Genomic DNA, 72089 nt, shown 5'->3' with positions numbered 1-72089 from the left:
GCCCCCCAGGGCCTCCGGCACAAGCTTATTATTTTCATGTTTCAGTTTAACTCGTGGTTTAGTGGTAATTAATTGAAGGTGGAGGGGTTACCAGCCCCTCGCACCCGTCCACAGCCCCCGTTTAGCCCCTGTGGTGGACACAGATGCCATGAGGGGAGGAGCCAATCAAAAATTGGACCTCCCCCCACAGCACGGTCCATGACAGAGTTGCCCGTCCGGCACCGCGAGGAGGTAGGGGGTTGTTTTGTCGGACACAGTGTATATACACACAGTGACACACACACAGTGACACAGTGACATACATCGTGTGCACACGCAGTGTACACACACAGTGTACACACAGTGACACACACAGTGACACAGTGACACACACAGTGACACAGTGACACACACACACAGTGACACACACACACAGTGACACACACACAGTGACACAGTGACACACACACAGTGACACACACACACAGTGACACAGTGACACAACAACAATCGCCATTCGCCACTAAGTGGCGGTGACGTCACCACGACGCTTGTGCCAGGCACAGTGACACACACAGTGACACACACAGCGACACACAGTGACACACACAGTGTATACACATAGTGTACATACACACAGTGTACAAACACTCACAGTGTATACACAATAATGTCCAAGTTGTTGCTAAGCTCACACACCCAAAGGGAGGGAGCAATGGAAAATGAATCTAAATCAACTTAAACTCCAACTCTGTAACGTCACCACTCTGCTGTACCTCATCGGCGTGAAATGCCAGGGGGAGGTGTACCTCGCTAGTGACGTCATGTCACCAAGGTATTCACCCCTCCCCCGTCCACAGCGCTCTTGAGCGTGACCTCACCTCCGCCTGTGTCACTGCCGATATCGTTCCAGTGGCAATCCTTATTTGGGCAAAGCTACGCCCAGTGACTGGTGGCTCATTAACATAAGGTCTCCGTTAAAAGCCGTCGAGAGTTTATTGCGACGGGTTCAGCGCCCACGCCCCCATCCCTCGACATATGGGCCGGCCTCATTAACATAATTTATTCAGTTACAGAGCCGCTCGTGGGAGGGAAGTGACGTCATACTACTTCCGGCTGTCGTGAGGTAACAGGAAGCTGCCGTGTGCGCGCTTGCACTGAAATCCGAGGTGAGAAATTCTCATCGTTGTGGTGGTGGTGGTCGTTGTGGTGGTTGTTGTTGTTGTTTACCAAGGTAGAGCCTCTCTCTCTCGTAGGGATGTCAGTTGAGTAGCAGCGAGCATGGGAAGCGATGTCCAGGTTGGAACTTTACAACGCGGGGCCTAGCCTCCTGCCCTCGCCTGATTGCGTTCACTTTAATTATCTCGCTTAAGTTTAATTTGTCTTCACCCGGCTCGCCACTTTGTAACTTTGTTTTATTGTAAATATTCACGCAGTTTTTATTTTTTTCACCAGGCCAAGCCCGCTTGAGCTGCTATACCGCTCTTGTTATCAGAAGCGACCTTCCCACAACAACACAAGGTGGGGCTTTGTCAACGTGTGTGAATGTTTTGACTTAAAACTTTGGTGACTGCAGGAATTAATATTCTTGGTTCTTTCGGTAAAGTCACGTAGATAGAAAATGTAATGAAAATAACAGATTATAAATTAAATGAAAAATAAAAAATGGGAAATAAAGCAAAAAAACCACGACGTTTCGATCACAACACAAGTGGTCTTTATCTTATTAAATTTAATCTGTTATTTTTATTTTCTATCTACGTGACTTTACTGAAAGAACCAACAATACGTGCGTCAATGTATCTATCGGTCAAAGACGCTAAGCGCGTGCCGCTGTTGACTCTGAATGTGTGGAGGGGAACACCTTCACCACGGGGAGAGAGAGACAGAGACACGGATAGCCTCGGCTATGTTGATTGATCCTCGATTCATTACTTGGTGGAGTGAGGAAGAATTAATGCTGAGCAGATGAAGGTGGCCAGGCATGGTGCTGGTCACACCACCACCTGTTTACTCATGGCAGTGTGTGACAGTGTCAAGTTTGTGTTTGCAGTAAAGTCTATTAACTCTGTTGAACACAGAAGTTATATCAAGACAATAGTTTATTTTTGTTTTCCTCTGGAACGCTTTGTAAGAATGGAAACAGGAGGCGAACACAGCACACACATGCAGCTGAATTCGGAACTGTTCATCCCAGCATTCAAGGACATCTGAGCCTGGATTCACACCTCTAAGTTGCGATTGAACATTAATTTCTGCATAACACAAATAGTATTGTTTTCAACACCCTTTGCTATGTCAGCTGAATTTAGCTCTCATAAATATTCCTTTTGTAGTCAGACAGCCGAAATTGTGTGCTTAGAGTTTTGGGTTAACATTCATCTTGAAGATATGAAGGCTTCCAGGCATATTAATGACATTTGCCCTCTCAATGTGTGCCATAGCAGCCCGTGGAGAGAAACCCTTCAGGTGCACTCTGTACGTGAAGGCGTTTGCACAGTCACCACATCTTAAAGTACACCAGAGAACACACACGGGAGATAAACCCTTCAGGTGCACTCTGTGTGGAAGGCGTTTGCAAATTCATCAAATCTGATTAATTTGGGAAACTTTTTCATTACATCATGAATATATTAATAAGTATAGACATGTAAGCGCAGCTCGGTACGACAAGTCAACAATGCGACCGGTGTGCATACAGCACGGATCGGACTGGAGATTTCAGACGGCATGAGAGAACTCACACAGGAGAGAAACCCTTCAAGTGCAGTGTGTGTGAGAAGGCGTTTGCACGTTCATCTGCTCTTGTAAAACACCAGAGAACACACACAGGAGAGAAACCCTTCAGGTGCACGATGTGCGGGATGGCGTTTACACAGTCATATAATCTCGTATTACACCAGAGAACACACACGGGAGAGAAACCCTTCAAGTGCAGTGTTTGTGGGAAGGCATTTGCACGTTCATCAAATCTTGAAGTACACCAGAGAACACAGAAGTATCAGAAGATCTGCAAGGAGTGGAGTCTGAAATCAGCTTGTGAAAGTCAAAGTGCCGCAATGAGCCCATCCCTCATGAAACACGAACCGGAAGAAAATCCCAGCTTGGACACTTTTAAAGTTATCGAGGTGAAATATGAAGAGGTGAAGGTGAAATGTGAAGAAGTGATGAGCGAAGAAGTGATGGTAAAATGTGAAGATGAAGATTCATCTCCAGAATGGGACCTTTACATTGATGAAGGCAACGTGAAGCAGGAGGAGAATTCTGACTGAGGCAGAGAGAGGCAACTGCCAGCAGTTTGTGGAAGTGTGGGTGGACTTCCTCCTAGACAATACAAAGTCAAGTGGAGACCCGGTAGATGTGTAAGCCAGATTCGATGTCGCTACAATAGATGCACCTTTGTCACAGGCCTTTAATGACAAGAATGTGAAGCTGAACACTTTGTGGGCCCGTGGGTTGGGTCGATCTCTAACCAGGAACAAGAGACAATAAGCTCCCATGCATTCACTATGTTATCATAATAATTGCTTTTACATGGTGCTTGCTTAATCGCCTCAGCAACTCGGAGTTTTGTGTCGTACCTCGTCTGAAACACTCGAAGAGCATCCCCAAGTAGCAGCTGCCCCTGTGTGGCACAAGGTGGTGGCCCTGCACCAGCTTGCATGTGGACAAGAGCCTGTCAGTAGGGGGCGATGATTGATGCGTCATCTCAGTTGTGTAGTTTGTAGGCAATCTTGATTCTAAGCTTTCGTGACTGCAGGAATCCACACTCTTTAGTTTTTTCGGTAAAGTCACCACGTGGGTAGAAACATAACAGATCACGGCGTTTAGATCACAACACAAGCAATCGTCATCAGGTGGGACAACCACAGCAAGAGAAACTGCTGAAGTAGTAGGTGCCTACTACTCCAGCAGTTTCTTCTTCTTGCTGCTGTGCTTGTCCCACCTGATGACGATTGCTTGTGTTGCCATCGAAGTGCCGTGAACTATTATTTGTAGCGTAATCTTTAGAATTCGCTACATTTTGACCCAGGCGCCAGCATGCAACGGCCTACTCGTTTTGAATGACGCAACAATAGTACGTTGTACATACACTGTTAAGCAGACGGTGCGTATTTGTAAAATAACTTCTTGTTAATACGATGTAACGTGATGCAGTCAATTTCGCTGCAGTAATCAATGTTAATATGCCCGTCAATGATTTAGAATGAATACCGTGTCTGATTGTGCGCGTACATGTAACATTTTGTATGAGGAACAAACATTGAATAAGTGATGTTAGGACAAAGTGTGTGTCTGTGTTTTGGAAGTGTAGTGATTGTAGAATCACTACTGTGTACACACGCACAAGCGTGACGTCACTATGCAGGGGAGCGTCATGACCACGCGGGTCTACACACACGCATGACGTCATCCCGGCTGGAGGCGGGAATGACGTCAGGGCCGGTTCTGGGCTCCGGGAGGCCACGAGGGTGGTGTGAGGGCATGGCACTCTCTGTGACCCCTGCTGGACACGTGACTGGACCCCAGTGGGGGCTGGGGGCCTAGGGGGCACCTCGGAGGGCACGTGGACAGCAGGGGGGCTTCGAGAGGGTTTTCGAAGGGAGGCGTGGCCGGGGTGGGGCCCGGGCACGCCGAGGCCCATATAAGCAGCCTCCTCACGAGGTTCGAGGCTGCCCGTATCAAGAACGAAGATGCATCGTGAAGACGCCAAGAAGAGTCAAGCCTCCAGTCAGCGGACCTGGCAGTAGCCACCTGGCTGGGTCACGCTGGAGTATTTGATAAGTATGTGTTAGCTAGAGTAGGTTCGTGGTCACCACCTTATGTGCAGTGTTATATTACTTACCGTTCTAATAAATCAGCGTTGCCTCCCAAGGAGTCGTGTGTGCATCTAATTCGAACCCACTACATTTGGTGTCAGAAGTTGCGGAAAAATAAATAACGTTAGGTGTTATCCTAGTCAGTATAATATGTGCACGATTACTACAACTTACCTGCTCACTTTCACATGACGAGGAGGCGAGACGATCATCTTCGGGGCAGCCCCGGGGTTCTGCAGCCTCGGTGAAGGAGGGAGATGGCGCTGCAGGCGGGGCAGCAGCACGCACATCACGTCGCTGCTTCGCCGCCATCGAGAGAGAGAGCGACGGAGCTGGAGGAGAGAGGACGCCGCCGCCGCTGCTGCGGGTGCCTGGGCGGGAAATTCGCGCGCGCATGGTGCACGCGCTCCCGCCATTCTCAACGCCTGTGGAGGGAGATCTTGGGCCGTCTTGGTGGCATCCTGTGCTCACCATCCAAGAGTCTTCAAGTTCCACAGTGCAGCCTCCGTTCCTCACGGCCTCTCAGGCGAGTCGTGACACAATGCACCCGGCCCTAAAAACACACTTCACCCATCTTGCGTGCGCCGGGTTGCGATTAGGTGTTTTTTTACTCGCTGGGTTGCGAAGCGTGTTAGTTGGGTTGGGTGCGTGGTAGATTGACGCGGCGCCGTGCGTGTGTCTGCTTTGTAACGGTGTTAAGTACGGCGTCGGGATTGTTATCTTAAGGAGCCAGTTAATTATTAATTCGGCTATGTGGGGGGTCTCGGGCTCCGTTAAGATCCAGTGAATTGCCGGGTTAATGATTTGTTGACACTTTGTTTGATTGCCGTTGCGGAGTCGCGATTGTTTTTGCGTATACAGTATGGCGCTTCGCTCGTGAATGTTGTCAATGTGTGACTGCGAAACTTTGCTTGTGAGTGTTAACAATGTATGCTTTGTATGGAGCTTTGTTCGTGATTGTTAATATATAGCTTGTGCCACATTTGTTAACGAAGTGTTGATTGTATGGGATTTTTCTCGAGATCGCGATGTGTGGACTGTGTGTACTGCATAGACTGTCTCTCTGCACTGATACGGGTTGTGACGTACATTGTTGTGATCCTTGTTGCGGATCGTTAAATTGTGATGGTGACATATGGTGCCAGTGATTTCGATTGTGCTGCTGGCTGTGGCTAATCTGGGCCAAAGATCCTGACCAGAATGCCCCCCTGTCATTGTTGCGTGTTGACACGAGTGTGGTCCCGTCATGGTGTGGCTGACGGCTTGACCTGACAGCCCGGAGATTGAGACACTCCGTGGCGTGTCTATCCTAGTGGGCAGTTCGCTCACATGGCTCGGAGAGTGTGGTCCCGTCATGCTGTGGCTGATGGCTTGACCTGGCGGCCCGGAGATCGAGACACTCTGAGGCGCGTCTGAGACAGTGAGCCAGAGGCTCCGGGAGCTTGTGGTGAGTTGCTCTCTCAGCTCGGTTGGTACAGCTAAATGCTGCAATGCGAGGCTTGGAGAGAGGGGTTGGTGTGTCCTCTCAACCCGGTTGGGACAGCTGATTGCTGCAATGCGAGTCCTGGAGAGAGGTGTTCTTGTGTCTTCTCAGCTCGGTCGGAACAGCTACATGCTGCGATGCGAGTCTTGGAGAGAGACTGGGTTATAATTCCCCCGATACGGCCGACACGTGCGCGTCGGAAAGGCGGGGGGTGCTACCGAGTGGCATGAGATGTCTGGGTTGGCCTTCAAGGGAGGGCTTCTGAGTTGTGCGAGCGCGGAAAACGCGCGTGGGGCCGCCATTTTGTGTGAGCGCGGTAAACCGCAGGGGATGCGGCCGCCATTTTGTACGTGCATGGGTATTTGTGTGAACCATTTCTGGGCAAGAGCAGGCATTTTTTTTGTCACGTCGATTTAACATTTTTTTTTACAAAAAATGTAGATACTGAGGCAACGCTGAAGTGCGACTTCTTTGCCCAGTACATGGGTCAACCTGGAAGCATGACTTCCTTGACCCGGGATGTTGTACAACATCCAACGGTTGTACCTTTGGTTGCAGCATACTGGCTCGACCTTGAAGAGTGACTTCCTTGAGCCAGTACATGGGTCGACCCTGAAGTGCGACTTCTTGACCTGGGACGTAGGGAGACTTCCGGAATGTTAAGTGGTGTTTGTAGGTGGGTGTTAGACTTTCGGTCTTCGCCCTATTGCCACCTGTGGGGTGGAACGGTAACAGGGCGGTGTGAGACCCTGCCATCTATGGGGTGGTTGTGTGGTTTTGGTTTGATTTACCGGTGTTGGTTGTGCATCCAACGCGTCGGAATCTATGTATTTTTGTTTTTATTTCTTCCGCCGGGCGGAATACGATCATCTCCACTTCCCTGGGCCGGTTGGCTGTCGTGTCCGACGAGCTGAGGCGTGGGCTTGTGGTGCTGTGCCTCAGGAGGTGGTTTCTTCTTGTCACAGGATTCCTGCACCTGCCGCCCTTGGAGTCGCCGGTTAAGCTGACCGGACGTGGACTAGAAGGGGAGAGTGGAGCGCCCGTACGTCACTCCTGCTCATCCTGTTGCCCAACTCCTGGGGAGGGGCCGTGCCCTTTTTGGGCCTTTTTCAAGTTCCCCCAGGACCTCCAGGGAGAGCGTGCTCGCCTCCCCTGGAGGCTCGGCCACGCGAATTCATTTGAATACTGGCCGCTGTCCATGACTCTCACACCTTGTTGATTGCCTACACCGTTGTCAAGCAGCCACATTCATATGTCGGTGCATGCGTACAAATTCACACGGATGGGCTGTGCTAAGGGATAAGTGGGTTGACCAGTTCTTTTGGTGTACATGTTGTTGTTGGTTCCCCTCATTCCATACATTCTTCCCCTCCTCTCGGTGTGTGTACATATGTTTCTCGGGGTGATTATTGTCGGTCGCCGGTTGTTTGTTGACGTTGTTGTTGGAGGCACACTGTTTTTTTTCTGTATTGTCACAGCCGAGACGGCTGTTTTTTTTTACATGGGGGAGGGTGATTGTAGAATCACCACTGTGTACACACGCACAAGCGTGACGTCACTATGCGGGGGAGCGTCATGACCACGCGGGTCTACACACACGCATGACGTCATCCCGGCTGGAGGCGGGAATGACGTCAGGGCCGGTTCTGGGCTCCGGGAGGCCACGAGGGTGGTGTGAGGGCGTGGCACTCTCTGTGACCCCTGCTGGACACGTGACTGGACCCCAGTGGGGGCTGGGGGCCTAGGGGGCACCTCGGAGGGCACGTGGACAGCAGGGGGGCTTCGAGAGGGTTTTCGAAGGGAGGCGTGGCTGGGGTGGGGCCCGGGCACGCCGAGGCCCATATAAGCAGCCTCCTCACGAGGTTCGAGGCTGCCCGTATCAAGAACGAAGATGCATCGTGAAGACGCCAAGAAGAGTCAAGCCTCCAGTCAGCGGACCTGGCAGTAGCCACCTGGCTGGGTCACGCTGGAGTATTTGATAAGTATGTGTTAGCTAGAGTAGGTTCGTGGTCACCACCTTATGTGCAGTGTTATATTACTTACCGTTCTAATAAATCAGCGTTGCCTCCCAAGGAGTCGTGTGTGCACCTAATTCGAACCCACTACAGAAGTAACCTGTACAGAGAACTCAGGTGAGACCCGTTGTTCTTGTGATACAGGTCAAAGGGTACTTTTGTGTTTCACGAAGCGTCTGCCTCGGGAGCAACTCATCGTCTTTGAAATAGGGAGCACGCTCGGATCATTCATCAGTTACAAGGCATACCACTTGAAAGTTACACGTATAGGAGGAGGTACATTCTCTACAACACGAATTGTAGTTTTGTCTTACGTGTTGACGTAGATTTTGTCTAACTAGGACTAGAAATGCTCCTTGCTGATTCACGTCTGGATGTTCGTACCTATCGGTTGAAGCAAACCCCACTGCTGTTGTTGAGACGCTGTGCACCAATAAGGGTCCAACACATTGACGGCCTTCAGGCCAGGAAAGTCACAATATTTGCACATGAAGGACGCATTCACGCAAGTACCCCATGCTCTGTTTTGAAGTTTTAAAATGAAGCATCTTTGAATTGTGTTTTGAATTAGATGATTTTATTTACTCATTAAAAGCTTGTATCAATTTATATCTGGAAGACTTCATTGAAAAGGACATTTCGTGTGAATTTTCTCTCGTCATTAAGTAGATGGTCTTGCCGGGGGTTCGGTTCAATACGGACACAGTGTACACACACACAGTGTACACACACACAGTGTATACACACAGTGTACACACAGTGTACACACACAGTGTATACAGTGTACACAGTGTATACACAGTGTATAGACACTGTGTACACACACAGGGTACACACAGTGTATATACACACAGTGTACACACACAGTGACACAGTGACACAACAACCGCCATTCGTGGCGATGACGTCACCACGACGCTTGTGCCAGGCACAGTGACACACACACAGTGACACAATGACACACAGCGACACACAGTGTACACACACAGTGTATGTACACATAGTGTACACATAGTGTACATACACAGTGTAAACACACAGTGCATACACAATAATGTCCACGTTGTTGTTGCTGAGCTCACGCACCCAAGGGAGGGAGCAATGGAAAATGAATCTAAATCAACTTAATCTCCAACTCTGTGACGTCACCACTCTACATTACCTCATCGGCGTGAAACGCCAGGGGGAGGTGTACCTCGCTAGTGACGTCATGTCGCCAAGGTATTCACCCATCCTCCGCGCTCTTGAGCGTGGCGTCACCTCCGCTGGGGTCACTGCCTATATCTGTTCCGGTACAATCCTTATTTGGGCAAAGCTACGCCCAGTGACTGGTGTATCATTAACATAATGTGTCCGTTAAAGCCGTCGCGAGTTTATTGCGACGGGTTCAGCGCCCACGCCCCCATCCCTCGACATATGGGCCGGCTTCATTAACATAATTTATTCAATTTTTGATTTAAAGCTTTCGTGACTGCAGTAATTCATATTCTTAGTTTTTTCGGTAAAGTCACGTTGAAGAGAAACAACAAAATAACAAAATATATATAAAACAATAAAAAATTCTCACGACGTTTCGAGCATAACTCAAACGGTCATCATCAGGTGTGTCGGTTTGCATAAATTTATTAAAAAAGCGGCATGTTTATTTATTTATTTAAAAAAAACGATTGCGCCACGCGCAGCGATTGGCAGTTTGCCCAGGACTAGTCCATCTATTTTTTGAAAAGAGGAGGGGGGAGATGAATTTTTTTTTTAAATAATGTATCCTGTCTGAATGCCACTGTAAGCGTGAACAATCAATCAAGAACTGAAATGATTTATCAAATCTTTCCAATGATTGCTAAGATAGAATCCATCTTCTCGGTTGAAATTGTCTCTGTGCTTGTATATGTGGATAGCCTCATGAACGAATCTCTCATGGAAGCCAGATGGCTTACAAAGAACCTCCGTCTTGGAAAAGTCAATGGCATGTGAGCCTACTGAATTAGAACAATGATCTGCTACGGCCGAGGTGTTGGTCCTACCGTGTTTAAGGTCTGCTTTATGTTCACGAATGCGGTCCGAGATATGGCGTTTGGTTTCTCCAATGTAACTACTACCACAGAGGCAACTTAGTTTGTAGACACCAGGGTATTGTATGTCCGGAATCACATCTTTTACAGATGGAACCAGATCACGGATTTTATGTAATGTGTTGAAACGGACCTGGATCTTGTGTTTATTCAAGATTTTGGAGATCTTTTTTGTGATCCCAGCAATGTAGGGTAAAGTGATGGTTTTGAAAGGCTCCTCAAGAGGGTTCTTCTTCATGGTTTGAGTGATAGCTTTGCGGATTGTATAGTCGGAGTAACCATTAGCCCTAAGAGCTTGGTGTACGTGCTTGAGTTCACTGCTTATGTGTTCCTGGTCGGATATGCATTGGGCTCTATGATACAGAGTCTTGATGAGAGAATTCTTCTGTGATGGATGGTGGTGGGAATCCGGTTTCAGATAAGCATCCGTATGGGTAGCTTTCCTGTAGACAGAGTGGCTCATTGAACCATCAGGTCTCTTTTTAATTAGGACATCCAAAAAAGGTATCTTGCCATCTATTTCGACTTCCATGGTAAATCTGATGGCTGGGTGTATGGAATTGATGTGGTCGAAGAATTGGTCTAGAGCAGGCCGGCCATGTGGCCAGATGACAAAAGTGTCATCCACGTACCTCTTCCATAAGGTTGGGCGCAGAGTGGCAGTCTGGATGGCGTCAGTCTCAAATTTCTCCATGAAAATGTTAGCTATAACTGGAGAAAGGGGGGAGCCCATTGGGGTGCCCTCAGTTTGTTTGTAGAAAGTTCCATTCCAAGTGAAGTATGTATTGGTTAAACAGTGTCTCACCAGGGGGGTACCTCAGTGTTTAGTCCTTAATGAATTACTGCAGTCAAGAAAGCTTTAAATCAAAATTTAATCGCCTCTACGGGGAGGGTTTTCACATAACTTTAAGATCCTTCAACAAACTCCGGGATAAGAAAGCTCAGCTGATCGAGTCTCTCACCTTCCTGAAGAGATGCCGCGACTCTGGGGTAATACCAATCGCATTTACACTAACCTCTGCTGCTGTAACTTCTTCTAATGCGAAACGAATTCTTTTCAAAACTAGCTTAGCTCTTATCTCAGAAAAAATCAGACTTATACGCACACAACTAGATCAGTTAGACAAGACACTCTACAAATCACACTTATCATAGACGGCAATAATGTCCACATCGGATTGGGAACATGTAGACAATATGACTGCCTCTTCAGCTGCTACTATGTCGACCAAATGTAAGGAAAACCTGATTTCCAAATTTAACCTCCTCTTCAACAAAAGACCGGACCCACACACCAAAAAGTTAGACGTTAATAAAGTCGTAATTAATCGCAGTAACAGTTCTATTTCCGATGGTCTGAAATCCGTTTTAGCTAAAGGTCTAAACTTTGCAGTCACACCTAAACACATACCAGTTAATGATATAATTGCCCAAGTAGACGTTGCTCTCAGGGGCCTGGGTCACATCGCTGCAGACGTAGCAAGATCTGAAATCGCTGCAACCCTCAAAAACGCTAAGATGCCAGCTAGCAACCTCAGCAAAGATGAGCGTTTTGAATTATATAAATTAAAAAAGAGGAATTATATTGTAGTTCTCTCAGCTGACAAAGGCAATGCTACTGTCATCATGGATAAAATAGAATACAACAAAATTAAAGAATTACTCGACGATGGTAGTTATACAAAAATAAAAAGAGATCCCACCAACAGCCTCGTCACACAAACCAACAAAATAATTTCTGATTCAACCGCATTAATTGATCAATCTAAACAGTTTTCGTTGAAACCTTCTGCTGCCAGGCCACCAAGATTATACGGCTTACCAAAAATACATAAAGTTGATACACCTCTTCGTCCCATAGTCTCTATTATCAGCTCCCCCACCTACAAACTAGCTCGTTTTTTGTCTGAAATCCTGCGTCCTTTCACTGGAAAGACCACCTCTGCGGTACAAAATTCTACTCACCTGGTATCAACAATCAAGGGTATTTCCCTGTCCCCAGACGACCTGCTTGTCAGTTTTGATGTAGTTTCCTTATTCACCAAGGTTCCTGTACCTGACACCATTGCAATCATTGAAGACTTGGTTCATCAAGGACTAAACACTGAGGTACCCCCCCTGGTGAGACACTGTTTAACCAATACATACTTCACTTGGAATGGAACTTTCTACAAACAAACTGAGGGCACCCCAATGGGCTCCCCCCTTTCTCCAGTTATAGCTAACATTTTCATGGAGAAATTTGAGACTGACGCCATCCAGACTGCCACTCTGCGCCCAACCTTATGGAAGAGGTACGTGGATGACACTTTTGTCATCTGGCCACATGGCCGGCCTGCTCTAGACCAATTCTTCGACCACATCAATTCCATACACCCAGCCATCAGATTTACCATGGAAGTCGAAATAGATGGCAAGATACCTTTTTTGGATGTCCTAATTAAAAAGAGACCTGATGGTTCAATGAGCCACTCTGTCTACAGGAAAGCTACCCATACGGATGCTTATCTGAAACCGGATTCCCACCACCATCCATCACAGAAGAATTATCTCATCAAGACTCTGTATCATAGAGCCCAATGCATATCCGACCAGGAACACATAAGCAGTGAACTCAAGCACGTACACCAAGCTCTTAGGGCTAATGGTTACTCCGACTATACAATCCGCAAAGCTATCACTCAAACCATGAAGAAGAACCCTCTTGAGGAGCCTTTCAAAACCATCACTTTACCCTACATTGCTGGGATCACAAAAAAGATCTCCAAAATCTTGAATAAACACAAGATCCAGGTCCGTTTCAACACATTACATAAAATCCGTGATCTGGTTCCGTCTGTAAAAGATGTGATTCCGGACATACAATACCCTGGTGTCTACAAACTAAGTTGCCTCTGTGGTAGTAGTTACATTGGAGAAACCAAACGCCATATCTCGGACCGCATTCGTGAACATAAAGCAGACCTTAAACACGGTAGGACCAACACCTCGGCCGTAGCAGATCATTGTTCTAATTCAGTAGGCTCACATGCCATTGACTTTTCCAAGACGGAGGTTCTTTGTAAGCCATCTGGCTTCCATGAGAGATTCGTTCATGAGGCTATCCACATATACAAGCACAGAGATAATTTCAACCGAGAAGATGGATTCTATCTTAGCAATCATTGGAAAGATTTGATAAATCATTTCAGTTCTTGATTGATTGTTCACGCTTACAGTGACTTTCAGACAGCATACATTATTTAAAAAAAAAATTAGTCTGCCCCCTCCTCTTTTCAAAAAATAGATGGACTAGTCCTGGGCAAACTGCCAATCGCTGCGCGTGACGCAAACGTTTTTTTTTAAATAAATAAATATGCCGTTTTTTAAATAAATTTATGCAAACCGACACACCTGATGATGACCGTTTGAGTTATGCTCGAAACGTCGTGAGAATTTTTTATTGTTTTATATATATTTTGTTATTTTGTTGTTTCTCTTCAACGTGACTTTACCGAAAAAACTAAGAATATAATTTATTCAGTTAGAGAGCCGTTCGGGGGAGGGAAGTGACGTCATACTACTTCCTGCTGTCGCGAGGTAACAGGAAGTTGCCGTGTGCGCGCTTGCACTGAAATCCGAGGTGAGAAATTCTCATCGTTGTGGTGGTGGTTGTTGTTGTTGTTTACCAAGGTAGAGCCTCGCTCTCTCTCGTAGGGATGTCAGTTGAGTAGCAGCGAGCATGGGAATCGATGTCCAGGTTGGAACTTTACAACGTGAGGCCTAGCCACGCGGGGCCTTGCCTCCTGCCCTCGCCTGATTGCATTCACTTTAATTATCTCTCAAGTTTAATTTGTCTTCACCCGGCTCGCCACTTTGTAACTTTGTTTTATTGTAAATATTCACGCAATTTTTATTTTTTTCACCAGGCCAAGCCCGCTTGAGCTGCTATACCGCTCTTGTTATCAGAAGCGACCTGCCCACAACAACACAAGGTGAGGCTTTGTCAATGTGTGTGAATGTTTTGACTTAAAACTTTGGTGACTGCAGGAATTAATATTCTTGGTTCTTTCGGTAAAGTCACGTAGATAGAAAATTAAATGAAAATAACGATAAAATAAATAAAAATAAATTGTAAATAAAGCAAAAAACTCACGTCGTTTTGATCACAACACAAGTGGTCTTTATTTAATGTAATTCTATTATCAGTTATTGTTATTTACTATCTACGTAACTTTACCGAAAGAAACAAGAATACGTGTGTCAATGTCTATCGGTCAAAGATGCTAAACGGAGAGACGCTCAAACTCCAAATATACAGCAGGCGTCAGGGTCGGGATCGAACCCACGACTTCCTGTATACCAGGTGAGGTAGTTAACATCTCACCACGGAGAGAGACACGCAAACTCCAGTTGGCCTAGGCTATGTTCGTTGATCCTCAATTAATTACTTGGTGGAGTGAGGAAGCCTTCATGCCAAGCAGATGAAGGTGGCCAGGCGTGATTTTAGACACGCCACCGCCTGTTTACCCAGTGACAGTGTACAGTTTGTGTTTGCAGTAACGTCTATTAACTCTGTTGAACACGAAGGTTATATCAAAACAATAGTTTATTTTTGTTTTCCTCTGGAACTCTTTGTAAGAATGGAAACAGGAGGTGAACACAGCACACACATTCAGCGGAAGTCGGATCTGTTTATCCCCAGCATTCAGGGACATCTGAGCCTGGATTCACACCTCTAAGTTGCGATTGAACATTAATTTATGCATAACACAAATGGTATTGTTTTCAACACCCTTTGCTATGTCAACTGAATTTAGCTCTCATAAATATTCCTTTTGTAGCCAGACAGCTGAAATTGTGTGCTCGGAGTTTTTGGTGAACATTCATTTTGAAGATACGAGGGCTTCCAGGCATGTTTATGACCATTTGCCCTCTCATTGTGTGCCATAACAGCCCGTGTGATGAATTTGGGACACTTGTGCCTTGATACTGACGTGTAGATGGTGTGGATATTCTTATTTTCTGTCTGCAGCTGACGCTGGTCTGATGGAGCAAAGGCCCTCAGCACAGCAGCTCGGTACGACAAGTCAACGTTGCGACCAGCGTGCATACAGCACGGATCGGACTGGAAATTATACACAGCACCAGAGAACTCTCACAGGAGAGAAACCCTTCAAGTGCACTGTGTGTGACAAGGCATTTGCATGGCCATCAGTTCTTGGGACCCACCAGAGAACACACACAGGAGAGAAACCCTTCAAGTGCACTGTGTGGGAAGGCATTTTCACAGTCATCTACTCTTGTAGCACACCAGAGAACTCACACGGGAGAGAAACCCTTCAAGTGCACTGTGTGTGTGAAGGCATTTGCAGGGTCATCTGCTCTTGTAGAACACCAGAGAACACACACAGGAGAGAAACTCTCCAGGTGCATTCTGTGCAGGATGGCGTTTGTACATGTGTCACATCTTCAAAGACACGAGAGAACACACGGGAGAGAAACCCTTCAGGTGCACTCTGTGCGGGATGGCATTTTCACAGTCATCAAATCTGCAAAGACACCAGAGAACACACACGGGAGAGAAACCCTTCAAGTGCAGTGTGTGTGGAAAGGCATTTTCACAGTCATCTGTTCTTAAAAAACACCAGAGAACACACACAGGAGAGAAACCCTTCAGGTGCACTCTGCCGGAAGGCGTTTGCAGATTCATCAAATCTTCAAGTACACCAGAGAACACAGAAGCATCAGAAGATCTGCAAGGAGTGGAGTCTGAAATCAGCTTGTGAAAGTCAAAGTTCCACAATGAGCCCATCCCTCGTGATACAAGAACCGGAGGAAAATCCCAGCTTTGACACTGAAAAGGAACCGAGGTGAAATATGAACAGGTGATGGTGAAGAGCGAAGAAGTGATGGTGAAATGTGAAGATGAAGATTCAACTCCAAAATGGGACCTTCACATTGATGAAGGCAACGTGAAGCAGGAGGAGAATTCTGACTGTGAGGCAGAGTGAGGCAACTCCCAGCAGTTTGTGGAAGTGGAGGTGTGGGTGGACTTCCTCCGAGACAATACAAAGTCAAGTGGAGACCCGGTAGATGTGTAAGCCAGAGACGATGTCGCTACAATAGATGCACCTTTGTCACAGGCCTTTAATGACAAGAATATGAAGTTGAACACTCAGTTCCTAGGTTCAACCTGCAGAGTAAATAGCGGCCAGTCTTTGTGGACCTGTGGGTTGGGTTGATCTCTAACCAGGAGCGAGAGCCACTAAGCTCCCAAGCGTTCAATATTTTACCAATTGCATTTATATGGTGCCTGCTTAATCGCCTCTACGTGACTTTACCGAAAGAACCAAGGAGTTTGGATCCCTGCAGTCACAAACTTCAAATCTAGATTGTCTCAGCAACTCGGAGTTTTGTATCCCGTCTGAAACACTCGAAGAGCATCCCCAAGTAGCAGCTGCCCCTGTGTGGCACAAGGTGGTGGCCCGGCACCAGCCTGCATGTGAACAAGAGCCTGTCAGTAGGGGGCGTTGGTTGATGTGGCATCTTAGTTGTGTAGTTTGTTGGTTATTTTTCAATTTAAAGCTTTAGTGACTGCAGGGATGCATCTTCTTGGTTCTTTCGGTAAAGTCACCACGAACGTCGTGAGAATTTTCTTTGATTATTTTTATTATCTTATTATTTCCCTTCTACGTGACTTTGTAGGTAATGTTTAGAATGTTATCAATTTTGACCGAGACGCCAGCGTGCAAATGGCAATAGTACGTTGTACATACACTGTTAAGTAGACAGTGCATATTTTTTAAAAATAGCTTATTGTTAATACGATGTAACCTGATGCAGTATATTTCACTGCAGTAATTAAATTTTGTTAAAATGCCCGTCAATAATTTCAAATGAATGCTTGTCTGATTGTGCGTGTGCATGTAACATTTTGTCTGAGGGTCACACATTGAATAAGTGATGTTAGGACAAAGTGTGTGTGTTTTGGAAGTAACTTGTACAGAGAAGTCAGGTGAGACCCGTTGTTCTTGTGATACAGGTCAAAGGGTACTTTTGTGTTTCAGGAAGCGTCGGCCTCTGAAGCAACTCATCGTCTTTGAAATAGGGAGCACGCTCGGATCATTCATCAGTTACAAGGCATACCATTTGAAAGTTACACGTATAGGAGGAGGTACATTCTCTACAACACGAATTGTAGTTTTGTCTTACGTGTTGACGTAGATTTTGTCTAACTGGGACTAGAAATGCTCCTTGCTGATTCACATCTGGATGTTCGTTACCTATTGGTTGAAGCAAGCCCCACTGTTGCAGTTGAGTCGCTGTGCACCAATGAGGGTCCAAGCATTTTAGGGCCTTCGGCCAGGAAAGTCACAACATTTGCACACAAAGGACGCATTCACGCCAGCGCCCCCTGCTCCGTTTTGAAGTTTTAAAATGAAACATCTTTGAATCGTGTTATGTTTTGAATTAGATGATTGTTATTTCTTCATTAAAAGCTTGTATCAATTTACATCCGGAAGACTTCGTTGAGAAGGACATTTCGTGTGAATTTTCTCTCGTCGTTAAGTAGACGGCCTTGCCGGGGGTTCGGTTCGATGCGGACTTTCACCTGGTAGGGGATCGCGGTATCGAGATAAGGCGACACGGAGCTGCTGGCCGTCTGCAGATCGATTCCAACGTAATCGAACGTCTGTCCCTGCGCCTCCGTCGTTGGTACAGGGGGTGCTGGATAATGTTTGGAATTACCCCAATTTTGACCGTGACACCAACATGCGTTGTGAATGACGCAACGTTATGTTTTACATCCGCCGTTTAGCAGACTGCGCATATTGTGGTGAATGTTACTGGGGTAGCCAGGTGTGCCCGTCCGTCGTTCGCATGCAGGGGGTGCGTGTAGGTTTACAGCGCCCCCTGCGTGAAAACGACGGAAAGTGCAGCGTTCATCACGGATAAAGTTGTGCGCTTATATTTTAAATGTTATTCTTTTATAAGGTGATGTTGATATCGAAAACTGACATATAACTGGCATGCCATAAATAGGAAATTAACTCTGCTTATTCGAATCAATGTATTCATATATGTTGATAAACTGTTTTCAAGAAGATTTTGTGTCTCTAACGGCGACTACAGGGACCACGTGATTGTTTAAAAATGTCTTTGATTATAACTATAATTGCCTACAATTCGTCATGTGTAGCTTATTTAGACTATAATTTATTCACTACCCAAAATGTATTGACTTGAAAACATAGAGCTAATATTTGTAAGCAATGTCTTTTTTATTTATATGTTTGAAAACATATATTTGCACAAATTGAACTTGTTCAGATACAAGGTGAATTCACAAGGCTTTGTAAAAAATCCAATATTTCAGAATTTTTGCCTTAACGGAGAATTTTTTTTTAAATGTTGGTAAAAATAAAGATTAAGAAATATATATTGTGCCGTGTCTACAATTTTATTGTAAAGTGGAATTGGTAAAAAAAATTGATGGTTCAATGAGCCACTCTGTCTACAGGAAAGCTACCCATACGGATGCTTATCTGAAACCGGATTCCCACCACCATCCATCACAGAAGAATTCTCTCATCAAGACTCTGTATCACAGAGCCCAATGCATATCCGACCAGGAACACATAGGCAGTGAACTCAAGCACGTACACCAAGCTCTTAAGGCTAATGGTTACTCCGACTATACAATCCGCAAAGCTATCACTCAAACCATGAAGAAGGACCCTTTTGAGGAGCCTTTCAAAACCATCACTTTACCCTACATTGCGGGGATCACAAAAAAGATTTCCAAAATCTTGAATAAACACAAGATCCAGGTCCGTTTCAACACATTACATAAAATCCGTGATCTGGTTCCGTCTGTAAAAGATGTGATTCCAGACATACAGTACCCTGGTGTCTACAATCTAAGTTGCCTCTGTGGTAGTAGTTACATTGGAGAAACAAAACACCATGTCTCGGACCGCATTCGTGAACACAAAGCAGACCTTAAACACGGTAGGACCAACACCTCGGCCGTGGCAGATCACTGTTATAATTCAGTAGGCTCACATGACATTGACTTCTCCAAGACAGAGGTTCTTTGCAAGCCATCTGGCTACCATGAGAGATTCGTTCATGAGGATATCCACATATACAAGCACAGAGACAATTTCAACCGAGAGGAAGGAATTCTGGCTTAGCAATCATTGGAAGGATTTGATAAACCATTTCGGGTCTTAATTGATTGTTCACGCTTACGGTGGCTTTCAGACAGCATACATTAATTTTTAGTCTCCCCCCTCCTCTTTTCAAAACATAGATGGACTCGTCCTTCTAAATAAACTGCCAAATCATTGTCCGCGGCGCTAACGTCAATAAATAAATAAATACAAACCGCTACTTTTTTCAAATGTTTCTTGCCGTTGGTTTTCACACCTGATGATGACTGCTTGTGTTACAGTCGAAACGTCGTGAGAATTTTATTGTTTTATATTTTTTTTATTTATTTTATTGTTTCCCTTCAACGTGACTTTACCGAAAGATCCAAGAATATAATTCATTGTTTATTATGTTCGTGTTACATTTTAAACAGAAAATGTTTACGTTTGTGGGACCTCTTTGGCCCAGAATTAAAATGGTGACAGAGAAAGGGACGTGGCGTGAACACCTGCACACACTCAGTGTACACACACAAAGAGTGTACACACACAGAGAAAGGGACGTGGCGCGAACACCTACACACACTCAGTGTACACACACACAGAGTGTACACACACAGAGAAAGGGACGTGGTGTGAACACCTACACACACTCAGTGTACACACACAGAGAAAGGGACGTGGCGTGAACACCTACACACACTCAGTGTACACACACACAGAGTGTACACACACAGAGAAAGGGACGTGGCGTGAACACCTTCTGCCTATAAACAAACAGCAGCAGCAGCAGTGGCTGTGAAGGTGTTGATCTGACTGGTGTCAGAACATCACAACAACAACCACCACTACCAGGGTGATGGGGGTGGTGGTGAAGGGTGGTGGGGGGGGGGACTCCCCGGGACTGCCAGGTGGTGGCCTGTGTCTGTCTGTGTACACACACACAGTGTGTACGTACACACAGAGTGTGTACACACACATTGTACACACACACAGTGTACACACACACAGTGTAAACACAGTGTAAACACACACAATGTAAACACATAGTGTACATACAGTGTGTACACACACACAGTGTACACACAGACACAGTGTATACACACACAGTGTACACACACACACAGTGTACACACACACAGTGTATACACAGTGTACATACACACAGTGTACATACACAGTGTACACACACAGTGTACACACACACACAGTGTGTACACACACTGTGCACACACAGTGTACACACATAGTGTACACACACAGTGTACACACAAAGTGTGTACGTGTACACACACAGTGTACACACACACACAGTGTACACACACACAGTGTGTACACACACACATTGTGTGTGTGTACACAATGTGTGTGTGTACACACAGTGTGTGTACACACAGTGTGTACACAATAGTTTCAGTTTATTTTGGTATACCCCTGTGAGCCATTCGGCTCTTGAATTAAGTGCAACCACAACAAACACAAACACGAACAAGAAACACATCTTAAAGTGACTACTTTGTGTGACTCTGCAAACAGAAAATCCATGAAAAAAACATCAAAATGTTCCTGAAAAAAGCACTGTACACCAACGCTGTGTGCTAAAAATCCCAGTGGGATGCAATGTCCACGTTGTTGTTGTTGCTGAGTTCAAGGGAGGGAGCAATGGAAAATGAATCTAAATTAACTTAAACTCCAATCACGCTCTGTTACGTCACTACTCAGCATTACTTCATCGGCAAGAAACGCCGGGGGAAGGTGTCCCTCACTAGTGACGTCATGTAACCAAGGTATTCATCCCTCCCCCGTCCATCGCGCTCTTGAACATGACGTCACCTCCGCTTGGGTCACTGCCGATATCGTTCCATTGCCAATCCTTATTTGGGCAAAGCTACGCCCAGTGGCGGCTCATTAACATAATGTATCCGTTAAAGCCGTCGCGAGTTTATTGCGACGGGTTCAGCACCCACGACATATGGGACGGTATCACATTAGCATAATTTATCCATCCTCTAATTTATTTATTTACGGAGCAGCTCATTGTGGGAGGAGTATGTCTCGTGCCAAGGAAGTGACGTCACGTCACCTGCTGCCGCGTGACGTCACGAGGTAACAGGAAGCTATCGCTTCCTGCACTGAAATCCGAGGTGAGAAATTCTCATTGCGATTGTGGTTGTTGTGGTGGTGGTTGTGATGGTGGTGGTGGTTGTTGTTGTTTACCAAGGTAGAGCCTCGCTCTCCCTCGTAGGGATGTCAGTTGAGTAGCAGCGAGCATGGGAATCGATGTCCAGGTTGGAACTTTACAACGCGGGGCCTAGCCACGCGGGGCCTTGCCTCCTGCCCTCGCCTGATTGCATTTACTTTAATTATCTCGCTTAAGTTTAATTTGTATTCACCCGGCTCGCCACTTTGTAACTTTGATTTATTGTAAATATTAACGCAGTTTTTATTTTCTTTTGTTAGCAGGCCAAGCGCGCTTGAGCTGCTATACCGCTCTTGTTATCAGAAGCAACCTGCCCACAACAACACAAGGTGAGGCTTTGTCAACGTGTGTGAATGTTTTGACTTAAAACTGTGGTGACTGCAGGAATTAATATTCTTGGTTCTTTCGGTAAAGTCATGTAGATAGAAAATAAGATAACAGTAACATAACAAACATAAAAAATTGTAAATAAAGCAAAAAAAACCCACGTTTTGATTGCAACACAAGTGGTCTTTATTTAATGTAATTGTATTATCTGTTAATGTTATTTTCTATCTACGTAACTTTACCGAAAGAAACAAGAATACGTGTGTCAATGTCTATCGGTCAAAGACGCTAAACGGAGAAACGCTCAAAAACTCAAAACATACAGCAGGCGTCAGGGTCGGGATCGAACCCACGACTTCCTGTATATCCGGTGAGGTAGTTAACATCTCACCAGCTAACCTCGGCTATGTTAATTGATCCTCGATTAATTACTTGGTGTAGTGAGGAAGCATTAATGCTGAGCAGATGAAGGTGGCCAGGCATGATTCTAGACACGCCATCGCCAGTGTGTGACAGTGTCAAGTTTGTATTTGCAGTGAAGTCTATCAACTCTATTGAACACGGAGGTTATATCAAAACAATAGTTTATTTTTGTTTTCCTCTGGAACTCTTACTAAGAATGGAAACAGGATGTGAACACAGCACACACATGCAGCTGAAGTCGGAACTGTTCATCCCAGCATTCAAGGACATCTGAGTTGCGATTGAACATTAATTCATGCATTTCTGCATAACACAAATAGTATTGTTTTCAACACCCTTTGCTATGTCAGCTGAATTTAGCTCTCATAAATATTCCTTTTGTGACCAGACAGCCGACATTGTGTGCTTGGAGTTTTGAATTAACATTCATTTTGCAAATACGAGGGCTTCCAGGCATGTTTATAACCATTTGCCCTCTCATTGTGTGCCATCACAGCCCGTGTGATGAATTTGGGACACTTTTTCACTACATCATGAATATCTGAATAAGTATAGACGTGTAAGTCACATGTGACTATATATGCATTCCTCTGTGCATCGATACTGACGTGTAGATGGTGTGGATATTATTTTTTTCTGTCTGCAGCTGACGCTTCCTCTGACGCTTCCTCCGCAGAATTGGTCTGATGGAGCAAATGCACTTAGCGCAGCTCGGTAGGACAAGGCTCCAATGCGACCGGTGTGCATACAGCACGGATCGTACTGGAGATTTCACACGGCACGAGAGAACTCACACAGGAGAGAAACCCTTCAAGTGCAGTGTGTGTGACAAGGCATTTTCATACCCATCTGCTCTTAAAATACACCAGAGAACTCACACTGGAGAGAAACCCTTCAAGTGCAGTGTGTGTAACAAGGCATTTGCACGGCCATCTGTTGTTAGAAGACACCAGAGAAGTCACACGGGAGAGAAACCCTTCAAGTGCACTCTGTGTGCGAAGGCGTTTACACTTTCATCACATCTTCAAGAACACCAGAGAACACACACGGGAGAGAAACCCTTCAAGTGCAGTGTGTGTAACAAGGCATTTGCACGGCCATCTGTTGTTAGAAGACACCAGAAAAGTCACACGGGAGAGAAACCCTTCAAGTGCACTCTGTGTGCGAAGGCGTTTACACTTTCATCACATCTTCAAGAACACCAGAGAACACACACGGGAGAGAAACCCTTCAAGTGCACTGTGTGTGGGAAGGCGTTTGCACAGTCATCTCCTCTTGTAATTCACCAGAGAACACACACGGGAGAGAAACCCTTCAGGTGCACTCCGTGCGGGATGGCGTTTGCACAGCAACAACATCTTCAAGTACACCAGAGAACACAGAAGCATCAGAAGATCCACAAGGAGTGCAGTCTGAAATCAGCTTGTGAAAGTCAAAGTGCCGCAATGAGCCCATCCCTCATGAAACAAGAACCGGAGGAAAATCCTAGCTTGGACACTTTTAAAGGTATCGAGGTGAAATGTGAAGAGGTGATGATGAAATGTGAAGAAGTGATGGTGAAGAGGGAAGAAGTGATGGTGAAGAGCGAAGAAGTGAAGGTAAAATGTGAAGATGAAGATTCAACTACAAAATGGGACCTTCACATCGATGGAGGCAACGTGAAGCAGGAGGAGAATTCTGACTGTGAGGCAGAGCGAGGCAACTCCCAGCAGTTTGTGGAAGTGGAGGTGTGGGTGGACTTCCTCCGAGACAATACAAAGTCAAGTGGAGACCCGGTAGATGTGTAAGCTTGAGATGATGTCGCTCCAATAGATGCACCTTTGTCAAAGGCCTTCAATGACAAGAATGTGAAGTTGGACACTCAGTTGCAAGGTTCAACCTGCAGAGTAAGGGCGGCCAGTCTTTGTGGACCTGTGGGTTGGGTAGATCTTTAACCAGGAGCGAGAGACAATAAGCTCCCAAGCATTCACTATGTTATAATAATTGCATTTACACAGTGCTTGCTTAATCGCCTCAGCAACTCGGAGTTTTGTGTCGTACCTCGTCTGAAACACTCGTAGAGCATCGCCAAGTAGCAAATGCCCCTGTGTGGCACAGGGTGGTGGCCCTGCACCAGTCTGCATGTGGACAAGAGCCTGTCAGTAGGAGGCGATGATTGATGCGTCATCTCAGTTGTGTAGTTTGTAGGCAATCTTGATTCGAAGCTTTCGTGACAGCAGGAATCCACACTTGAGTTATTTCAGTAAAGTCACCACGTGGGTAGAAACATAACAGACCGCGGCGTTTAGATCACAACACAAGCAATCGTTATCAGGTGGGATATCCACAGCAAGAGAAACTGCTGAAGTAGTAGGCGCCTACTCCAGCAGTTTCTTCTTCTTGCTGCTGTGCTTGTCCCACCTGATGACGATTGCTTGTGTTGCCATCGAAACGCCGTGATCTATTATTAGTAGGTAATGTTTTAAATTTGCTTCATTTTGACCCAGACGCCAGCATGCAACGGCCTACTCGTTTTGAATGACGCAACAATAGTACGTTGTACATACACGGTTAAGCAGACGGTGCATATTTGTAAAATAACTTCTTGTTAATACGATGTAACGTGATGCAGTCAATTTCGCTGCAGTAATTCAATGTTGCTAATATGCCCGTCAATGATTTAGAATGAATACTTGTCTGATTGTGCATGTAACATTTTGTCTGAGGGTCAAACATTGAATAAGTGATGTTAGGACAAAGTGTGTGTGTTTGGAAGTAACCTGTACAGAGAACTCGGGTGAGACCCGTTGTTCTTGTGATACAGGTCAAAGGGTACTTTTGTGTTTCACGAAGCGTCTGCCTCTGGAGCAACTCATTGTCTTTGAAATAGGGAGCACGCTCGGATCATTCATCAGTTACAAGGCATACCGCTTGAAAGTTACACGTATAGGAGGAGGCACATTCTCTACAACACGAATTGTACTTTTGTCTTACGTGTTCACGTAGATTTTGTCTAACTGGGACTAGAAATGCTCCTTGCTGATTCACGTCTGGATGTTCGTACCTATCGGTTGAAGCAAACCCCACTGCTGTTGTTGAGACGCTGGGCACCAATAAGGGTCCAACACATTGACGGCCTTCAGGCCAGGAAAGTCACAACATTTGCACACGAAGGACGCATTCACGCAAGTGCCCCATGCTCCGTTTTTGAAGTTTTAAAATGAAACATCTTTGAATTGTGTTGTGTTTTGAATTAGATGATGTTATTTCTTCATTAAAAGCTTGTATCAATTTACATCTGGAAGACTTCATTGAAAAGGACATTTCGTGTGAATTTCTCTCGTCATTAAGTAGACGGTCTTGCCGGGGGTTCGGTTCGATGCGGACACAAACAGTGTACACACACAGTGTACACACCCACAGTGTACACACACACAGTGTACACACACAGTGTACACACAGTGTACACACACTGTACATACAGTGTACACACACAGTATATACACACAGTGTACACACACAGAGTGTACACACATAGTGTATACACAGTGTATGCACAATTAGTGTACACACACAGGGTATACACAGTGTACACACACACAGTGTACACAAACAGTGTACACACAGTGTACACACTGTACACACACAGTGTACACACACACTGTATACACAGTGTACACACACACAGTGTACACACACAGTGTACACACACACAGTGTACACACACAGGTAGACGCACACACACAGGTAGACACACACTGTACACACACACACAGTGTATACACACAGCGACACACAGTGACACACAGTGTACACACACAGTGTACACACACACACAGTGTATACACAATAATGTCCACGTTGTTGCTGAGCTCACACACCCAAGGGAGGGAGCAATGGAAAATGAATCTAAATCAACTTAAACTCCAACTCTGTGACGTCACCACTCTTAATTACCTCATCGGCGTGGAACGCCAGGGTGAGGTGTACCTCGCTAGTGACGTCATGTCACTAAGGTATTCATCCCTCCCCTGTCCACCGCGCTCTTGAGTGTGACGTCATCTCCGTTTGGAGATCATTGGAGATCGTCATCTCCAGTGGCAATCCTTTTTTGGCAAAGCTACGCCCGGTGACTGGTAGCTCATTAACATAATGTGCCCGTTAAAGCCGTCGCGAGTTTATTGCGACGGGTTCTGCGCCCACGCCCCCATCCCTCAACATATGGGCCGGCTTCATTAACATAATTTATTCAGGTAGAGAGCCGCTCGTGGGAGGGAAGTGACGTCTTACTACTTCCTGCTGTCGCGAGGCAACAGGAAGCTGCCGTGTGAGCGCTTGCACTGAAATCCGAGGTGAGAAATTCTCATCGTTGTGGTGGTGGTGATCGTTGTGGTGGTGGTGGTTGTTGTTGTTTACCAAGGTAGAGCCTCTCTCTCGTAGGGATGTCAGTTGAGTAGCAGCGAGCATGGGAATCGATGTCCAGGTTGGAACTTTACAACGCGGGGCCTAGCCACGCGGGGCCTTGCCTCCTGCCCTCGCCTGATTGCATTCACTTTAATTATCTCGCTTAAGTTTAATTTGTCTTCACCCGGCTCGCCACTTTGTAACTTTGTTTTATTGTAAATATTCACGCAGTTTTTATTTTCTTTTGTTAGCAGGCCAAGCCCGCTTGAGCTGCTATACCGCTCTTGTTATCAGAAGCGACCTGCCCACAACAACACAAGGTGAGGCTTTGTCAACGTGTGTGAATGTTTTGACTTAAAACTTTGGTGACTGCAGGAATTAATATTCTTGGTTCTTTCGGTAAAGTCACGTAGATAGAAAATGAAATTAAAATAACATAATTTTTATTTTTTTAAATGAAGCAAAAAACCCCACGACGTTTCTATGGCAACATTAATGCTGAAGATGCGAGGGCTTACAGGAATATTTATGACATTTGCCCTCTCATTGCGTGCCATGACAGTGCTGTTTGCACAGTCACACATAGTCACTGTAAGATGATTTTCTCGGTCGTGTTTTTGTTTTGTTGCTTGTTGTGGTTGCACCCGATTCAAGAGCCGAATGGCTCACGGGACTATAACCAAAATGAATCAAACTGAAAATCAAAAATACTGAAACCGCGTGATGAATTTTGGGAAAGTTTTTCACTGCATCTCCAAATATATATAAAAGACAAAGTTGTGATTGTGTGTGTTGTCTGTTCAAAATGTTTAGCGTACTTCCCGACATGCAACAAACTGGAAATTTGCCATGTGGGTACTTTCCAGACTGTACACCATGCAAACATTATACAAATACACTTTTGTGTTTTTTTTTTTAAGGGGGGGGGAGGGGAGCTCAATAATGTATAGATTTTTTGCACGGCAAGTGAGCTGTGACGTCAAATCTGTCACATGACCCTCGCATGTGGAAGCATCACGCATTGTAGTGTAGCGGTTAGCGTTGTCTGTGTGTGTGTGTCTCACTAACAGCACTTGCCCCTACAGTCTGTTAAGGCTATATGGGGGATCTTTATCTTTGTGTCTGTGTGTTTCTGTGTGTGTGTGTCTGTGTGTGTGTATCTGTGTGTGTGTGTCTGTGTGTGTGTCAGTGTGTGTGTCTGTGTGTATCTGTATGTGTCTGTGTGTGGGTGGAAGCGTCACGCATTGTAGTGTAGTGGTTAGCTCTGTCTGTGTGTGTATCTGTGTGTGTGTCTGTGTGTGTGTCTGTGTGTGTGTGTTTGTATCTGTGTGTGTCTGTGTGTGTCTGTGTGTGTGTCTGTGTGTGTGTGGAAGCGTAACGCATTGTAGTGTAGTGGTTAGCGCTACGCTACGAACCCGGCGACCCCAGTTCGATTCCCGCTCACGGCCACCACCGGTGATAATTATTTCAACCGCTTCTGGGCCTCCCCTAGGTCGACTCAGCCTAAAACGAGTAACTGTTGTGGTGTGAACATCGCCACTGGGGAGACAAAGGCGGCCGGACGTGGTGGATCCAAGTCCCGAGCGAAGCCGGGTAGTACAGCTAGTCATGAATACATGAATGAATATAGACGTGTCAGTCATGTGTGACTGTATATATGCATTCCTCCATGGCTCGATACTGACGTGTAGATGGTGTGGATATTCTTATTTTCTGTCTGCAGCTGACGCTGGTCTGATGGAGCAAAGGCCCTCAACACACCAGCGCGGTACGACAATTCAACAATGCGACCAGCGTGCATACAGCACGGATCGGACTGGAAATTTGACACAGCACCAGAGAACTCGCACAGGAGAGAAACCCTTCAAGTGCACTGTGTGTGACAAGGCATTTGCATGGCCATCAATTCTTCAGACCCACCAGAGAACACACACAGGAGAGAAACCCTTCAAATGCACTGTGTGTGGGAAGACATTTTCAGATTCATCTACTCTTAAAACACACCAGAGAACACACACAGGAGAGAAACCCTTCAGGTGCAGTGTGTGTGGGAAGACATTTTCAGATTCATCTACTCTTAAAACACACCAGAGAACACACACAGGAGAGAAACCCTTCAAATGCACTGTGTGTGGGAAGACATTTTCAGATTCATTTGCTCTTAAAACACACCAGAGAACACACACGGGAGAGAAACCCTTCAAGTGCTGTGTGTGTGGGAAGGCATTTTCAGATTCATCTACTCTTAAAAAACACCAGAGAACACACACAGGAGAGAAACCCTTCAAATGCACTGTGTGTGGGAAGACATTTTCAGATTCATTTGCTCTTAAAACACACCAGAGAACACACACGGGAGAGAAACCCTTCAAGTGCTGTGTGTGTGGGAAGGCATTTTCAGATTCATCTACTCTTAAAAAACACCAGAGAACACACACAGGAGAGAAACCCTTCAAGTGCAGTGTGTGTGGGAAGGCATTTCCAGATTCATATCATATTAAAAAAACACCAGAGAACACACACGGGAGAGAAACCCTTCAAGTGCAGTGTTTGTGGGAAGACATTTTCAGATTCATCTACTCTTAAAACACACCAGAGAACACACACAGGAGAGAAACCCTTCAAGTGCAGTGTGTGTGGAAAGGCATTTTCAGATTCATATCATCTTCAAAGACACCAGAGAACACGCACGGGAGAGAAACCCTTCAAGTGCTGTGTTTGTTCGAAGACATTTTCAGAGTCATTTGCTCTTAAAACACACCAGAGTACACACATGGGAGAGAAATCCTTCAAGTGCAGTGTGTGCGGGAAGGCATTTGCACATTCATCAAATCTTCAAGTACACCAAAGAACACAGAAGCATCAGAAGATCCACAAGGAGTGCAGTCTGAAATCAGCTTGTGAAAGTCAAAGTGCCGCAATTAGCCCACCCCTCATGAAACACGAACCGGAAGAACATCCCAGCTTGGACACTTTTAAAGGTATCGAGGTGAAATGTGAAGAGGTGATGGTGAAATGTGAAGAGGTGATGGTGAAATGTGAAGAGGTGATGGTGAAGAGGGAAGAGGTGATGGTGAAGAGGGAAGAAGTGATGGTGAAGAGCGAAGAAGTGAAGGTGAAATGTGAAGATGAAGATTCAACTCCAAAATGGGACCTTCACATCGATGGAGGCAACGTAAAGCAGGAGGAGAATTCTGACTGTGAGGCAGAGCGAGGCAACTCCCAGAAGTTTGTGGAAGTGGAGGTGTGGGTGGACTTCCTCCGAGACAATACAAAGTCAAGTGGAGACCCGGTAGATGTGTAAGCTTGAGATGATGTCGCTCCAATAGATGCACCTTTGTCACAGGCCTTTAATGACAAGAACGTGAAGTTCTTATCACACTCAGTTGCTAGGTTCAACCTGCAGAGTAAGAGCGGCCAGTCTTTGTGGACCTGTCTGTTGGGTAGATCTTTAACCAGGAGCGAGAGACAATAAGCCCCCCAGCATTCACTATGTTATAATTGCATTTACACTGTGCTTGCTTCATCGCCTCGGCAACTCGGAGTTTTGTGTCGTACCTCGTCTGAAACACTCGAAGAGCATCCCCAAGTAGCAGCTGCCCCTGTGTGGCACAAGGTGGTGGCCCTGCACCGGCCTGCATGTGACCAAGAGCCTGTCAGTAGGGGGCGATGATTGATGCGTCATCTCAGTTGTGTAGTTTGTAGGCAATCTTGATTCGAAGCTTTTGTGACTGCAGGAATCCACACTGTCTAGTTATTTCGGTAAAGTCACCACGTGGGTAGAAACACAACAGATCACGGCGTTTAGATCACAACACGAACAATCGTCATCAGGTTGGACAACCACAGCAAGAGAAACTGCTGAAGTAGTAGGCGCCTACTCCAGCAGTTTCCTCTTATTGCTGCTGTGCTTGTCCCACCTGATGACGATTGCTTGTGTTGCCATCGAAGCGCCCTCATATATTATTTGTAGCGTAATGTTTAGAATTTGCTACATTTTGACCCAGACGCCAGCATGCAACGGCCTACTCGTTTTGAATGACGCAACAATAGTACGTTGTACATATACTGTTAAGCACACGGTGCGTATTTGTAAAATAACTTCTTGTTAATATGATGTAACGTGATGCAGTCAATTTCGCTGCAGTAATTCAATTTTGTTAATATGCCCGTCAATGATTTAGAATGAATACCGTGTCTGATTGTGCGCGTAAATGTAACATTTTGTCTGAGGGTCAAACATTGAATAAGTGATGTTAGGACAATGTGTGTGTTTTGGAAGTAGCCTGTACAGAGAACTCGGGTGGGACCCGTTGTTCTTGTGATACAGGTCAAAGGGTACTTTTGTGTTTCACGAAGCGTCTGCCTCTGGAGCAACTCATTGTCTTTGAAATAGGGAGCACGCTCAGATCATTCATCAGTTACAAGGCATACCACTTAAAAGTTACACGTATAGGAGGAGGTACATTCTCTACAACACGAATTGTAGTTTTGTCTTACGTGTTGACGTAGATTTTGTCTAACTGGGACTAGAAATGCTCCTTGCTGATTCACGTCTGGATGTTCGTAACCATCGGTTGAAGCAAACCCCACTGCTGTTGTTGAGACGCTGTGCACCAATAATGGTCCAACACATTGACGGCCTTCAGGCCAGGAAAGTCACAACATTTGCACACGAAGGACGCATTCACGCAAGTACCCCATGCTCCGTTTTGAAGTTTTAAAATGAAACATCTTTGAATTGTGTTGTGTTTTGAGTTAGATGATTTTATTTCTTCATTAAAAGCTTATATCAATTTACATCTGGAAGACTTCATTGAAAAGGACATTTCGTGTGAATTTTCTCTTGTCATTAAGTAGATGGCCTTGCCGGGGGTTCGGTTCAATGCGGACACAAACAGTGTACACACACACAATGTACACACACACAGTGTACACACACAGTGTACACACACAATGTACACACAGTGCACACACACAGTGTATACACACAGTGTACACACACAATGTACACACACACAGTGTACACACTGCACAGTGTACACACACAGTGTACACACACAGTATACACACACATTGTGTAAACACAGTGTACACACACAGCATACACAGTGTATACACACAGTGTATATACACAGTGTACACACAATGCACACACACATTGTACACACACAGTGTACACACACAGTGTACACACACAGTGTATACACAGTGTATACACATAGTGTACATACATACACAGTGTACACACACACACAGTGTACACACACACACAGTGTATACACAATAATGTCCACGTTGTTGCTGAGCTCACACACCCGAGGGAGCAATGGAAAATGAATCTAAATCAACTTAAACTCCAACTCTGTTACGTCCCCACTCTTAATTACCTCATCGGCGTGAAACGCCAGGGTAAGGTGTACCTCGCTAGTGACGTCATGTCACCAAGGTTTTCACCCCTCCCCCGTCCACCGCGCTCTTGAGCGTGACTTCACCTCCGCTCGGGTTACCGCCGATATCGTTCCAGTGGCAATCCTTATTTGGGCACAGCTACGCCCAGTGACCGGTGGCTCATTAACATAATGTGACCGTTAAAGCCGTCGCGAGTTTATTGCGACGGGTTCAGCGCCCACGCCCCCATCCCGCGACGTATGGGCCGGCCTGATTAACATAATTTATTCAGTTAGCCGCTCGTGGAAGGGCAGTGACGTCATACTACTTCCTGCGGTCGCGAGGTAACAGGAAGTTGCCGTTTGCGCGCTTGCACTGAAATCCGAGGTGAGAAATTCTCATCGTTGTGGTGGTGGTGGTTGTTGTGGTGGTTGTTGTTGTTGTTTACCAAGGTAGAGCCTCTCTCTCTCGTAGGGATGTCAGTTGAGTAGCAGCGAGCATGGGAATCGATGTCCAGGTTGGAACTTTACAACGCGGGGCCTAGCCACGCGGGGCCTTGCCTCCTGCCCTCGCCTGATTGCATTCACTTTAATTATCTCGCTTAAATTTAATTTGTCTTCACCCGGCTCGCCACTTTGTAACTTTGTTTTATTGTCAATATTCACGCAGTTTTTATTTTCTTTTGTTAGCAGGCCAAGCCCGCTTGAGCTGCTATACCGCTCTTGTTATCAGAAGCGACCTGCCCACAACAACACAAGGTGAGGCTTTGTCAACGTGTGTGAATGTTTTGACTTAAAACTTTGGTGACTGCAGGAATTAATATTCTTGGTTCTTTCGGTAAAGTCACGTAGATAGAAAATTAAATGAAACTAACAAAAAAATGTAAATAAAGGAAAAAAACTCACGTCGTTTTGATCGCAACACAAGTGGTCTTTATTTAATGTAATTGTATTATCTGTTATTGTTATTTTCTATCTACGTAACTTTACCGAAAGAACCAAGAATACGTGTGTCAATGTCTATCGGTCAAAGACGCTAAACGGAGTGACGCGCAAACTCCAAATATACAGCAGGTGTCAGGGTCGGGATCGAACCCACGACTTCCTGTACACCAGGTGATGTAGTTAACATCTCACCACGGAGAGAGACACGCAAACTCCAGTTAGCCTCAGATATGTTCGTTGATCCTCAATTAATTACTTGGTGGAGTGAGGAAGCATTCATGCCAAGCAGATGAAGGTGGCCAGGCGTGATTCTAGACACGCCACTGCCTGTTTACCCAGTGACAGTGTACAGTTTGTGTTTGCAGTAAAGTCTATTAACTCTGTTGAACACGGAGGTTATAGCGTAACAATAGTTTATTTTTGTTTTCCTCTGGAACTCTTTATATGAATGGAAACAGGAAGTTAACACAGCACACACATGCAGCTGAAGTCGGAACTGTTCATCCCAGCATTCAAGGACATCTGAGCCTGGATTCACACCTCTAAGTTGTGATTGAACGTTAATTTATGCATTTCTGCCTAACACAAATAGTATTGTTTTCAACACCCTTTGCTATGTCAGCTGAATTTAGCTCTCATAAATATTCCTTTTGTAGCCAGACAGCCGAAATTGTGTGCTCGGAGTTTTGGGTGAACATTCATTTTGAAGATTTGAGGGCTTCCAGGCATGTTTATGACCATTTGCCCTCTCATTGTGTGCCATAACAGCCCGTGTGATGAATTTGGGACACTTTTCCACTATATCATGAATATATGAATAAGTATAGACGTGTAAGTCACGTGTTACTGTGTATATATGCTTTCCTCTGTGCATCGATACTGATGTGTAGATGGTGTGGATATTATTTTTTTCTGTCTGCAGCTGACACTTCCTCTGACGCTTCCTCCGCAGAATTGGTCTGATGGAGCAAATGCACTCAGCGCAGTTCGGTAGGACAAGGCAACAATGCGACCGGTGTGCACACAGCACGGATTGTACTCGAGATTTGACACGGCACGAGAGATCTCACACGGGAGAGAAACCCTTCAAGTGCAGTGTGTGTGGGAAGGCGTTTGCACATTCATCTACTCTTGTAGAACACCAGAGAACACACACGGGAGATAAACCCTTCAGGTGCAGTGTGTGTGGGAAGGCGTTTGCACGTTCATCAAATCTTGAAGTACACCAGAGATCTCACACGGGAGAGAAACCCTTCAAGTGCAGTGTGAGTGGGAAGGCGTTTGCACATTCATCTACTCTTGTAGAACACCAGAGAACACACACGGGAGATAAACCCTTCAGGTGCAGTGTGTGTGGGAAGGCGTTTGCACGTTCATCAAATCTTGAAGTACACCAGAGAACACACACGGGAGAGAAACCCTTCAAGTGCAGTGTGTGTGGGAAGGCGTTTGCACATTCATGTACTCTTGTAATACACCAGAGAACACACACGGGAGAGAAACCCTTCAAGTGCAGTGTGTGTGGAAAGGCGTTTGCACAGTCATCTGCTCTTGTAATACACCAGAGGACACACACAGGAGAGAAACCCTTCAGGTGCAGTGTGTGCGTGAAGGCGTTTGCACATTCATCTCTTCTTCAAGTACACCAGAGAACACAGAAGCATCAGAAGATCCACAAGGAGTGGAGTCTGAAATCAGCTTGTGAAAGTCAAAGTGCCACCATGAGCCCATCCCTCATGAAACACGAACCGGAAGAAAATCCCAGCTTGGACACTTTTAAAGGTAACGAGGTGAAATATGAAGAAGTGATGGTGAAGAGGGAAGAAGTGATGGTGAAGAGGGAAGAAGTGATGGTGAAGAGGGAAGAAGTGAAGGTGACATGTGAGGAAGTGATGGTGAAGAGGGAAGAAGTGAAGGTGAAATGTGAAGCTGAAGATTCAACTCCAAAATGGGACCTTCACATCGATGGAGGCAACGTGAAGCAGGAGGAGAATTCTGATTGTGAGGCAGAGCGAGGCAACTCCCAGCAGTTTGTGGAAGTGGAGGTGTGGGTGGACTTCCTCCGAGACAATACAAAGTCAAGTGGAGACCCGGTAGATGTGTAAACTTTGCGTTTTAATAATTGTGTTTTTTAATTTTATTTTGGGCACCTTTATAATACACGCCACAGGACCCGCACGAGCTTAATCCGGCACTGTCCGGGATACCGTTCCAGTGGCCAACCAGGCTGTTGAAACCACCGCGGGTGGAGTTGAGGGTGACGGTGGAGGGCGCGAAGGGGGCGAGTGATGCCGATGGGCGGCGAGGGGGTCACCCGAGAGGATGCCCAGTGGGGAGACGAAACAATGAAATCGCTCCACGTGTCAGGTGATGTTGATATCGAAAACTGACATATAACTGGCATGCCATAAATAGGAAATTAACTCTGCTTATTCGAATCAATGTATTCATATATGTTGATAAACTGTTTTCAAGCAGATTGTCTCTAACGGCGACTACAGGGACCACGTGATTGTTTAAAAATGTCTTTGATTATAACTATAATTGCATACAATTCGTCATGTGTAGCTTATTTAGACTATAATTTATTCACTACCCAAACTGTATTTACTTGAAAACATACAGCTGATATTTGTAAGCAGTCTTTTTTATTTATACGTTAAGTGGAATTGGTAAAAAAAATATTTGTACACGTAGAGGCGTTGTGGTCCATAAGTCTGGTGACACAGGCGTTGTGGTCCATAAGTCTGGTGACACAGAGGCGTTGTGGTCCATAAGTCTGGTGACAAAGGCATTGTGGTCCATAAGTCTGGTGACACAGGCGTTGTGGTCCATAAGTCTGGTGACAGAGGCGTTGTGGTCCATAAGTCTGGTGACAGAGGCATTGTGGTCCATAAGTCTGGTGACACAGAGGCGTTGTGGTCCATAAGTCTGGTGACACAGGCGTTGTGGTCCATAAGTCTGGTGACACAGAGCCGTTGTGGTCCATAAGTCTGGTGACACAGGCGTTGTGGTCCATAAGTCTGGTGACACAGAGCCGTTGTGGTCCATAAGTCTGGTGACACAGAGGCGTTGTGGTCCATAAGTCTGGTGACACAGGCGTTGTGGTCCATAAGTCTATGGGCAGTGTTGAGTCTATGGCAGTGTTGAGTCTATGGAAGTGTTGAGTCTATGGGTAGTGCTGAGTGTGTAGACAGTGTTGAGTCTGTGGGTAGTGTTGAGTCTATGGCAGTGTTGAGTCTATGGGTGGTAGTGTTGAGTCCATGGGTAGTGCTGAGTCTATGGGTAGCAGTGTTGAGTCTATGGGTGGCAGTGTTGAGTCCATGGGTAGTGCTGAGTCTATGGGCAGTGCTGATTGTATGTGCAGTGTTGAGTCTATAATAGTGTTGTGTCTATAGTAGTGTTGAGTCTATGGGTGGTAGTGTTGAGTCTATGGTAGTGTTGAGTCTATAGTAGTGTTGAGTCTATGGTAGTGTTGAGTCTATGGGTGGTAGTGTTGTGTCTATGGTAGTGTTGTGTCTATGGTAGTGTTGAGTCTATGGTAGTGTTGAGTCTATGGGTGGTAGTGTTGTGTCTATGGTAGTGTTGTGTCTATGGTAGTGTTGAGTCTGTGGGTGGTAGTGTTGAGTCTATGGGTGGTAGTGTTGAGTCTATGGTAGTGTTGAGTCTATGGTAGTGTTGTGTCTATGGTAGTGTTGAGTCTACAGTGAGGGAAAAAAGTATTTGGTCCCCTGCTGGTTTTGTACGTTAGCCCCATGACAAAGAAATGATCAGTCTATAATTTTAATGATACGTTTATTTGAACAGTGAGAGACAGAACAACAACAACAAAATTCAGAAAAACGCTTCGCTACGGTGCCACGAGTGACGGTGAAATATGAAGAAGGGGCGACCTTGAAGCGTGAAGGTCAGGAATCTTCTCCGGGTGCTCCTCCTCCCACGTTTGCAGGCGCCGATCAACGTCATCACAGCATCCCAATGGCAGTATTCTCGACACGAATATCTCGAGACTCAAGGAGGCTATTCTGGGAAAATCATTCGCGTTATTATTATGATTATTGTAATCCTCATGTGTGTATGTTGAACTTCTTTCGCACAGTACGTAGCCAACCTTGCTATACATCCTAAATAGAATAGGATAGTCATCCTATGCAGAGACCGGTGCCTGCCAATAAATGTGTAATTTTCCACCCTCGAGCTCAGATAAGAGCCGTCAAATGTATATTTGACAATGGTGACACTTTGATTTGTGTTTCTGGATAAGGTTAACATATAGGTTGCATTTTGCATTCAAACAGATGACTATACAGGAATACAGCTTCTGACCTTCAAGTGTGCATAACATTCATTTTATTTAAGCCGAGATGCCATTCATTAATGTGAATGGAAATAAGCTTAAATAAATGTTTTATGAAAGTATACCACATTGATGAAATTTATGGTGCGCATTATTGAAGGTCTGTGAACTTTCTAACAGTCTTCCCAGCAAGTGAAGAAATTTGTCAAGAATTTCTAAAACACTTTATATAAACAAGGTTAATGTTTTAATGGTATATGTGAAAGCAGAGGATGGAGCTCTTTTTTTTCATCAGCGGAGTACGGTGCCACACTCCTCTTACACAGCAACTCTTTGAGTTTATGGATCACGCAGAGATCGTAAAACTCTGCACGCCCGACTTGCAGGGCAGCACTGTGGTGTCTGTAAGAGCGTTCATTTTGATCTATGCACGTAGTCTTCAGTCTCGGTGGTGCTTTCCTGGGTAAATATTCTAATGAAATATGGATGATGAATGTTAGCAACTGCTCAATCTGCTGTGTGTGTGTATATATATTTACATTTCTGCTCTAATTTGATGCGTGAGAAGGGGAGATCCATTTTTCACTTAATGGGAACCAGTCTTTCCGAAAAAAGACTGCAGTATAGTGGCTGTACAAATATACTTACAGCTTTGTTGAACAGCACCGCTCATCTTCATTACAGTGGAGATAACCCATGTATATCGGTTCACCAACATTGATCTGTTGTTCACACGTTACTAAGGTTGTGGTTATGCTGGTGGAGACAGAAAAATACACTCTCATCCCCACAGTCCACAATTGTAATGCGAGCTTGTGATCTTTGCAGGTCTTTCTCCGGGTCAGACCACCTTGCCTTGCACATGAAGAGTGTTGTACGTGTAGAGGCGTTACGGGAGGGTGACACGCGGTTGTGTAACAGTGGCCACACAAACACGTGTAGAGGTGTTACGGGAGGGTGACACGCGGTTGTGTAACGGTGGCCACACAAACACGTGTAGAGGCGTTACGGGAGGGTGACACGCGGTTGTGTAACGGTGGCCACAAACACGTGTAGAGGTGTTACGGGAGGGTGACACGCGGTTGTGTAACGGTGCCAACACAAACACTTGTAGAGGTGTTACGGGAGGGTGACACGCGGTTGTGTAACGGTGGCCACAAACACGTCCGCTACGGCCACCACCCTGAGGGACTGGGGGACGCTGTGATCACTCCCAGCCCCGCCCCTCAGTGAGGGACAGTATAAAAGGTGGGACCCGGGGAGCCGAGGTTTAGTTCGACTCAAGCAAGATGAAGAGCCAGTGAAGAACGAAGATCGACTAGCCAGACCCTGGAACTCCTTTGGCCCGCTGCCCTTCTGAGGGCTGGGCACAGCAAGCCAGGGTGTGACCCCAGAGCCAAGAGGGCCGATGTCCTTCCGAGGGCCGGACTCGTGTGGCTGGTGGTCGGGACCTGCGCTGAAGTTGGGCCAGGTCAGACAGCCTCCTGAGAGAGGACCAGGATAGAGAGAACCAGGGAGCTAGCGTGGGCTAAGGCTCGGGGAAACGTTCCCTCTGTAGAGTACGGGTGAAGAGGTCATTACCTCTTCAAGTATCAGATTAGCCACTGCAGAGTGAAGTGTCTGTAATAAATACGTGTTGCCTCCGAAGAATAAGTCTCCGTCGTCAATAAGGCCACTACACTTGCACAGCTGCTTCTGGAGTTGCTTGAAACAGCCATTCTTACCAAATAGACAGTTCTGGGGGGGGGGGGGGATATGAGAGACTGATAAAAATGACAATGATGTAACTGCAGATACAGATAAAGGAGGCTGTGAAAGAAGAATCACATTTGTACATTACGTGTTACATGCCTAAAGTCGTGTTCTAGGATGGACCACCGAAGTGGGATTGAGAAAGACACTCACACACCGCTTTAAGGGATGCTCAAGGCTGCTGATGGAATGGTAGCCAAAGCAGAAATGACTCCCTCAAGGATGATCACCATGGACGTGGAGTAATGTGAAACTATAACGCGCAGGCATCAGATGGATGGTATTAGCATCATCGAAAGACCATGTGGAATTGTATTGGCGTGGGAATGCTTTCATTCAGCGGTGGATATTTCTGAGCTGATGATGGCCTCATACTTGTTAATATTGCTCTGATATTTAGTGCATGAATATGCACTTATAAAACAGTCTGCCTCAGCAGCAGGCCATGCTTTCCCACCTGATGATGGACGCTTGTGTTGCGCCCGAAACGTCGTGATTTATTTTATTTTACCTACTACGTGACTTTACCGAAAGAACCAAAGCGTATGGCTCCCATAGACTTCAATGTTAAAGGCTCCCATAGACTTCAATGTTAAAGTCTCACATAGACTTCAATGTTAAAGTCTCCCATAGACTTCAATGTTAAAGTCTCCCATAGACTTGAATGTTAAAGTCTTCCATAGACTTCAATGCTAAAGTCTCCCATAGACTTCAATGTTAAAGTCTCCCATAGACTTCAATGCTAAAGTCTCCCATAGACTTCAATGTTAAAGTCTTCCATAGACTTCAATGTTAAAGTCTCCCATAGACTTCAATGTTTAAGGCTCCCATAGACTTCAATGTTAAAGTCTCCCATAGACTTCAATGTTAAAGTCTCCCATTGACTTCAATGTTAAAGTCTCCCATAGACTTCAATGTTAAAGTCTCCCATAGACTTCAATGTTTAAGGCTCCCATAGACTTCAATGTTAAAGTCTCCCATAGACTTCAATGTTAAAGTCTCCCATTGACTTCAATGTTAAAGTCTCCCATAGACTTCAATGTTAAAGTCTCCCATAGACTTCAATGTTAAAGTCTCCCATAGACTTCAATGTTAAAGTCTCCCATAGACTTCAAAGAATATGGACACAGTAACCAACGTTATTTATTCACTCTAAGCCCTGCGCAGTTTTAATGAAGGTTATACCTGATTGTAAATCAAATGCTACTTCATTTAATTTCAAAGGCACAAACCAATAATGCTAATAAATAACAATGCGGGAATATAGATGAGTTCAAAATGAAAATGTGTTTTTTATTTGCAAGCTAACTGTATGAAAAATTACATCTGTTGAAGAAATAAATTACTTGCTCAAAGGATTAAATCACCTTCCATTACTCAATGCGCATCTCAGATTACTGTTTCTGTGACTAAAGACAATGCAAGTGATCATTGCTGAGATTTTTTGCCAAGATTTGTTCCACTTGCTTGTGTACAGTCTATATATATTACTTTCATGTTACTGTTTAAATAGAACGAAGACGTCGTAATGACCCAACACCACCTATTTCACGGCGTGACTCCACAGGTGAGCCAGGCGATAGGTTTAAGTTGTGCGTCTTCTCGACGATTGCCTTGACCTTTTCTAAGATTAGCCAAATAAGCGGATTCTTTACTCATCCATCCCTCGAAGTTGGCTGTATCACTTGGGGTAGCTAATGCCCACATTAGAATGAGCCAGCACCGTTTTTTATGACAGACAGTAAAATAGAATGATGGATTGATCCATTGATATCAATATCGATTTCGCATTTAATTAAGCATGCATTGAATAGAATATGAAAACAATGGATTATTTGTATCTGAATGTTTATGCAATGGGCCCAAATTCACTACAATGTTATAAAAAACGGATAGATGATTTTATTTAAATTGCGGCAATTCATCTAATCACGAGGTGCAACTAGTGACATCATTGTTACACCTACATCAGAGAGCTACCTTGCATTTTCACTTAATTTGGATTCGACCAACTCTGAGAGTGAGATATAAGTAGCACATGTCAGATGACTGACACGCATTGAACTGCTCTAATGGAGCACAGGAATGTGCTGGTTAAGTGTGACCTCTTGAAGAGATGCCAGAAGATATTCTCGTGGTGTTTCTTGTGGCATCTTTACTAATTGAGACATCGATCTGCTGCCAGTAGGAATTTCCCTGCCTTGTGTATTGGCTTCGATATTACAATTCGGAACATAAATAGTTAAGCATTCAGAAAAATAGTAAAATAAAAAATACAACTGCACATTAAACATGTGCTCAGACACATTTGGCTAATCAGGGTGGAGTCTAAGGTGAAACTGGCTGTTTGCTACCTACCAGACAGTCTCGCTCCCTTCACCTGATGAAGGCCGCTTGTGTTGTGGCCGAAACGTCGTGAGAATATTATTGTGTTATTTTATTTTATCAATTTATTATTTTATTCTCATTCTACGTGACTTTACCGAAAGAACCAAAGAAGATGAATCATTGCAGTCACGAAAGCTTTAAATCGAAAAGTAACTGTACTCTTTGATTTACTGTAACCATCTCTGCGTAAAAACAAATTGCATTGTCTAAGGGTATCAGCTTTCCCTGTTCCTTGGCTGTTTGCTCACGGTTCTTCAAAATGTCACGGTTAGATCCGTGTTTAAACAAATAAGAGACACTGACCTTCAAAATGTCACGGTTAGATCCGTGTTTAAACAAATAAGAGACACTGACCTTCAAAATGTCACGGTTAGATCCGTGTTTAAACAAATAAGAGACACTGACCTTCAAAATGTCACGGTTAGATTCGTGTTTAAACAAATAAGAGACACTTACCTTCAAAATGTCACGGTTAGATCCGTGTTTAAACAAATAAGAGACACTGATCTTGAAAATGTCACGGTTAGATTCGTGTTTAAACAAATAAGAGACACTGATCTACAAAATGTCAGTTAGATTCGTGTTTAAACAAATAAGAGACACTGATCTTCAAAATGTCACGGCTCGATCCGTGTTTGCGACCTGAGCTCAAAACACAAAAGACACAAGGTGATGATGATGGTGGTGATGATGGTGGTGGTGACGATGGTTGTGATGTTGACGACGGCGGTGTTGGCGCTGACGATAGCGATGGCGGCGGCGGCGGTGGCGAGGAGCCTGCTTGCAGGCCTGCCTCACGGCTCCGTGTGTCTTGGAGGCAGCGGCAGGCCGTCAACACCGCTGCTGCCTCGTCAGTGACGACCGCACATCTCGGCCAGCGACCTGCGGCCGTGCCTGGTGGCCGCGCCCGTGGCCCTGTGCAGCGCCAGAGTGTGGCCACCGCCCTCCTCCTCCTCGCTCGCGACGAAGCCGACCGCGATCGCCGCCTCTCCTCCTCCCGATCCCTCCTCTTCCGACTCTCCCGAGCAAACGTGATGAAGGGCCGAAATGATGACGACGAGGAGGGGGACGATCACGAAGATGATGGTGAGGATGATGATGATCCACGGTAGACCACGTCCCGACTCCTCCGCTTCCTCCGCTCCTCCTGCGAGTGGAGAGAGACGGTGTGGGCAGAGAGCGCGGAGAGAGAGCAGAGAGAGAGGAGAGAGTGGTGAGTGGAGAGAGATAGAGAGGAGAGAACGTGGAGAGTGGAGAGAGAGAGGACAGAGTGGAGACAGATAGAGAGGAGAGAGATAGAGAGGAGAGAACGTGGAGAGAGTGGAGAGAGAGAGAGAGAGGACAGAGTGGAGACAGATAGAGAGGAGAGAACGTGGAGAGAGGAGAGAGAAAGGAAAGAGTGGAGACAGAGAGGAGAGCGAGTGGAGAGAGAGAGAGTGGTGAGTGGAGAGAGAGAGTGGTGAGTGGAGACAGATAGAGAGGAGAGAGAGTGGAGAGAGAGTGGAGAGAGAGTGGTGAGTGGAGAGAGATAGAGAGGAGAGAGAGTGGAGAGAGAGTGGAGAGAGATAGAGGAGAGAGTGGTGAGTGGAGAGAGAGTGGTGAGTGGAGAGAGTGGAGAGAGAGTGGTGAGTGGAGAGAGATAGAGAGGAGAGAGAGTGGAGAGAGAGTGGTGAGTGGAGAGAGATAGAGGAGAGAATGGTGAGAAGAGAGAGAGTGGAGAGAGAGGACAGAGTGGAGGGAGACGGCGTGGGCAGAGAGCGTGGAGAGAGAGGAGAGAACATAGAGAGTGGAGAGAGAGAGGACAGAGTGGAGACAGATAGAGAGGAGAGAGATAGAGAGGAGAGAACGTGGAGAGAGGAGAGAGGAGAGAGAAAGGAAAGAGTGGAGACAGAGAGGAGAGCGAGTGGAGAGAGAGAGTGGTGAGTGGAGACAGATAGAGAGGAGAGAGAGTGGAGAGAGAGTGGAGAGAGAGTGGTGAGTGGAGAGAGATAGAGAGGAGAGAGAGTGGAGAGAGAGTGGAGAGAGATAGAGGAGAGAGTGGTGAGTGGAGAGAGAGTGGTGAGTGGAGAGAGTGGAGAGAGAGTGGAGAGAGAGTGGTGAGTGGAGAGAGATAGAGAGGAGAGAGAGTGGAGAGAGAGTGGTGAGTGGAGAGAGATAGAGGAGAGAATGGTGAGAAGAGAGAGAGTGGAGAGAGAGGACAGAGTGGAGGGAGACGGCGTGGGCAGAGAGCGTGGAGAGAGAGCAGAGAGAGGAGAGAACATAGAGAGTGGAGAGAGAGAGGACAGAGTGGAGACAGATAGAGAGGAGAGAGTGGAGAGAGTGGAGAGAGAGTGGTGAGTGGAGAGAGAGTAGAGAGAGAGTGGAGAGAGAGTGGAGAGAGTGGTGAGTGGAGAGAGAGTGGAGAGAGTGGAGAGAGTAGAGAGTGGAGAGGGTAGAGAGAGAGTAAAGAGAGGGTGGAGAGAGAGTGGAGAGAGAGTAGAGAGAGAGTGGAGAGTGTGGAGAGAGTGGAGAGAGAGAGTGGCGTCTCTGCTAGTGGTATGTGAGAGAGAGAGAGAGACTCAGCGTCATCGCTGAGTCTCTCTCTCTCCTGCCGCCCCGGTTACCTTCCACTGTGACCTTGACGGGTCGCGACCTCACCAGGCCCCGGCACGGAGTGCGGCGAGGTGACGCACCGGGAGCGGCCGTCGCCGCCGCTCCCCCCGGACGGCCTCGCGTGCCGCGGGGCCGGCATGGCCCCGCCGGACACCGCCTCCCCGGCCTGAGGCACGCAGAGTGCCGGGGAGGCGACGGCCGTGAGGCTCCATGGAGCGTCGGGCGCTCTCTCCGCTACACCACCCCCCCCCCCCCCCCCCCCGGAACGCTCACCGACACGCGAACGCTCACCGACACGCGACGACGCGCCCACACGCGTCACCACCGAGCGGCGGTGACGTCACCGCGGCGCTCGCGCCAGGCCGTGTGCACGTCGAGGCCACCACGTGTCGAACGCCCGCGGGCAGGAGGTTCACGAGGCAGACCCAGCAGGTGCCACGGTGCCATGGGTCGACTGAGATGCCTGGCACGGTGCACCACCTGTACCCCCTACTGTGCCACTCACCTCATTCTCATCTTCGTAAATGTCACGCACCACCATCACCACCGTCACCACCGTCACCCCCACCGTCACCACCACCGTCACCACCACCGTCACCACCACCACCGTCACCACCACCGTCACCACCACCGTCACCACCACCGTCACCACCATCGTCACCACCACCGTCACCACCGTCACCACCACCACCACCGTCACCACCACCGTCACCACCACCGTCTTTGTCTCCCCCGTGCTAGCGATGTTTACTACAAGTACTCATTAGAGGTTGAGTAGACCTAAGGGAGGCCCAGGACCGGTTCAGATAATCGCTATCACTGCTGTTGGCTGTGAGCGGGAATCAAACTCAGGTGGTGGTGGTGGTGGCACGGTAGTGGTGGCACGGTGGTTATGGTGGTGACACGGTGGTGGTGGTGGCACGCTGGTGGTGGTGGTGGCACGGTGGTGGTGGTGGCACGGTGGTGGTGGTGGTGGTGACGGTGGTGGTGGTGGTGGTGACGGTGGTGGTGGTGACGGTGGTGACGGTGGTGGTGGTGGTGGCATGCTGGTGGTGGTGGCACGGTGGTGGTGGTGACGGTGGTGGTGGTGGCACGCTGGTGGTGGTGGTGGCACGGTGGTGGTGGTGGCACGGTGGTGGTGGTGGTGGTGGTGGCACGGTGGTGGTGGTGGTGGTACGCTGGTGGTGGTGGTGGTGACGGTGGTGGTGGCACGGTGGTGGTAGTACGCTGGTGGTGGTGGTGACGGTGGTGGCACGGTGGTGGTGGCACGGTGGTGGTGGTGGCACGGTGGTGGTGGCACGGTGGTGGTGGTGGTGGCACGGTGGTGGCACGGTGGTGGTGGTGGCACGCTGGTGGTGGTGGTACGCTGGTGGTGGTGCTGGTGGTGATCGTGACGCAGCGACTGGGTACCTCTGCGCACTTGTAGTCGGGTATCCCGGACGACGAGGGCGTGACCTGGGTCGCCCCGGCCGTGACCTGGGTCGCCCCGGCCGTGACCTGGGTCGCCCCGGTGGGGCCAAGCCTCACGTCTTCCGGGTCTGGCGAGGAGGACAGACGACAACCCCCCGCTGAAATCTCGATTTGAAGCTTTCGTGACTGCAAGGATTCATCTCCTTTGGTTCTTTCGGTAAAGTCACCACCACGTAGAATGAGAATAAAATAATAAATTGATAAAATAAAATAACGCGATAAAATTCTCACGACGTTTCAGGCACGACACAAGCGGCCTTCGTCAGGTGAAGGGACGAGACTGTCTGGACTGATGCTCCTGTTGTTTGTGGAGTGACTCATGCAGCTGGAGCTCCAGCGCTGTCCTCCAGACAGTCTCGTCCCTTCACCTGACGAAGGCCGCTTGCGTCGTGGCCGAAACGTCGTGAGAATTTTCATCGCGTCATTTTATTTCATCGATTTATTATTTTCATTCTCATTCTACGCGGCGGCGGCGACTTTTACCGAAAGGACCGAAGAAGACGACCGCCCGCTCACTCGCGGCCAAGCGGCGCCGTCCGCTCGCGACTTCCCCCCGAGGAGCCGCCGGCGGAGGAATCCGCGGAGCCGCGGGGCTCTCGGCGTGTCCCAGACGTCCAAGTCGGGGTCGCCTCCACCTCGTCTCGCGGTGACGACGACGACGACGATACAACGAGGTGGAACGGGTGGCACGAGGTGGGATGGGGTGGAACGACGATACAACGAGGTGGAACAAGGTGGAACGACGATACGAGGTGGAACGGGGTGGACGGGGTGGAACGAGCCGTCGCGCCCACCCCCACCGGGATTCCCCCAACGCGCGACGCGCAAGAGGCGACGGTTCAGCGCGAGGAAAGTCGTCCCCAGGCGACGTGGGTTCGACGCCTGGGCCAGGGCATCTCTCCCGCCTCGTAGCAGCAACAACAACAACAAAACAACAACAAAACAACAACACAAGAACAACACAACAACAACACAACAACAACAACAACAAAACAATAACAACACAACAACAAAACAACAACAACAACAACTCAAATAGTACAACACGCCATTCCGTCCCGGGATGCCGCCTATTGTAGGTGCCACTGGTTCTTCACGTTCTGCAGCTATATATGCCACTGGTTCTTCACGTTCTGTAGATGTAGATGTCACTGGTTTTAAACGTTCTGCAGATGTAGATGCCACTGGTTCTTCACGTTCAGTAGATGTAGATGTCACTGGTTCTTCACGTTCTGCAGATGTAGATGCCACTGGTTCTTCACGTTCTGGAGATGTAGATGCCACTGGTTCTTCACGTTCTGTAGATGTAGATGCCACTGGTTCTTCACGTTCTGTAGATGTAGATGCCACTGGTTCTTCACGTTCTGCAGCTATAGATGCCACTGGTTCTTCACGTTCTGTAGATGTAGATGTCACTGGTTCTTCACGATCTGTAGATGTAGATGCCACTGGTTCTTCACGTTCTGTAGATGTAGATGTCACTGGTTCTTCACGTTCTGCAGATGTAAATGCCACTGGTTCTTCACGTTCTGTAGATGTAGAAGCCACTGGTTCTTCACGCTCTGCAGCTATAGATGCCACTGGTTCTTCACGTTCTACAGATGTAGATGCCACTGGTTCTTCACGTTCTGCAGATGTAGAAGCCACTGGTTCTTCACGTTCTGTAGATGTAGATGCCACTGGTTCTTCACGTTCTGTAGATGTAGATGCCACTGGTTCTTCACGTTCTGCAGCTATAGATGCCACTGGTTCTTCACGTTCTTTAGATGTAGATGTCACTGGTTCTTCACGTTCTGCAGATGTAGATGCCACTGGTTCTTCACGTTCAGTAAATGTAGATGTCACTGGTTCTTCACGTTCTGCAGATGTAGATGCCACTGGTTCTTCACGTTCTGTAGATGCCACTGGTTCTTCACATTCTGCAGATGTAGATGCCACTGGTTCTTCACCTTCTTCAGATGTAGATACCACTGGTTCTTCACGTTCTGCAGATGTAGATGCCACTGGTTCTTCGTGTTCTGCAGATGTAGATGCCACTGGTTCTTCGCGTTCTGCAGATGTAGATGCCACTGGTTCTTCATGTTCTACAGGTGTAGATGCCACTGGTTCTTCACGTTCTACAGATGTAGATGCCACTGGTTCTTCACGTTCTGCAGATGTAGATGCCACTGGTTCTTCACGCTCTGCAGGTGTAGATGCCACTGGTTCTTCACGTTCTCCAGATGTAGATGCCACTGGTTCTTCATGTTCTGTAGATGCCACTGGATCTTCACTATCTGTAGATGTAGATGTCACTGGTTCTTCACGTTCTGCAGATGTAGAAGCCAGTGGTTTTTCACGTTCTGCAGATATAGATGTCACTGGTTTTTCACGTTCTGCAGGTGTAGATGCCACTGGTTGTTCACGTTCTGCAGATGTAGATGCCACTGGTTCTTCACGTTCGGCAGATGTAGATGTCACTGGTTCTACACGTTCTGCAGATGTAGATGCCACTGGTTCTTCATGTTCTGCAAATGTAGATGCCACTGGTTCTTCACGTTCTTCAGATGTAGATGCCACTGGTTCTTCACGTTCTGCAGATGTAGATGCCTCTGGTTCTTCACGTTCTGTAGATGTAGATGCCACTGGTTCTTCACGTTCTGTAGATGTAGATGCCACTGGTCTTCACATTTTACAGATGTAGATGCCACTGATTCTTCACATTCTGCAGATGTAGATGCCTCTGGTTCTTCACGTTCTGTAGATGTAGATGCCACTGATTGTTCATGTTCTACAGATGTAAAAGCCACCACCGCCATCTATTGCGTGGCGGTTGAACTTACAACTCTCGTTCCGAACAGGCAACTGGACTTACAAACAGGTTTGAGCGTCTCTCTGAACGTTCAAAAGTCAAATGTTCATAGGCAGTGGTAGTCTCTGTGTTTAATTTGACCTTAACCCAATAAGATGGTCCGTCAGGCATGTATTTTCTGTTGTGCACGTCACACACATTTGTCTGTTGTGCACGTCACACGCGTTCGTTGTGCACCGGCGTCTGCCTGGTGTCCCGTGTACTCACAATGCAGCCCCACGTGGATCGTCTCCGAGGCAAAGGCCTCGCTCCTGCCGCCCGGCATCGTGTAGTTCACCACGCAGCGGTACCCGGCTCCCACATCCCGCTCCTCCGGTTTGTAGCTCAGGATGGATGTCACGGCGAAGGTGCCGTTGGCCTCCGTCGCTACCGTCCGCGTCACTTTCACGTCTAGCCACGCGCACGCATGCAAAGACAAAGATCCCCCGTGTGGACTTCAACAGACCGTTGGGACAAGTGCTGTTAGCGAGTGGCAGCCCGGCACGACACGCGAGGGGGTGGGCGGCCAGCACCACGCCCCGCCAGCTTCGTCCCCGCGGCGCTAGCGATGTTTACTCACTGCACCACGTAATAGTGTACACTATGCAATACACGGCACTATAGCAGACGTATTCACCAACAGATACATTAACCGACAGATACATTCACCAGCAGATACATTCACCAGCAGATACACTAACCAACAGATATATTCACCAACAGATACATTAACCAACAGATACATTCACCAGCAGATATATTCACCGGCAGATACATTAACCAACAGATATATTCACCAGCAGATATACTTACCAGGTGATGGCAACAGGGGCAGGGAAGCCTTGTACCAGGTGATGTGGGGCTCTGGGTAAGCGTTGTGCACGAAACATTTACCAATCTGCACGAGAGGGAAACAGACCAACACACACAACAAAGAACCCCTGTATAGCCTTAACAGACTGTAGGGGCAAGTGCTGTTAGCGAGCACCTATAAAGGCCGGAACGGTACACGAGGGGGTGGGTGGCCAGCACCACGCCCGACCGCCTTTGTCTCCCTAGTGGCAATGTTTACACACCGCACCAGGTACTCATTTGAGGCTGAGTCGACCTAGGGGAGGTCCGGGACCGGTTCAGATAATCGTCACTGGTGTTGGCCGTGAGCGGGAATCGAACCCGGATCGCCAGGTTCATAGCGCAGCGCGCTAACCGCTACACTACCGCTCCTCACTCACACATAGACACTCACACAGAGACACACACAAACACTCACACACAGAGACACTCACACAGAGACACACAGACACTCACACACAGAGACACTCACACAGGGAGACACACACAGAGACACACAGAGACACTCACACACAGAAACACACACAGACCAACACACACAACAAAGACAAAGAACCCATGTATAGCCTTAACAGACTGTAGGGGCAAGTGCTGTTAGCGAGCACCTATGAAGGCCAGAACGGCACACGAGGGGGTGGGTGGCCAGCACCACGCCCGGTCGCCTTTGTCTCCCCGGTGCTGGCGATGTTTTTACGCACCGCACCAGGTATTTGAGGCCGAGTCGACCTAGGGGAGGCACAGGAATCGGTTCAGATCATCGTCACCGGTATTGGCCGTGAGCGGGAATCGAACCCGGGTTGCCAGGGTAGTAGCGTTGTCCACGTCGGGATCGAACCCACGACCTCCTGCGTACCAGGCGAGGTAGTCGACATCCCCCTAACCAAAACTAAACCACGTTTGAATCTACGCACGAATCGGTGGCGTCTACAGCACAGCTGTTGGCGTGCGGCCGTTTTCGCGAAGGGGACGCCGTGAAGGTAAAAAAAAAAAAACAACCCTTAAATGACCGTCAGCGGACGGTGCAACAGGAATTTGAAGGATCTCCATACTCTTTGGTTCTATTCGGTAAAGTCACCACGTAGGTAAAAAAGTAAAACAACAAAAAATCACGACGTTTCGGCCACAACACAAGCGGCCTTCATCAGGTGAAGGGATCAGGCTGTCTCGAGGACAGTGCTGGAGTGAAACACAGCCACGCTCAGACCGCGACCTTTAAGCGTGGCTGTGTTTCACTCCAGCACTGTCCTCGAGACAGCCTGATCCCTTCACCTGACGAAGGCCGCTTGTGTTGTGGCCGAAACGTCGTGATTTTTGTTGTTTTATATTTTTACCTACGTGGTGACTTTACCGAATAGAACCAAAGAGAATGTCAACGTAGGCCAAGGGCTCACCTCGTGGCGCTGTCCGTTGAGCAGCACGGGCCGCTTGCTCGCCGTCACGGCCACCGTGGGGGCCGCTGGAAGGGAAGCGAGGGGAGGGGCCGTCCCGTGCGTCAATTTGTCGCGGGGCCGTCATCGGCCACTTGCTCCTGAGTCCGACCTCACTCCGAAATGTGGCCGGGTAGTGCGTCATGTATAGTAGCAGCAGTGTGCACGCCGTGCAACGCGTGTGGAATCGACGGGAGTGAAGTTGGACTTACGGGCAAAATAGACTAACGAACGTGGACCCTCTGGATCCCGGCTTGTTCGTATGTGGGTAACGTTCGTAAGAAGTAACGTCGGTAAGTAGTAGAGACCACGCAAAAATATTCGCGAGTGAGTCACTGTGGTAACGTTCGTAAGTAGAGACGTCACGCAGTAACGTTCGTAAGCAGGGGAGCCCTCGTAATGTCCACTAAGGAGTCTCCGTAGCAACGTCCGTAAGTAAGGGGAGCCCTCGTAATGTCCACTAAGGAGTCTCCGTAGCAACGTCCGTAAGTAAGGGGAGTCCTCGTAATATCCACTAAGGAGTCTCCGTAGCAACGTCCGTAAGTAAGGGGAGTCCTCGTAATGTCCACTAAGGAGTCTCCGTAGCAACGTCCGTAAGTAAGGGGAGTCCTCGTAATGTCCACTAAGGAGTCTCCGTAGCAACGTCCGTAAGAAAGGGGAGTCCTTGTAATGTCCACTAAGAGGTCTCCGTAGCAACATCCGTAAGTAAGGGGAGTCCTCGCAATGTCCACTAAGGAGTCTCCGTAGCAACGTCCGTAAGAAAGGGGAGTCCATGTAATGTCCACTAAGAGGTCTCCGTAGCAACATCCGTAAGTAAGGGGAGTCCTCGCAATGTCCACTAAGGAGTCTCCGTAGCAACGTCCGTAAGTAAGGGGAGTCCTCGCAATGTCTACTAAGGAGTCTCCGTAGCAACGTCCGTAAGTAAGGGGAGTCCTCGTAATGTCCACTAAGGAGTCTCCGTAGCAACGTCCGTAAGTAAGGGGAGTCCTCGTAATGTCCACTAAGGAGTCTCCGTAGCAACGTCCGTAAGTAAGGGGAGTCCTCGTAATGTCCACTAAGGAGTCTCCGTAGCAACGTCCGTAAGTAAGGGGAGTCCTCGTAATGTCCACTAAGGAGTCTCCGTAGCAACGTCCGTAAGAAAGGGGAGTCCTTGTAATGTCCACTAAGAGTCTCCGTAGCAACATCCGTAAGTAAGGGGAGTCCTCGCAATGTCCACTAAGGAGTCTCCGTAGCAACGTCCGTAAGAAAGGGGAGTCCTTGTAATGTCCACTAAGAGGTCTCCGTAGCAACATCCGTAAGTAAGGGGAGTCCTCGCAATGTCCACTAAGGAGTCTCCGTAGCAACGTCCGTAAGTAAGGGGAGTCCTCGCAATGTCTACTAAGGAGTCTCCGTAGCAACGTCCGTAAGTAAGGGGAGTCCTCGTAATATCCACTAAGGAGTCTCCGTAGCAACGTCCGTAAGTAAGGGGAGTCCTCGTAATAGCCACTAAGGAGTCTCCGTAGCAATGTCCGTAAGTAAGGGGAGTCCTCGTAATGTCCACTAAGGAGTCTCCGTAGCAACGTCCGTAAGTAAGGGGGGTCCTCGTAATGTCCACTAAGGAGTCTCCGTAGCAACGTCCGTAAGTAAGGGGGGTCCACGTCGTAGGGGACGTCCCCCCCCCCCCCCCCACTGCGCGTCATTCTAAAGTGAGTAGCCCCGACCGTGAGCTCGCTTACAAAACAGCCGCACTCTTGTGGTCGCCTCTGCCACGCCGGCCCGCCCCGCAAACACCTGGCAGATGAAGTCTCGCTCATCCGCGACCACCGTCGCGTCCAGCGCCAGGGCGGAATCGTCACGTTGGGCATCAATGCGGTCCGTGTAGCCGGTGTCCCCGTCGGCCACGAAGCGACGTAAGTCGCGGTACGATATCCTCACTCGCGAAGTTGTCGAAATCTGCGCCGGGGGGGGTTTTGGCGACGGCGGTCGGGCGGATGACAGCGTGGTGAGTCTATGGGTAGCAGTGGTGAGTCTATGGGTGGTGGTGAGTCTATGGGTGGCAGTGCTGAGTCTATGGGTAGTGTTGAGTCTATGGGTGGAAGTGTTGAGTCTATGGGCAGCAGTGTTGAGTCTATGGGTGGCAGTGCTGAGTCTATGGGTAGCAGTGTTGAGTCTATGGGTAGCAGTGTTGAGTCTATGGGTAGCAGTGTTGAGTCTATGGGTGGCAGTGTTGAGTCTATGGGCAGCAGTGTTGAGTTTACGGGCAGTGTTGAGTCTATGGGTAGCAGTGCTGAGTCTATGGGTGGCAGTGTTGAGTCTATGGGTGGCAGTGTTGAGTCTATGGGTAGCAGTATTGAGTCTATGGGTGGCAGTGTTGAGTCTATGGGTGGCAGTGTTGAGTCTATGGGCAGCAGTGTTGAGTTTACGGGCAGTGTTGAGTCTATGGGTAGCAGTGCTGAGTCTATGGGTGGCAGTGTTGAGTCTACGGGCAGTGTTGAGTCTATGGGTAGCAGTGCTGAGTCTATGGTGCAGTGTTGAGTCTATGGTGCGGTGTTGAGTCTATGGGCAGTGTTGAGTCTATGGTGCAGTGTTGAGTCTATGGTGCAGTGTTGAGTCTATGGTGCAGTATTGAGTCTATGGGCAGTGTTGAGTCTATGGTGCAGTGTTGAGTCTATGGGCAGTGTTGAGTTAACGGTGCAGTGTTGAGTCTATGGTGCAGTGTTGAGTCTATGGTACAGTGTTGAGTCTATGGTGCAGTGTTGAGTCTATGGGTGGCAGTGTTGAGTCTATGGGCAGCAGTGTTGAGTCTATGGGTGGCAGTGCTGAGTCTATGGGTAGCAGTGTTGAGTCTATGGGTAGCAGTGTTGAGTCTATGGGTGGCAGTGTTGAGTCTATGGGCAGCAGTGTTGAGTTTACGGGCAGTGTTGAGTCTATGGGTAGCAGTGCTGAGTCTATGGGTGGCAGTGTTGAGTCTACGGGCAGTGTTGAGTCTATGGGTAGCAGTGCTGAGTCTATGGTGCAGTGTTGAGTCTATGGTGCGGTGTTGAGTCTATGGGCAGTGTTGAGTCTATGGTGCAGTGTTGAGTCAATGGTGCAGTGTTGAGTCTATGGTGCAGTGTTGAGTCTATGGGCAGTGTTGAGTCTATGGTGCAGTGTTGAGTCTATGGGCAGTGTTGAGTTTACGGTGCAGTGTTGAGTCTATGGTGCAGTGTTGAGTCTATGGTACAGTGTTGAGTCTATGGTGCAGTGTTGAGTCTATGGGTAGCAGTGTTGAGTCTATGGGTGGCAGTGTTGTGTCTATGGGTAGCAGTGCTGAGTCTATGGGTAGCAGTGCTGAGTCTATGGGTAGCAGTGCTGAGTCTTTTGCTCACCGTACGTATCTGCCCGTGACAAGTGGCGGTGTGCGGGGGGGTGGGTGGGGGTGGCGGTACTCACGATGAACCACTGGGTGACCACGCCGCTAGCCACGGAGACGTTGTACGTGCAGGGGACCACCAGAGGGCGTCCCAGTTCCACCTCGACCAGCGGCCTCACGGAGATGGAGATCGCCGCATGGCCACCTGCCACGATCACCGCACGCAGACTCCTAGTGTAGTGTATAATGTAGTGTATAGTGTAGTGTATAGTGTAGTGTACAGTGTAGTGTATAGTGTAGTGTATAGTGTAGTGTACAGTGTAGTGTACAGTGTAGTGTATAGTGTAGTGTGTAGTAGTGTAGTGTATAGTAGTGTAGTGTATAGTGTAGTGTATAGTGTAGTGTATAGTAGTGTAGTGTATAGTAGTGTAGTGTATAGTGTAGTGTATAATGTATAGTAGTGTAGTGTGTAGTGTAGTGTATAGTGTAGTGTATAGTGTAGTGTATAGTAGTGTAGTGTATAGTGTAGTATACAGTAGCGATGCCCCCGCTGTGTGCTGCGGTGTGACGACGTACACGATGGCGATCATCACCTTGCAAGGAGGAGAAGGAGGAGAGGAGGAGGAGCAGCACCACCAGACACCGTGGCAACATTTTGTCGGCACCGTCCTCGCCGCAGATTGTGGAGCCGTCAAACCACCGTGGCCTTCCCGTCGCTAGTCCTAGTGTAAGTATTAAACGCGACGCATTTCACGATACCCGTCGAGCGGTCCTCCACTCACGACGGAGATGCGTTACGACGACCCTCACCGCAGGTCTAAAATATCGTTAAGTCTAAGATGGCCCTAGCCTACCCGGGAGTCTTAAAGAATGGTGATAATTTAGCAAAACAGAGTAATTTACAGTACCGTACTGTGTAAACTATATACTGTATGTATTTATTAATTACAATACTGCATTGCACAGTAAAATGTAAAGTAAAAAAACAAGGTAAATTCTTAGCCTACCTATGTGAACTGCAATTTAATAGAAAGTTTCTTCAGGAAACAAACCTATCCGCTGTAAAAACTTTTAACGCGCATTTAACGTACAGTATCGTGCTAACCCTAACATGAAATTGCTAAACCTACGTACCGTACTCTACGTACCGTACTCTATGTACCGTACTCTACGTACCGTACTGTACATACCGTACTGTGCGTACCGTACTCTACGTACCGTACTCCACGTACCGTACTCCACGTACCGTACTGTACGTACCGTACTCTACGTACAGTACTCTACGTACCGTACTCCACGTACCGCACTCCACGTACCGTACTCTACGTACCGTACTCTACGTACCGTACTCCACGTACCGTACTCTACGTACCGTACTCCACGTACCGTACGGTACGTACCGTACTCCACGTACCGTACTCTACGTACTGTACTCTACGTACCGTACTCTACGTACCGTACTCTACGTACTGTACTCTACGTACCGTACTCTACGTACCGTACTCCACGTACCGTACTCTACGTACCGTACTCTACGTACTGTACTCTACGTACCGTACTCTACGTACAGTACTCTACGTACCGTACTCTACGTACCGTACTGTATGTACCGTACTCTACGTACAGTACTCTACGTACCGTACTCTACGTACCGTACTCCACGTACAGTACTCTACGTACCGTACTCTACGTACCGTACTCTACGTACCGTACTCTACGTACCGTACTCCACGTACCGTACTCTACGTACTGTACACACACTGAACGTATCGTAACGTATCGTATTGTGCTGCACTCGCCAAGATTCGTACCTCGTAGTACGCTGCTGCGTTTGCCTGCCGCGCGAAGGTGAAAAAATAAAATGAAAAAAAATATCTTCTTTGGTTCTTTCGGTAAAGTCACCGCCACGTAGAATGAGAATAAAATAATAAATTGTTATAACCTGTCGTCCCGACAGGTTTGTTCCTTTCACCTGAAGAAGGCCACTTGTGTTGTGGCCGAAACGTCGTGAGAATTTAATCGTGTTAATTTATTACTTTATTCTCATTCTACGCGGTGGTGACTTTAGCGAAAGAACCAAAGAGGATGAACTCTCGCGGTCACGAAAGCTTTAAATTGAAACGCAAAAAAAAGTAATAAAAGTAAATCACGACGTTTGACGGAAGCAACGCGAAGTGTGGTTCCATCGCTGGGAGCAAATGGGCCGGCGGTCCCCTCTCGTCACACCCCCCCCCACGAACTCACACACGCCCCACTAGACACCCACACACACGCCCCACTAAACACCCACACACACGCCCAACTAGACACCCACACGCACGCCCCACTAAACACCCACACGCACGCCCCACTAAACACCCGCACGCACGCCCCACTAAACACCCACACGCACGCCCCACTAAACACCCGCACGCACGCCCCACTAAACACCCGCACGCACGCCCCACTAAACACCCGCACGCACCCCCGTAGGGTCTCGAGGAGGGATCTACCCGGCACGGTGGGTCTTCACCCGAGGGCCCCCGCTAGCGGGGACGTCCCGCGGTTTCCCCGGACCGGGAAATTGGCCGAGCCCCTCCCAGACCGGATTAAACGGCGGGCCCCCCCTAAAAGGGGGCATAGAGCTTGACAGGACCGGCGGCGACGAAGCCCGCGCGGCACGGGGGACGGTGCCCCCGAGGCGAGCTCCCTGCGGCAGGGCGCACGGCGGCGTGGGAGGGAACAGCCCCTAGGCGGACAGGAGGAGGATCTGAGAGAGCGAGGGACCGAGGGGATTGTCGGCGAGTCGGCGGCGGCGGGGGAACGCAGAGCGTTCAAAACGTCCGCGGGAAGGATTCGAGCGGACGCGCGGGATGACGTCACGTGACACGGGGATTGACGGGCTTTGAGAACGTAATGGGGGGGGGAAATTGGGATCGGCGTTCTTCTGGAGCGGCGGACGCCCCCGGGGCCGGGTTCGGCCGACAACGACCGCCCGGAGCAAAGTCTCCGAGGCGAGCGTCTTCCCCCCCAACAACGCCCCTCCCGCCGCCGCGCAGCTGGAAAGACGAGCGAGCACGGGCGGCCGATCCGGGCCCAGTTCGCGGCGAGCCCCGGCCGGGGGGACGGTCGCTCTCCGCCGAGGGGAGGCGGCAAGAGGTCAGGGCGCGGTCCGCAGGGAGCTGGCTGGAGGGGAGGCCCGCAAGCCAAGGGGTCGCCATTCATGCCGGGAGTAAAAACCTTGGCGCCGGACTGGCCGGCCGACGCGTTGCGCGTTAAGAGGGCTCAAAGGAGCGGTGGGACAGCGATCGGCGTCACCGCTGTGTGTGTGGGTGACTCCGATCAGTGCGGGTACCGCGTGATCCCACGTACTAAATAAATAATTAAATAGACGACCGCTCCCGCGCAGAGATTAATTGATTGATTCCGGGCGCCGGGCGGCTTGTTTTGTACGACGGCTTAGTGAAATAATTAATTGGTTCATTCATACCAGCTGCGAGCGGGCGATTTAAACATCACGTTTAAACATATTTAAACGACATGACGTCACATTTAAACAACGTCATCACATTTAAACAACGACATGACGTCATCCGCGCGGTTAGGACGCGCGCCAAATTAACCCCTAGGCTTCCGTCAAACGGCACAAAAAAAACTAAAAAATTACTGTGTCGTAGAATCTTTTGTTCTGTTCAATTTATTTCAAAGCCGTCGTATGATGAGACGAAGAAGCAATTTGTAAGTATCACGGTATAATAATAATTATTATTTTACGCGGCATATCTCGCAAAAACTCGTGGTCAAACTCGATTATTTCGTGAAAGTCCACGTAGAAACGAGAAAATAATACATTAAATAATGGCAACACGACGTTTCGATCATGATCAGGTTTAAATGAAAGAGAAAACGAACCTAGTAAAGTTAATAATATTAATATAATTCAATAAAACACACACAGAGACGTCTCACACAACAGTCAACACCCTACCTGGTTGATTGACGTTGGGAGACCACGCCCACACACGTGATCGTCTAACACGGTCGATTCCCACGTATTCACAGTAAGAATCGATTAATGAAGGTTCATTTTAGACCACTGTTTAGTCCCATGTTATCACAACGGAAATCGATTTTATTAGCCTAATCCACTATAAATCGATTCCCATGTTATACCAAAGGAAATCGACTCCATACATCCATAACTCTACTATAATCGATTCCTAATTGCATCCCATTGGGAATCGACGCGTGTATATTTAATCGAACGTTAAATCGATTTTCTCTGCACGTGACTTGGCGTGTTGTGAATGGCGATGCGGAAACTCTTCGTCCTCCACCTCGTCACGTGGTGCAGCAGCCACGGTGAGCCGAGCCAATCGATACATCGGTGGAACGGTGGTGCAGTGATTAGCGCACTGTGTGTGTGGGGAGCGGTGGTGCAGTGGTTAGCGCACTGTGTGAGTGGTGTGTCTGTGTGTTGTGTGTGTGTGGTGTGTGTGTGTGGTGTGTCTGTGTGTGGTGTGTGTGTGTGGTGTGTCTGTGTGTGGTGTGTGTGATGTGTGTGTGGTGTGTGTGTGGTGTGTGTGGTGTGTGTGTGACTGTGTGTGTGGTGTGTGTGTAGTGTGTGTGTGGTGTGTGTGTGACTGTGTGTGTGGTGTGTCTGTGTGTTGTGTGTGTGTGGTGTGTCTGTGTGTGGTGTGTGGTGTGTGTGTGGTGTGTGTGTCTGTGTGTGGAGTGTGTGTGTGGTGTGTGTGTGGTGTGTGTGTCTGTGTGTGGAGTGTGTGGTGTGTCTGTGTGTGGTGTGTCTGTGTGTGGTGTGTGTGTGTGGTGTGTGTGGTGTGTCTGTTTGCGGTGTGTCTGTGTGTGGTGTGTCTGCGTGTGGTGTGTGTGTGGTGTGTGTGGTGTGTCTGTGTGTGGTGTGTGTGTGTGGTGTGTCGTGTGTCTGTGTGTGGTGTGTCTGTGTGTGGTGTGTCTATGTGTGGTGTGTCTGTGTGTGGTGTGTCTGTGTGTGGTGTGTCTGTGTGTGGTGTGTCTATGTGTGGTGTGTCTGTGTGTGGTGTGTCTGTGTGTGGTGTGTGTGGTGTGTCTGTGTGTGGTGTGTGTGGTGTATCTGGTGTGGTGTATCTGGTGTGGTGTGTGGTGTGTCTGTGTGTGGTGTGTGTGTGGTGTGTGTGGTGTGTCTGTGTGTGGTGTGTCTATGTGTGGTGTGTCTGTGTGTGGTGTGTCTGTGTGTGTGTCTGTGTGTGGTGTGTGTGGTGTGTCTGTGTGTGGTGTGTGGTGTATCTGGTGTGGTGTGTGGCGTGTGTGGTGTGTCTGTGTGTGGTGTGTCTGTATGTGGTGTGTCTGTGTGTGATGTGTGGTGTGTCTGTATGTGGTGTGTGGTGTGTGTGGTGTTTGTGTGTGTGGTGTGTCTATGTGTGGTGTGTGGTGTTTGTGTGTGTGGTGTGTCTGTGTGTGGTGTGTGTGGTGTTTGTGTGTGTGGTGTGTGACTGTGTGTGTGTGGTGTGTGTGTGGTGTGTGTGGTGTGTGTGACTCTGTGTGTGTGGTGTGTGCGACTGTGTGGTGTGTCTGTGTGTGTGACTGTGTGTGTTGGTGTGTGTGACTGTGTGGTGTGTCTGTGTCCGGCAAAACAACCCCCTACCTCCTCGCGGTGCCGGACGGGCAACTCTGTCGTGGACAGCGCTGTGGGGGGAGATCCAATTTTGATTGGCTCCTCCCCTCATGGCATATGTGTCCACCACAGGGGCTAAACGGGGGCTCTGGACGGGTGCGAGGGGCTGGTAACCCCTCCACCTTCAATTAATTACCACGAAACTACGAATTAAACTGAAATATGTAACAACTAAGCTTGTGCCGGAGGCCCCGGGGGGCCAGGCGTCTATGACGTCTCCTGGCCAAACCCCAATTGGCGGAGCCAGGAGATTGAATACCTACCCTCGGGGCTACTCCAGAAACAACGAAAAGCCACTACGGTTGGCCACGTGGAATGTTCGAACGCTCACTGCAGAGGAGAGGCTGCCACTCCTCTGTCGGGAGCTGGACCGGTACCGCCTGGATCTATGCGGCATTCAGGAGGTCCGGTGGACCGGCTCTGGCTCCTGCCACCATGAGGGGTGGACAGTCCTCTACTCGGGGCAGCAGACTGCCAAACAACAGGGTGTGGGTCTTCTTTTGAACAAAAGAATGAAGGGGGCGTGGGAGCGTGGCGGTGAGGTGTGGGAAGCTGTAAGCCCCAGGCTACTTTGGGCTCGCCTTCCCATCAACCGGAGGCGAGGAATGGTGGTCGTGGTTACTTATGCCCCCACCGAAGATGAACATCCGTGGAGGGATGCAGGCAAAGCCGATGAGTCAGATGCCTTCTATGACCTCCTGTCACAGGTGCTGGCTAAAGTGGCCCCTCGGGATAGAGTCATCATGTTGGGTGACTTCAATGCCCGAGTTGGTCATGATACTGGCACCTGGTCTGGAGTGATTGGAGGGCATGGGCCAGATCAGCTCAATAACAACGGTAGGAGGCTGCTAGATTTTTGTGCAGCCCATGGGCTTGTAATTACCAACACGCTGTTCCGGCATCGGCGCATCCACACAACATCATGGATGCATGCCGGGTCCAAGCAAGAACATCTGCTGGACTACATAGTGACGGACCAGCGAATGCGAGCCCATGTCCTTGACACCAGGACCTACCGTGGAGCTGATCTGCCCTCTGACCATCGACTAGTCATCTGTAAGATGCGCCTGCCATTCTTCCACTCCGGTGGTGGGTGTACACCCAGGACCCCATTCCAACCTAAAGTGGCCTGGTCTCAGTTATCTGATGAAAGTTGCAAGCGAGAATTTCTTCATCGCTTGCGGCTGGGATTGGTATCGTCCCCGACTCCTCCTGATGTCGAGGGTAAATGGGCGAGGTTTAGGACTGTGACTCATGCAGCTGCAATGGCTGCTTTGGGTACGCGGTCCAGACCTCCCCAGACACCCTGGATGACAGAGGAGTTGTTCACGATGGTTGAGAAAAAGCGACAGGCCCACTGTCATCGGCTACAGAATCGCCCCGTCAGAGAATGAGGAGGCTTACCGCAGCCTTCGCTCGGAGGTTCGGAGAGCCATGAGGCGCTGCAAGGATGGGTGGTGGTCGCGGGTTGCTGAGGAGATGGAGTCTGCCTCAGTGGCCCGTGATCACAAATCTCTATTTAACTCCATCAAAAAAGTAACCTGCAGCGCCACACCTATTACCATCATTAGGGGAAAAAACGGTGATCCAATTTCCGACCCCCAGGAACAGGTTCACAGATTTGCTGAGCATTTCTGTGAGGTCCTGGGGGAGGGAAAATCCCTCAGCCAGGAAAACATCGTGGCACAAAGTGAGGATGACCCTGCTGAGGCTGCGGTGCCTCAAATATTGGATGAAGTCACCCCCTGTGAGTGGCTGGCTGAGGTGCCATCTGCTGAGGAAGTATTGAAGGCGATCTGGAGTCTGAGACCAGGAAAGGCAGCGGGCAGAGATGATCTCCCAAGCGAAATGCTGAGGGAGGGTGGCGTTTGTGCACAGACTGCCCTATATGACATCATAACAACAGTCTGGACCACTGGACGGGTTCCGCAGGATTGGAAGGATGCCCTGGTGGTCCCCCTTTTTAAGAAGGGGGACCGCACAGACTGTAACAACTACAGGGGCATCTCACTCCTCAGTGTGCCGGGAAAGGTCCTGGCAAGGATTATTCAGCATCGCCTTGCCAGGCACGCTGAGGAGAGGCTTGCGGAGCCCCAATGTGGTTTCAGGAAAGGGCGGTCCTGCACAGATGCCATATTTTCTGTCCGTCTGCTACAGCAGAGGTGTAGGGAATTCCAACAAGACCTACATCTCTGCTTTATTGACCTGGTCAAGGCCTATGATACCATCAGTAGGCCTGGGCTCTGGGTCGTTCTTCGTGCTTTTGGAGTACCTGACCCTCTGCTCACGATCATTAAGGACCTTCATGATGGTGAGCGGGCCCGGGTAAAACTACGTGGCCGGGAGTCAGAGCCATTCCCTGTACACCTTGGGGTGCGACAGGGATGTCCTCTGGCTCCCACATTATTTAACATCTATTTTGACCACGTAGTTCGTGAAGCCTTCAATAGCTGTACCGGGGGAATCTCCATATGGTACAGATATAATGGGAGGCTAATCGATGCCCGGGTGCGGTCAAGGGATGGCTCCCTATTGCTCAACCACGTTATGTATGCTGATGACTTGGTAATAGCTGCTCAGTCAGAGGAGGAGTTGGAGACGCTGCTGCTGAGACTGGAGCGTGCCACTAAGAGGTGGGGCCTTACCATCAGCCCCACCAAAACTAAGCACCTGCCTGGGTATTTTGTACCATCGGACACTCCACCCCCACAACTCCCAATCGGTGATGGGGCAGTTGTGGAGAGAGTGGAGAGTTTCCCATACCTGGGCAGTGTGCTTATGACTGGCTCCAGTTTAACAGCAGAGGTCTCACTCCGAATCAGTCGAGCGGCAATATCTTTTCATCGGTTGCGTAACGCTGTGTGGAAGCTACCTGGTCTGTCGCTCCGCACTAAGCTTCAGGTCTTCTCGGCCACGGTCATTCCCTCCCTTCTCTACGCTTGCGAAACGTGGACCCCCCTAATGGAACATCTTCGCCGGTTAGAAACATTTAGGCTGGCCTGCCTACGATCCATCCTGGGTTTAACCAGACTGGATTGTGTGAGGAGCTCACAAATCCTTGAAAGATCTGGGCAGGGTCCCATCGGTGAGCTCCTCCGGCAGGCAAGGCTGCGATGGCTGGGTCATGTAGCCCGCATGCCCAGCCACCGCATGCCGAAACAGCTTTTGTTTGGCCGGATTGAGGGGGCTAAGCGGGCGCGGCACGGGCTAGAGAAGAGATGGAGTGATGTGGTACAGGAGGACGTGGAGCTGAGTGGACTTGCCGATGACTGGTACCAGCGGTGTCAAGATCGGCCTCTGTGGAGGAGGCTCGTGAAGGATGCTACTGGGCAGTTGGAGGCAGTCGCCCTCCAACAACAACGGAGGGCGGAGGAGCGACGCTCACAACAGCGAGCGGAGCGCCGGGTGGCTAAAGCACAGCAGGTTGGCACAGTAGGGGGCACAGGTGGTGCATCAGCCAGTCATCTCAGTCAGTCGACCCGTGGCACCTGGGTCTGCCCCGTGACCTCCTGCCAGCGGGCGTTCGACACTTCACGTGGCCTCAGGGTGCACATAGCCTGGCACAAGCGTCGTGGTGACGTCACCGCCACTTAGTGGCGAATGGCGGTTGTTGTTGTTGTTGTTGTTGTGTCTGTGTGGTGTGGTGTGTGTGGTGTTTGTGTGTGTGGTGTGTCTATGTGTGGTGTGTGGTGTTTGTGTGTGTGGTGTGTCTGTGTGTGGTGTGTGTGGTGTTTGTGTGTGTGACTGTGTGTGTGGTGTGTGTGACTGTGGTGTGTCTGTGTGTGACTGTGTGGTGTGCTTGTGTGTGGTGTGTGTCTGTGACTGTGTATGTGTGGTGTATGTGGTGTGTGACTGTGTGGTGTGACTGTGTGTGTTCTTCTCAGCCCCTCCTCACAATTCACACGTGCATTAACGTTAATGGAAGTCAGCTTGAACTATTTGTTAAAATAAATTAAATTACCCCGATGTGATTTGTTAAAATAAATATCACCCTGTATATTTCATTTCAGGCAGTGTTATTGACTGTTTATTTTTTGTAAACGTTTAGAAGGTTGGTTTATAAAGGGTAGCGCTCAAAGCCTTACAGAAACCAATGAAAATATATATTTTCTAAAATAAAATATTTAAAGTGACTGAAACATATTCTTGGTTCTTAATTACTTTCATCCAACTTGTTTTCCATTTGTAGGAGTTCTCAAAGTGAAGAAAGGAAGCATGTCCCTTCCCATCGACGACCTTTCAAAACACATTTATCGCCTTGGCCGGTTTGTAAATTGCCCATCAAATTTACAGCCACTGATACAGGATCTGGCCAAAGCTGGATTTGTTTTTACACCAGAAAGGAAGACAAGGTTGAATGCTTCTCCTGCAAAGGAGTGATCGGTAATTGGAAGCCAGGTGACTCGGCTTAAAGGTCGCGATCTGAGCGTGGCTGTGTTCGCTCCAGCGCTGTCCTCCAGACAGGTCTCGTCCCTTCACCTGATGAAGGCCACTTGTGTTGTGGCCGAAACGTCGTGAGAATTATTTTATTCTCATTCTACGTGGTGGTGACTTTACCGAAAGAACCAAAGAAGATGAATCCTTGCAGTCACGAAAGCTTCAAATCGAAATTTGCAGAGTTTTACAAATTGTACGTTTGCTTGGTCACTGGCACAAGCTGCAAATGCTCAGACCTCCGGCGGAGCATCTGCACCGAGACATATTGCGGCGGCTACCAACGATGCATCCGAAATCACCCGTCATTATCATCAATCTCTGCCAACCTCCGATTGCCACGAACGAACCGCCTATGCAAAACGCTCCGACTTCCCTGCCGCACGTGAAGGAAGGGGCACCGTCCAACTGGGAGATGCGCGTCGAAGCAAACCGGCCGCTCTCATTCTCCACGTGGCCAGAAGTCATCTCCCGTTCGGCGTGAGGACTTAGCACGCGCCGGACTGTACTACGTGGGTCCCGGCGACCGGGTGGTCCTGCCTCTGTTGTTCCGGCGAAATGTCTCACTGGGAGGAGGGAGGGAGATGTTCTATATTTGAAGCTTTCGTGACTGCAAGGATCCATACTCTTTGGTCACCACGTAGGTATTTTTTTACCTATGTGACTTTACCGAATAGAACCAAAGAGTAAGGAGGGGGATGTCCCTGTGAAGGAGCACGAGCGACATTTCTCAACCGGCGCTTTCGCAACGGGCAGCAGCAACGCCGGTGACGTCCAACTCGCTCAGGCCCCGGTGGGTGTTGCTAAATGGTCTCGTGCGTGTGCGTCTCAATTGTTGAATTTTTTGCCCATAACCGTGTTCTCTGCGTTGTAAGATGCACTATCTTTCCTGTGCTTGAAAGCAATAAAATAAAATAATAAATTGATAAAATAAAATAACACAATAAAATTCTCACGACGTTTCCGGCCACGACACAAGTGGCCTTCATCAGGTGAAGGGACGAGACTGTCTGGAGGACAGCGCTGGAGCTCCAGCTGCATGAGTCACTCCACAAACTACAGGAGCATCAGTCCAGACAGTCTCGTCTCTTCACCTGTAGAAGGCCGCTTGTGTTGTGGCCGAAACGTCGCGAGAATTTTATTGTGTTATTTTTTATTAATTTATTATTTTATTCTCATTCTACGTGGTGGTGACTTTACCGAAAGAACCAAAGAAGATGAATCCTTGCAGTCACGAAAGCTTTAAATCGACAATTAAAAGCAGTAAGTTGAGGGTGAATTTTATAATTAGGTATGTGGCCTTTATTGCTGCCATGGCCACTTTAATGACGTGTAACCAGATTTCAATAGCTTTATTGGCACCGGGCACGGTCAATACCTTAATTTGCATTACCCAGGATGATGTCTTTTACATTTATCCTACAAAATAACAACGACATTTGGGCCATGTCTTGCTTTGCGTTTATAGACACCCTACTGATTTTTTTTATAACTCTCTTCCCAACAGGTCAGAGTGAATATTGTGAAAACCATGCCTCCATATCTTACAGAGGAGAGTGTTAAACGATCTAACGAGTGTATTGAAATCACGTTTCTCCCTAATTTCTCCATGCTATTTGGTGGGGTATTTATAACTGGATCACCCCGTACGTTGTTGAATCCGGATGACATCGCTTGACAGAAAGTGCTGAACGTCAATAAGAATGTTACATTCCATGAGTAGTCGTGTTATTTTTTGGTGCGCGTCTTCTAGCAGGCCTCATTTTTGCCTGGCGCTCAGAACAGTGCGCGCTCCGCATCTCCCACGGCGAGGACGAGGGCCAGGAATCCAGAAATGCATTCGGTGGTGGCGCGGCTTGCAACCTACCAGGCCTGGCCGTCCACTGCCTGTGTAGCTGCGCAGCGACTAGCGATCGCTGGCTTCTGTTACACTGGTATGGCGGGAACATTCTCTGACGTGTAAATGTGTGGTGGTCCTAACTCAGTTTTTTTTTTAAACCGAGGGCCAAGACCCCCTTCCTTGCCAACACACGGCGCTACATCGCCCCCCCCCCCCCCCCCCGCGAACAAAAACAGCCGTCCCGGCTGACCTCAGCACCTCGCATAGCGGCGGGACAATGAACGCAACAACGGCAACCATCATCCCCGCTCGCGAGCTAAATTAACGAGAACAGTAATAACCGGAACGATTACAAAATGATCGCGAATGCACGGCAATGACCCGGCCGCCGGGGATATGTAACCCCCAATGACCGTCGGCGTGCCACAGCCCGCGGGCACAGCAAGGACCTCGGTTCAACCGACGGCTCCGCCCTCGGCCACTCCCCTCCTTCTAGAAGCTACCAGAAGGTTCCCGGGCTTTGCCTCTGTCACCTTTGCCCCACTTCCCTCTCTCCGGCTTATCACGTGACCTGCTGGCGGACAGGGTTGCTACAACGGCGGATCCCCTTCTCTGCCAGCAGCCAGCGCTACGCGCCATGGCGGCCTGTTCAATGTCACCACACTTGTAACAAGGACTTGTCAGCAAATAAAAAATGTTGAATTCCACTGTAGCGACATGGCGGGATGTCAGTGTGTGGTGCCGGCCCTAGAGAGGCGTGCGGTGTAGAGACATCGCGGACACCACCTGGGTGTGGGTGCGGCACCGGCCCTAGAGCACGCTGGATGGCACCACGCTCGGTGTGCAGCGCCGGCCCCTACAGGATAGGGTCTGCGGGAGTGCCGGCCGCGGAGAGACGGGGTCACTGTAGGCCGTGGCACTCTCGGTTGACCCCAGGGGACACTGAAGTCTACGCGGGGGCCCCGAGTGGGGGGGGGGGGGCTAGGGGCGGTCACGTGTCAGGGTTGAGATTCCGCCGGAGGATTCTGGGAAGGCGGTCGTGGCCGAGGGGCGTAGGGGATGTCGGCCGCGTCCCCCGGAGGGACCGGCGCTGTTTTGTTCGTCCTGAAGAAAGCTTCGTCCACGTCACCGCGAAGTCTCCTGCACGTGGACCGGGACCACCCGGGCTGTGGTCCGGTGCGTTGTAGCTAGTGGCGGAGTAATTAGTGTAGTTAGCCCGGTGGTCGCCACCACAGGTTGTTGTCCTGCTAAGGGGCAGTCACCATCGCGTGTGATTGGCGTTAATAAAAGCCTTGCCTCCAAAGGGTACGTCTGCGACTGGGTCGAACTCGCCGCACTATTACCAATTATCTTTTGTCATTTTATTTTGGCAATCCGGTGTTTGGGAAATACTTTCCAGTGTCGCTGATTAGAAGGAATCTAATAGCTGGGGGTCCCTTTGATTAGGGGTAGGCAATGAAATATTTGATTGTGTTTACTTCTGCTTTGGATTTTTTTTAAAGTTGACCTTCATTAGGAGTTGGAATTGCCATTAACCCCCCCCCCCCCACCCTGTTTCTACTCATATCCTTAATTGTGTTACTGAGGGCATTCTTCCCTCGGCAGTGGTGCCTCAGGAAGTATCTATAGCTACAACTTAAAACGTATTGAAATATCCTCTGCATATCATAGCATAAACGTGATTCATCGAGAAAATATGAATATCGAATATGCACAAACGCTTTTTTTTTGTAACTTTCTGTGTATCCCTCCAACAATGTGTGCGTGCGTGTCCATGAGATACGCCAAATGCAGCGCAGGAGAATAACGTGCGGTATATATGTGTGTGTGGTCACAGGCGATGGCGACGGCGTGAAGTGCTTCCACTGTGACTGCGGTTTACGCAACTGGGAACGAGGTGACGACCCTTGGCATGAACATGCCACGTGGTTTCCCAGGTAATGCATTTGGGCACCTGCTATGTGGTGAAACCAACACCAGGTGGGTGGACATCTCGATTTGAAGCTTTCGCGACTGCAAGGGTTTATCTTCTTTGGTTCTTTCGGTAAAGTCACCACCTAGAATGAGAATAAAGTAATAAATTAACACCATAAAATTCTCACGTCGTCCCGACAGTTCTGTACCTTTCACCTGAAGATGGCCGCTTGCGTTGTGGCCGAAACGTCGTGAGAATTTTATTGTTTTATATTTTTATTTTTCTATTTAAAGCTTTCGCGACTGCAAGGGTTCATCTTCTTTGGTTCTTTCTTGCCGTTGGTTTTTCACACCTGATGACCACCGTTTGTGTTATGGTTGAAACGTCGTGAGAATTTTTATTGTTTTATATATATTTTATTGTTTTATTGTTTCCCTTCAACGTGGTGACTTTACCGAAAGAGCTAAGAATATGAATTACCGCAGTCACGAAAGCTTTAAATCAAAAGATAATTTTATTGTTTTATATTTGTATTTTTCGATTTAAAGCTTTCGCGACTGCAAGGGTTCATCTTCTTTGGTTCTTTCGGTAAAGTCACCACCACGTAGAACGAGAATAAAAATAATAAAATAAAACGAAACGTCGTGAGAATTTTATTGTTTTATTTGCATTCTTTTATTCTCATTCCACGTGGTGACTTTACCGAAAGAACCAAAGAAGACCGGATGGGCACTTCAAATACCCGAGCAACGCGATGTTCTATCAAGAGCTCTGACAAAGGGCTTGAAGTGAACGCACTTGAATGTTGAATCTGCAAATGACAGCTGCGGCACTGACACCTGCGCTGTTTTTCTCTACAGATGTTAATTTCTTTTGCAACAGAAGGCTGAAGCTTTCGTGAATGAAATAATGATGCAACATCCACAATTGATAGGACTTAGGGTAATGCGCACTCGTTTTGTTGGGTATTATATAATGTGCATACTGACATTGAAAAACACAGTTCCCGTTTGTCTTAAATGTAGTGAAAAATACAATTGTCCGAGCCGACTTTCGTTTCATGTAGTTGATATAGATTTATGTTTATAGAGTATTTAACAAAAATGTTTTACGTGATTGGGTTTGCTCTGAATTCTGTTTGGTATTTTGAAGCTTTTGTGTGGCATTGTTTTGGCGCTGATTTTATTAATTCTGTTCTATTTGCTTCGATGTATGTACTTCTACGTTATTGCTTTTGTCATTTTGGTGACCTACGTCAATGAGTTCTCAGCTGTTAAACAAAACAGACCAATGTTAAACTAAGCATGCGACAGAAATGCTGTAAATCATTCAGTGTAATAATCTAGAGTATTTGGCTGGTCACCAATATGCTTCGTTGTAAATAGAGCCTAGACTTAACAGGGCCTAGGCCCTCTTCCACTCGATACAAACATTGCCCCGGACCAATGCAGATGTCACTCCCCCGCTAATATTAGCCATGGCTCATCTGTGTACTGGACGTCTGTGAAAAAGAGCTTCATAGCTCATCAGATTCGCCCAGTATATTCTGATTGCAACGCGCCAAAGTCTGGACCAAATAACTAACCCAACGGCAAAAAAACCCAGTTTGAATAGCTGCCATTTAAATATTGAATGCACAAGTTGTTAAAATGCAATTCTTTTATTTAGATTTAAAAGCTTTGTTGACTGCAGGGATTAATATTCTTGGTGCTTTCGGTAAAGTCACCACCACGTAGAAGGGAAACGATAAAATAATAAAAATAAAACGATTAAATTCTCACGACGTTTCGACTGCAACACAAGAAGCAATCATCATCAGGTGTGAGAACCACAGCAAGAAAATTTTTGGAATTTTTTTCTCTTGCTCACTCACAAAGACAAAGGTCCCCCGTGTAGCCTTAACAGACTGTAGGGGCAAGTGCTGTTAGCGAGTAGCAGCGCCTATGAAGGCCGGCACGGCACACGAGGGGGTGGGTGGCCAGCACCACGCCCGGCCGCCTTTGTCTCCCCAGTGCTAGCGATGTTGACTACTACACACCGCTACACCAGCTACCCATTTGAGTCTGAGTCGACCTAGGGGAGGCCCAGGACCGGTTCAGATAATCGTCACTGACGGTGTTTGACCGTGAGCGGGAATCGAACCCGGGTCGCCAATTTCGTAGCAAAGCGCAGCGCTAACCACTACACCCACCACTCCCCCACACCACAACATAATTGATCGTCGATTCATAGCATCGACCATCGATTCCACCGCCCCCTTTGTTGAAATGGTGGAAGAATCGATTCGCAATTTTTGATACGAAGCGAGTATCAATTACTATGCGCGTGCTGGTTCAGTTTCAGTTTATTTTGGTGTATAGCCCTGTGAGCCATTCGGCTCTTGAATCGGAGTGCAACCACAACAAACAAAAACACAAAAACACGAACAAGAAAAACATCTTACAGTGACTTTGTGTGACTGTGCAAACAGCACTCCCCCTGCTCTAAGCCACTCCCCCACGCTCTAAGCCACTCCCCCTGCTCTAAGCCACTCCCCCACGCTCTAAGCCACTCCCCCCGCTCTAAGCCACTAGTCCCCCCGCTCTAAGCCACTCCTGCCGTCCTAAGCCACTCCCCCCGCCGCCGTGGCCCCTCCCCTGGAGGCGGGGCTAGTGGCTTCGAACCGCCTCATTCCTGTTTGGCGCCAGCAAGCGCGACCGCCATTGTTTTCACGGGTCTCAGGTAAATGTTTACTTTAAAACTTTCGTGGCTGAGGTAGCAGCAGCAGCCTCCTCCTCACAACCTCCTCCTCCTCCTCACTCTCACCTCCTCCTCCTCACTCTCACCACCTCCTCCTCACTCTCACTACCTCCTCCTCACCTCCTCCTCACTCTCACCACCTCCTCACCACCTCCTCCTCCTCACCACCTCCTCCTCGTCACTCTCACCACCTCCTCACCACCTCCTCCTCACCTCCTCCTCACTCTCACCACCTCCTCCTCCTCACCACCTCCTCCTCACCACCTCCTCCTCCTCACTCTCACCACCTCCTCCTCACTCTCACCTCCTCACCACCTCCTCCTCACTCTCACCTCCTCCTCACCACCTCCTCCTCACTCTTACCTCCTCTCTCTGAGGGGAAGGCGCCAAGCTCTCTCTCACCACACTCACGGTGTGCGCCCTTCCCTCTCTCTCTCTGTTACTCACCACCTCCTCACCACCTCCTCACCACCTCCTCCTCCTCACTCTCACCATCTCCTCCTCACTCTCACCACCTCCTCCTCCTCACCACCTCCTCACCACCACCTCCTCCTCACTCTCACCACCTCCTCACCACCTCCTCACCACCTCGTCACCACCTCCTCCTCACCACCTCCTCACCCTCGCCTCTCTCACCGAGGGGAAGGCGCCAAACTCTCTCACGAACCCTCTCTCTCTGTGTTCCTGACGTGGTGTACTCTGTGTGTGTGTAGATACAGTCTGTGTGTGTACACACAGACTGTATCTACACACAGTCTGTATGTACACACAGTCTGTCTCTACATACAGTCTGTCTCTACACACAGTCTGTCTCTACACACAGTCTGTCTCTACACACAGTCTGTCTCTACATACAGTCTGTCTCTACACACAGTCTGTCTCTACACACAGTCTGTCTCTACACACAGTCTGTCTCTACACACAGTCTGTCTCTACATACAGTCTGTCTCTACACACAGTCTGTCTCTACATACAGTCTGTCTCTACACACAGTCTGTCTCTACATACAGTCTGTCTCTACACACAGTCTGTCTCTACACACAGTCTGTCTCTACACACAGTCTGTCTCTACATACAGTCTGTCTCTACACACAGTCTGTCTCTACACACAGTCTGTATCTACACACAGTCTGTCTCTACACACAGTCTGTCTCTACACACAGTCTGTCTCTACATACAGTCTGTGTGTACACACAGTCTGTCTCTACACACAGTCTGTCTCTACACACAGTCTGTCTCTACATACAGTCTGTCTCTACACACAGTCTGTCTCTACATACAGTCTGTCTCTACACACAGTCTGTCTCTACATACAGTCTGTCTCTACACACAGTCTGTCTCTACATACAGTCTGTCTCTACACACAGTCTGTCTCTACACACAGTCTGTCTCTACATA

The 72089-nt window shown here is 48.2% G+C and overlaps 2 protein-coding genes across 2 annotated transcripts; one reads left to right on the top strand and one right to left on the bottom strand.

Moving 5' to 3' along the window:
• The first annotated feature begins 21564 nt into the window (after nucleotides 1-21564).
• LOC142909556 (uncharacterized) lies at nucleotides 21565-25195 on the top strand. The gene is made up of 3 exons (XM_076059776.1): nucleotides 21565-21650; nucleotides 21967-22035; nucleotides 23133-25195. Exon 3 carries the CDS (start codon nucleotides 23143-23145, stop codon nucleotides 24241-24243), a length of 1101 nt encoding a protein of 366 aa, XP_075915891.1. The 5' UTR covers nucleotides 21565-21650; nucleotides 21967-22035; nucleotides 23133-23142; the 3' UTR covers nucleotides 24244-25195.
• A 16831-nt stretch (nucleotides 25196-42026) lies between these two features.
• On the bottom strand, nucleotides 42027-58156 carry LOC142909551 (basal cell adhesion molecule-like). The gene is made up of 10 exons (XM_076059772.1): nucleotides 58081-58156; nucleotides 54707-54835; nucleotides 54194-54318; nucleotides 52498-52714; nucleotides 50747-50811; nucleotides 49317-49401; nucleotides 48732-48914; nucleotides 45614-45741; nucleotides 44215-44369; nucleotides 42027-42758 (listed from the first exon to the last, which is right to left on the bottom strand). Exons 2-10 carry the CDS (start codon nucleotides 54765-54767, stop codon nucleotides 42443-42445), a joined length of 1335 nt encoding a protein of 444 aa, XP_075915887.1. The 5' UTR covers nucleotides 54768-54835; nucleotides 58081-58156; the 3' UTR covers nucleotides 42027-42442.
• Between the last annotated feature and the right edge of the window lie 13933 nt (nucleotides 58157-72089).

Source organism: Petromyzon marinus, unplaced genomic scaffold (assembly GCF_048934315.1).
Source record: "Petromyzon marinus isolate PM22_M1 ecotype Great Lakes invasive population unplaced genomic scaffold, UKy_Petmar_22M1.pri1.0 PM_G_Scaffold_126, whole genome shotgun sequence".
NCBI lineage: Eukaryota > Metazoa > Chordata > Hyperoartia > Petromyzontiformes > Petromyzontidae > Petromyzon > Petromyzon marinus.
This window is presented reverse-complemented; position numbering and strand designations above follow the sequence as displayed.

Coding starts and splice junctions, on each gene's coding strand:
- LOC142909556 (XM_076059776.1), top strand. CDS start 23,143: ATGGAGCAAATGCACTTAGCGCAGCTCGGTAGGACAAGGCTCCAATGC.
- LOC142909551 (XM_076059772.1), bottom strand. CDS start 54,767: ATGTTGCCACGGTGTCTGGTGGTGCTGCTCCTCCTCCTCTCCTCCTTC. Junction 54,319..54,706: donor CTCCTTCTCCTCCTTGCAAG/GTGATGATCGCC, acceptor TGATCGTGGCAG/GTGGCCATGCGGCGATCTCC. Junction 52,715..54,193: donor TGGTCACCCAGTGGTTCATC/GTGAGTACCGCC, acceptor CCCCCGGCGCAG/ATTTCGACAACTTCGCGAGT.